Source organism: Gavia stellata, chromosome 3 (genome assembly GCF_030936135.1).
Source record: "Gavia stellata isolate bGavSte3 chromosome 3, bGavSte3.hap2, whole genome shotgun sequence".
Classification (NCBI taxonomy): Eukaryota; Metazoa; Chordata; class Aves; order Gaviiformes; family Gaviidae; genus Gavia; species Gavia stellata.
Genome location: NC_082596.1, coordinates 78,059,614 through 78,131,702, shown reverse-complemented (window position 1 = coordinate 78,131,702; position 72,089 = coordinate 78,059,614). Strand labels below are relative to the sequence as shown.

General features: G+C 39.5%; 1 protein-coding gene across 1 annotated transcript; it reads right to left on the bottom strand.

The window, feature by feature from the left end:
• Window positions 1-11,842: 11,842 nt before the first annotated feature.
• Window positions 11,843-71,187, bottom strand: TENT4A (terminal nucleotidyltransferase 4A). Its single transcript, XM_059836236.1, has 12 exons — window positions 70,361-71,187; window positions 57,048-57,171; window positions 55,487-55,533; window positions 54,431-54,551; window positions 52,764-52,871; window positions 51,929-52,057; window positions 50,610-50,823; window positions 43,876-44,002; window positions 35,962-36,062; window positions 35,532-35,704; window positions 23,476-23,634; window positions 11,843-12,286 (listed from the first exon to the last, which is right to left on the bottom strand). Exons 1-12 carry the CDS (start codon window positions 71,185-71,187, stop codon window positions 12,107-12,109), a joined length of 2,310 nt encoding a protein of 769 aa, XP_059692219.1. The 3' UTR covers window positions 11,843-12,106.
• Between the last annotated feature and the right edge of the window lie 902 nt (window positions 71,188-72,089).

Here is a 72,089-nt window from a genome sequence, read left to right as displayed (position 1 = left end):
CCTTATTTAAATACAAGGTCTACTGATTCAGCCTGTTTCACTTGCAATTCCAATTCCTCTTTAAAAGCACAAAATTAACTCCTAAACTGATGGTAACACTGACTCCCTCCACACAGCCTGGACTGCACAGAAGAATTGAATGAAGTTCTGGCTTGCACACATCTTGGCTCTGTGTTAGAAGTCCTATTCCTATTTATTCTTCCCTATGCACATTTAGTGAACACAAACTCATTTGCCATGGTGATTGCTGTTATTATGATACTGACTAAAGATTTCACTCTATCAACTCTTTAACCTTTAGAAAATAGTATTAATGGTAAATTGACCACTGAACTAAAGCTGGATAACACAAGGAACTTTAGTACTTGTTTGCACAAATCAAAGAATCCCCAATCTGGATGATGCTTGGAGCTATTTCCAAGAGTGTCTTTTACATCCATGCTGAGTATAATCTATTTTCAGGTGACATCTTAAACATGAAGGGAGGGGAAAAAAAGAAAACGGCCATTTCAGCCTAGCTAGAGAAAACCTCTCAGTGTCCCAGTTCCATTCCCAAGAGCACTCCGGAATAAAAAAATCTCTTTTGCATGCTAAAACAATTAGGACCTCATGCACCTGAGCTGGATGTGCGTAGTTAAGGGACTGAGAGATCCCTAAGAAGGAAACAACAATTTAACATCTGGAAGTATGAAATGTTATGTTAGTGGTATAGCAGTACAGTGCAAATCGAATGGAGGGTTTCCCAGGCACAATTTTGATAGAAAAACAACTACCTTGGTCAGTGATCCATTACTTATCACAAATAAAGTGTTCTGAGCGTTATCTGTATGAAACGAAATGAAATTATGTTTAAAGCTACCCTGTGCCTCAGGAAAGGTTTTGCAATCAAGGTAGCACCGCCTCCAAACCAGAAGCGGGTGAGCTCTTTATTTCGTGACGGGATGTAAGAACGGTGCAAGAGCGCACCCTCTCCGCAGGCTGGGCGAACTGAATTTAGCAAATTTCATTTACCTTATTAACGGCAGAAAATCTTGTAATACCCTGTAAGGAGATAAGTAAAAAAAAAAAAAACATCCTATACTTGAGTCAATTTCAAGTCTTATTGCTAGATGAGCAACATTCAGTTCCAGGACTCCATGGGGACTTTCACTTAAAATAAGTAAAGAAAAGCCTCTGCAAAATGCACAGGAAAAAAGCTCTTTTTTCTCCAGATTCAATGTTTACCTAGAAAGAAATAAGGACAAGCTAATTGTGAAGTAACTGCTGACAGCAATCTGCTTAAACAATGCTGAAAAAATTAATTCATGTTCACCACAATCCTTTTCATAAAACATCTTTAGAAAGATCCTGCTGAGCTCTTTCTACCTCATGTGCATCAAAAGGGTCTCTGAAATTTAAATGCATAATGAATAGCACATTTTGCCTCAGTAATTTAAATAGCATTCAGGCCTAGGTGATTACAGTCCTCACAATCTCAGGTGCCTCCCTGCCCTTCCTCCCCCATAGTCCTCTCTCCTCTCAGGAGTTCATGAGAGCCAGAAAGCACAGGTTTTTAGTTCCTATAAAAGATAAAGGGCTATAGGGAAAAAGAGAAAATAGCTGTGAGATGAATGAACAGGTGGATCATTCTGAGAAGTGTTTATTAGCCTTTTTTTTCTTTGAGGTTTGGTTGACATGACTGTTTATACCCTTGGATACTCCAGGCAGCATCCTACATCTTAGGGTCTCCCCGGGCGTTTCTGAGTCTTTCAGGCAAATAATGGTCTTAGCACTGATCTGCAAAATGCTGCTGTACACTTGGATGTCTCAACAGTTCCATAATGTTTGATGAAGGTACACACGGACAGACATCCCATCTAGCTGTTCTGAACATATCGGAGATGGAGACATTTCTGAGCAAAGCTCCATGTGTGTCTTATGCCATAGCGGAACGTGCTCTGATCACTAAGGTGCATCTTGTGATTACTGCATGATCATGTAGCAGATTCTTAACATGATCTAATGTGCCCCATCAGCTTGAATGACAAATGCATAGTCAGAGTTGGTCCCAGCATCCTGTCTGCTGTAGGTACAGTATTGGGACTAAGGCTTAGTGCCATGAGCATCCCCTAGATGTCAAGAAAACTTCAAAAATTCCTCTGGCCTGGAAGCCTCTGACCTGAGAAAATAAACCAATAAATTAATTTCCTAATCCAAAATGTACTTTAGAGAAAGCTGCACCAGACACTTGAAAGGACTGAAAATAGGAAACTAGCAAGGATAAAGATTCAATAAGGTCAGATCTGTCATTACGTCCTGAACCTTGACTCTTTCCAGGAGATGGGAAACAACCACAAAAAATTCTGTTGTATAAAGCTATAATCATGCTATACTATATACTAGACCATGCTATAATCTAAGAGCATGTTCATAACAGATTTTTTTTTTTAAGCATCAAATTTAGAGCTGCAGGGAGAGTACAGAGGAAAAAAACAATTCTGTCCTGCATAAATCTGAGAACATGGATATTAAGAATATTGTAGAGCAAGTAACAAGTAAAATCAGCTTAATGGAGATATTTCTCCCCTTTGGGACAGTCTAGATTGTCCATAACAAGTTAAAGCACATATACTAAAATAGTGGAGAAGAAAATTCTTTCAGGTCACTAAGACCTGACTGTACACGTAGATGGGAGAGGGACTTGGGGAGGGGACAGAGAAATTTATTCCGTCTAGACACAACAATCTTGTGATAGGTATCTCCTTCCCCACAGGAGGAACCTTCTCCTTGATGAAGAACTAGCCTTTTTTCAAGCCATCACCGACAGCCAGGAGCCATGCCATGAGAATGTAAACAGCTTTCATGCCTACAGAATAACATTCCTCACAATCTCAGATGCCTCGCCACTCCTCGTCTCCCACACTTTTGGGTTTGGACCTATCTGTATCAGTAGGTCAATGAACAGGAATGGGATGCAAGAGCCATCAGGGACTGACCTAGGTCTTGGTGCCAGGCTAGGTGAAAGGGTGTAATGAAATTCTCATCACATTTTATCCACTGAAGTGCTAAGAGTTATTGGAGGGGTCTGAGACGTCACATGCCTTTTTCTTCCAGGTACCACAAAAGCATCTGGCAGGAAACCCAGAGAAAAACCACATGCATTTCTCCACCAAAATTGAGAAAGGAGAGCTGGCTACCTCAGTCATACCACATTCCCCAGGCCGAATACATCCAGTCACTTCTACTTGTCATTCATAGATCTGAAATGACAGTCAGCTAGTATGTTCATCATCCCCAGGAGGCAAGTCACTCCTACATCAAAGCCAAAGATCAAAAGTTTGTCAATACAAGAATAGTGCAAACTGATGCAAAAAGCTGGGTGATGGTATCTGTCACCCCTAGCACTTCACATCATTTTGACACGACATCATAAAAGCTAACTTGAGCTTTGATGAACCTCCAGATGAAGTAGATCCTCAGGTGTCAGAAGATTCTTTAAACCTGTGTCTGTAACTCCTGCCATGAAAAAAAGAGGACTACACTTCTTTTCTTTTTGACCCCTTTTTTTTTTCCCCCCTGAAATGAGGACAGCCACAGGTAATTTAACCAGTAACACTCTGGACTTGTAATAAAAGAAAATCACTAACACTACTGGAGATATTTCACCTGATGTGTCTTAGGTTCACGTATCATCTTTATGAGACAGGTTGGTGAATTCAGTCATACTGTCAACAAATATGCCCAGGTCCCTCCTTTTTATCATTTCTAACCTATAAGCTTTCACTGTTTGAAAGAAGCTATAGATTCTGAATTTCCAGCCTTATGCTTTGTATTTCATCCCATCTCTAATACTCAGTACTACAAAACTCTAACACTGTATTGGCCACGCTTCCCACATTTGTCACATCAGCACATTCAGCGTGGCAGTTCTTGTGTCATGATCATTAGCAAACACAGTCAAAATAATCTGTTTCCAAAGTTAATCTTCGACTAACTGCACCACCTTGGCCCAAAAATTTGCACTCAGCGCCATCTATTGATTCCATTCCGGTTAAGTAGAAGGTAACACCCTGGTTCATTCACCATGTGGCACTGAATCATATCATATCCTTTACTGAACAATTTAAAAAAAAATATTTTTTTTAATAGCAGCAACACTGGGTTAGGCATTACAAAACATTTAATAAATGAGTGTTAAAATTTGCCTCAGTTCTTAATTAGCCCTGTTCTGCTTTCCCACAGAAATAAAGATGAAATACTTCTATGGGTTGTCCAGATAATGACTTTTGCCATTTCTTAGTGATACTGGTATCTTAGAGATCCTGGAGCTATTCTCCATGTATCATACTAGCACTACAGGGTTTTTTGCTGGTGGTTTTAAGTCCTTATTAGTAGAGCTGCAGCTTGGCATGTCACAATTCCCATTCTGCTGGGATGATTATTTTATATTTCAAGTTAAGATCATTAAACTCTTAGGGTTTGCTTCCTTTTTCTTTGTGGAAATTTCCTTTTCTATATACCCACTGCTGATGAACATTCTCCCTCTGATTTCTACGATGCAAAGTAAGGGACAACTCTGATCTAGACAGGTATGATCTAGAGTTATTTAGGTATAACTTGGGCTAATAACAGCTTCCAAATCTTACCTCCAAAAAAGCCTTTTCATGATGCTTTCACAGCTCCATCAGTGCTGTTTTACTACCTTTCAGGCAGTATTACTGTAAGTAATCTACCTACTGCTGTACTGCAGAATAAATGCAAACAAGCAGATTTTATTTATCAAAAGTTTCCATGATGAATCTATGCAACTTCCATCAGGAAGGTGAAGGGCTTAGCATTTTTGAGTATTTTGCTGATGTCCTACACAAAACCACTACTCCCGCACATCTTCATTTTATTACCATTGCAAATGCAAGTTGACTGAAACCAGAAAAGACAAAATACATGTTTATAAATAATAATACAGAGAAGATACCATCAAAAATGCATTTTAGTCAGGAAGATTTATTGAATTACTCCTTGATCAGTAATTTACGTTTGGGGACTATGCATTTCCAGGGATTATTACCTTCGAAAGTCAGTATCACAGAATGATAGGGGTTGGAAGGGACTTCTGGAAATCGTCTAGTCCAACCCCCCCACCAGAGCAGGTTCACCTAGAGCACACTGCACAGGAATGCGTCCAGGAGAGTCTTGATTATCTCCAGAGAAGGAGATCCCACAACCTCTCTGGGCAGCTTGTTCCTGTGCTCTGCCACCCTCAAAGTAAAGAAGTTCCTCCTCATGTTTAGATGGAACTTCCTATGACCAAGTTTGTGCCTGTTACCTCTTGTCCTGTCTCTGGGCACCACTGAAAAAAGACTGGCCCCATCCTCCTGGCACCCACCCCTTAAGTATTTACAAGCATTAACAAGATCCCCCCTCAGTCTTCTCTTCTCCAGACTAAAAAGACCCAAGTCCCTCAGCCTTTCTGCATAAGAAAGATGTTCCAGTCCCTTAATCATCTCTGTAGCCCTTTGCTGTACCCTCTCCAGCAGCTCCCTGTCCTTCTTGAACCGGGGAGCCCAGACCTGGACACAGTACTCCAGATGCAGCCTCACCAGGGCAGAGTAGAGGGGGAGGATAACCTCCCTCGACCTGCTAGCCACACTCTTCTTGATGCACCCCAGGATGCCACTGGCCTTCTTGGCCCCAAGGGCACATTGGTGGCTCATGGTCATCCTGTTGTCCACCAGGACCCCCAGGTCCCTTTCCACAGAGCTGCTCTCCAGCAGGTCAGCCCCTAACCTGTACTGATGCATGGGGTTATTCCGCCCCAGGTGCAGTACCCTACACTTGCCTTTGTTGAATTTCATAAGGTTCCTCTCTGCCAAACTCTCCAGTATGTTCTTACCTGTTTCAACCTGTTAATCCTAGAATTTGCAGTTACATTTTATCAAGTGCAGGACAAAGCAAAAAAATTAACAATTCCTGTCTCACTTCTGTCCCCATTAAAACACTTCACAAAACCAACAGAGATGAAGTAAATAAAAACATAAGTTATTCTTTTTTGTGGTGTCATAGAACAATTTAGATTAGGAGGAGCCCTACAGGGGTCATGTGGCCCAACCTGCTGGCCCAGCAGGACTGACTTTGACATTAGTCTGGGTTACCTGGGGCCTTGTCCAGGCAGGTTTTTAAAGTTTCAAGGGATGGAAAGTTCACCACTCTAGAGCATTTGTATTCAGTGCTTAACCACTCATGATTTCTAACACTCATATCTACACGGTGCATGCAACTCGCATAACCTTACATTCCTTGACCACTCCTTTTTAAACAGAGGAGTGGGAGGAAATGGCAAGTCATTTTGTTCAACTGTTTTATCAGGAACTAGTCAGAAAGCTGTTACACAGACCTGCTCTTGAGCAGAAGTGGCAGCATTTCCTCTTAATCTGAGGGGCAAACAGATCTACGGAGCTGACTTTGCTCCCCACCCCGAGGTCCTTGCAAAGACAGCAGAACAAATCTTGCAGTTGCAGCTGAGAACTGCAACTCTATTCTGTTCATCCGCAGAATACTGCACAGACATAGATGAACAACTAATAGATTAACCTTATTATCTGTTCCTCAGCCTCCTAAGAAATTTCCCTGAGAGAACAGAGATGATTTGATGATCTTGCCCATGGTTATACAGCAAGTGGTACTCAAGTTGTCTGTTATCACAGGACAGGCAACTCTTGACAAGGGTGAGATTTCACCTACTCATCTTGGCTCCTCAAATTAGTCAGATGAATCCAACAGTAATTCTGAAGGGGTGGATGTAGCCCTTCAGAAGATTCAACTTTTCCTCTCTGGAAAGGAGGAACAAGAAGCAAGGAATGTTCTTGCAAAGATTTTCTCAACAGAACATCCCCAAGGGGATCAGTGCCAAAGTTTTCACTGACAGAAAGTGGTAATCCTAGTACAAAGGTTATGGACTTCCAGTTTAAACACCACTTTCATCCTCTCACACAGAAAATCCTGTAATAGCAGCTCCTAAATCCTGTTTGGTTTAGGTTTAAAAATTAGTCAGTAAAGCATTTATTTGGAACCCATTTTTAGTAAGACAGTAAATCAACCTACTGTTCAACTCTCCTAAGTTACTGAAGCAGGAAACATCTTGCTGCACAGCTAAGAATTCACAGCAGAAAAACACGTCACATCAGTGGGTAAGGGGGAAGTAGCTGGGGTCGGATGAGCTGCCCTTTGCACCCACAGTCCTAGCAAGAGAGGCAGTAGCACAAAGGGCATTAGCAATAACACAGCAGAAAATTTTCCTGATCTCAACCATAGACATGTATATCAACAGTATGAACATGCATATGGGCTATTCCCTTAAGGAAAAAAATCCCTCCATTCATAATTTCATGTTCACGCAACAATCCCTCAATAGAAAAGGCTTATTAATAAAGCAAATGGTTGGAGAATCCCTAATTGATTTGAAGCTGAAAGACTGCTGTGCCATGGGCAACATTCTGTGCCAAAACTTTTGCAGTAGCGTAACACTGAGAAGAAATGTGACCGGAGCTTTAGGCAGCAATGTTGAATGTTTCAGGTAAAGATGTTCTACAAGACAATCCCAATCTCATCCTTTCACTGAAACACAACTGTAGCCTGTGACTGTTACTTTAACCAATTATACCAGAAATATATGTCTGATCTTCTAGTAAGAATCCTTGGTTAAAAAGTTAAAAACATTTTGCCCAATAGATCTCTTACAGACACAAGCTGTCCATAGGTTTCCTTAAATGCTCTCCTACTGCCATGAACAAATGAAGGACCTCTGTCGTCCAAAATAGGCAAGGCACCTCCAGGACTGAAACTTATGCAGCATCTTGAAAGGAAGTAAATACAACCAAACTTAATACAAGTTAATATCCTGGTTGAAAAGAAAGCCTAAAGCCATCTGAAGATGATTTTGGGAAAGGTCAGCTACAACAGTCTTCTGGCTGTGAACCTGAGGTTCAGTAAATGGCCAGTATTGTCATTGTGATACCGTTTTCTGTAACAGGTGAATTAAAGTAAACAACCACCTGTACTGGGTCTGAATACTGGGGTTTATTTACAAACCAACAAGATTAGAGCTTTTATCCCAACTGATTATTTCACACACTCATCCGCTTACTCCGCCAAAGCATGACATTTGCTAGTGCCTCAACTCCCTTCCCAGCAGGGAGGCTTGCTGCTGGTGTGCGAAGGTCAGGCAGAAAACCATGTCCCTTCATGCTATACAGCTACCCACAGTTACCAGTCTGCGGCAATATCAGCCAAGCTCCTGGGGCATGCCTTGGTGTTTTTCTCCACACATCTGCCTGATCTCCAGGGTCTGTCTTTTCAGGCTTCCTTTCTTTCTAAGACCACTTCCAAAATCCTTCTTTTTGGCACTGCATCTACTTTCAGAACACTCCAAGCCCCAATCAAAATAGTCTACGTGCAGAAGTACTAGACATGATCAGCCACCTTACTGATGGCTCTGTCAGGTCTCTTAATTGGAGAATTCAGGACATAACTTTGGTTTAGTCCATGTGTTATTAAATTTATAACCCGACTATATTGGCAGCAGCCAGCAAGTAGGCAGCTTGTTGTCCTTGAGAGCTCAGAAGTTGACACATTCACCCCCGCACACATATACACCGAGGTACTTGGTGCCGGTTAGCATTCACAATTTAAGCTTTTCTTTTTGTTCACAAATGATAAAGAGGTCATATTGCTTGAAGGTATACTATATTTCAACACTGCTCTTTGACAGGCTGTTGCTATGCTCAATCTCAAGATGCTGTCCCACAGCTTTTCCCATGGAAAGAAATGCTGCTGAACCAGCAGTCACGTTTCCGTCTTCTTACCCTGCCTCAGTGCATGCGGGGACGGAGTTACAGGAAATGTCCAATGCAACACCAGCACTGTCATCTCTTGGAAATGGCAACAGATAGCAACTGAGCATTTTCTGTGATGTACTCTGTGGGTCCTATTCATCCATCCAATTTGCAGTCTCTTCCTTCCACATCTAAAGTCCATAGCTAATTTTGCCTATGAACAGTATACAAAGTAGTCAATAGGGCTGGGAAACAGTTCAGGTGGATGCCTGAGATTATTATCATAGAACAAGGGTTCAAAGGAACAAAGTGAGACTCCTAATGCATTAAAAGGAGACTACTAACAAGGATAAATAGTTGGGAAGAATCTGTAGGAAGAATAAAGCAAAGTCATCACCTGGACAGGAAAAAGGAAAAGGTGAAGCCCAGGAAAACTCAATTTCCAAGACCAATGCTGCTGCACTAAATCTTTGTGTATGCAGAGATTATATATCCCTCTGTCAGCTGTGTCCCACTGGCTAACTGACCTTGACAGAAAAAAAATTGTTATTATCCCAGTTATTACTGAGTGCTTGTTATTTTCCCTTCCCACCACTTCTCTATTTTTCTCCAGTAGATACTCATTAAGACTGACCAAGTACCACAGACCTCTCTGATTCTGAATCCCTAGTCCTGAATTACTGTCTATTAAAAATACTTCAGTTCCCTTCCTTGGAGTTCACAGATTCCCACAAGTTCCTTCCAAAGACTCAATTTCTGAAATTTTGAATTTGAGTCAGTTATTGACATTTCAGAGTCCTCTGAGAGGGTTAACAGAAATCAACAAAAAAGACAAAGATATCCAATCTTTGAGGAGGATGAAAACTGGACAAAAATTTTCAAAGGAATTTAGAAACTACAGGGAGGGACTAAAAAGTTATATAGAAAGTTAACATATCCCAAGTGATCAGTTAATCAAATGCCTCTTAAGAATATTGCTGGGAACCACCTCCAGCTCCCTTGCTCTCTCATTATCAAGGTGTGAAATCCACAACTACGAAACCAACTGCCATGTTCATTACTCCCTTTATAAACACAAATGTTTGCAGAAGGCATCCATCCACCTTCCAAGCTCATTCTGAAGGTGTTCAGCATGAACAATTTAAAGCAGATGTTCAAAGCGTACGTCAAACACTGGGTAAGGTCAAGCATTACTTTATCCATTAGATTTCCCATAAATGTACAGAAAAGTGACTGGTCTCCAAAGTTTATTAAAAATCAAAGAATAGAAAACTTTACATAAAAATATGTCAATTTTAGCTTCCACATAGTTGTCCACACAAAAAATTTAAACATGATTTTTTTTAAACCTGTAGCACATAACCACAGTGATAGCCAGGCCAATTTATTTGGTTCACCATGACTGAAGTGTTACATGATACCACTTTTCGAATGAGTTTTGCTTTAAAATGGACGCTAGTATAAGACACCAACTAAAGCCTTTGAAGGCTCTTTAACGTAGTTATGCTTAATATTGCTAGTGTGTGAAGACTAAGCAGTACAGGCTCATGTAACAGCCCTTAGATATTATTTATGAATCAACTCACAATTTTTAAAACTTTTTTTTTAAATTGTGATGAGTCTGGAGCATTAAGACAAACTTTTTGCAAACAGATATGCACTACTCTACTTTGGAATGTTGCCCTCTCTCCCCTCAAGGACCTGTTTGTGTTTGACAGATTCAGTAATAACATGTACTACTTCTGCTTCAAAGGCATACAGCATATTAAAAAGCTTCATGCTTGACACCTCATTTTAATATTCCGATATCAGTTTTAAAACCTTCTATATCTGTACATAGTATAGATGTCCTGTTAACAGGATTCTTCAGCTTTCTCTGCTAGTGGACTGATGTAACTGATCTGTAGTTTTCTGTATAGCTTAAGAACTCTCATTAAAAAAAATGGGAAGTCAGAGGGCATGAGATGTGACCTACTCCCAGGACAACTGTGGTGCTTTAAAAACTCAGGGTTAGGCAGGATGTACATTTTTCAAAAAGTTAAAGACAGTGTTTGTCATGGCAATACACACTTGCATAGTATACCTGTATGCATCTGTAAATTAAGTGCCAGCCACTCATACTGTGTACAACACTGGGCTGTGCTCTCTTGCAATACATTAAAAGATACTTCTCGTAATGCTTAGAGCAGCTGAAGTACTTTTTATATATTTGCTCTTAACAGAACTAATGCATACTGCTATACAGATTCCTTAATGGAATCAACATATTTCCTTTCTCCACATTCCTTAAGCCGGGTACCTCTGTTTAATAATGTTGTTTGAACCCAAACATTAACAGGTTATGTTACTAAAATGCATCAAAGCGTGTAGTTCACAGCTTTTTAATTTCACATCAGGACTTGAACCAACCTTTTTCCCCTCCCTCTCAAAAGTTTTACTTCTGGTACTACAAATGCTGGATTTGTTGTCTAGTTAAAGGAATAAAATTAAAACTCATTGGTCAGAGCAAGACTACTGATAGAGGCCAGACAATGAGCTAAAAAACACAGGGTCAAAATGCTTTGGAGCTTAATACCTTCTTAAAACTGTAAGCCAAATCGCACTTTCATTGTGAATCAAGAAGCCTCATATATTACCAGATGTCATGTTTGTAACACTGCTCAGACAACCTGCCAAAACTATGAACCCAACTTAGATAATGCAACCTGGGAAAGGATCTGTAAATTAAAAAACCTCTTCCCCTTAAATATAACTTATGTGACAATATGAAATTAAATTAAAAATTCCAAGTTATTGCACAAATTATACTTCCAATATTTACAGAGCAAAAAATTCTGAACTTTGAAACAAAAACAGGAGAGCAGCAAATTTGCTTTTATGAATTCCCAACTTGATTTGCTGCAAAAAAACCAAAAAGAATTCCAAGGGGCTGAAGTTTCCTTCACTTCTAAAATAAAGAAAACAGAACCCACAAAGGAACAGATGTAGCCACAGCAAAAGCGCCACAGCATTTGTAAATGTCCTTGCAGTTCTACTGTCAGAGCTGCTTCGGCACTGTATGAACCATTGTGGGAAGGCAGAAAACAAACTTCCACATTTAATAAGGCTTCACAGATAAGCACAACTACTTCTTGAAGATGGACTGAACCACCACACAAAGAAACATGCAAAGAAGTCAGCTGCAGATATTTGGCAACACCAATAAAACGATGTGCTGGACGCTGGTCTCCATCCCTCAAGTTGAGTGGCACTCACTCAGTTCGTCTGAACAGGGAAGGTCATTTTGGCATCTGCCATTATCTGCTCAGACTAATAGGCAAACTGTCTCTGTGTTTTTTTCTTCTCCATATATTACGATTGTACTGGTGGTGTCCTCGGTTACCAACTGGTTGCCTCATGCCTCCACTGCTGACAGGGCTGTAGCTGTTGCCTTGGTTATGAGTTCCTTTCATGGAAAACTTCATTCCACTGTGCTGCTAAAAAACACAAGATAAGCACTCAGTTTAGGCATACAAACAACTGAAACAAAGCACATACTACCAGCGGTATTTCCTCAACATACAAATCATTCCCACAGAACACTGCTTGAAGCAACTGGTCTTTTCATGCTTGTCTAATCTTAGATGTGCAAGTCCAATGGCACTAACAGCTTAAGAAGTGTTTTCTGAAGTAAATGTACTGCAAATGAAATGGTGTAGATTTCAAAGCATCCTTAAAGCCCTCGGATCTCAGTATGAAATATACTCACTATGCATCACCCTGATAAAAAACAGACCTTCTACATTAAATACTAATTGTGACAGTCACATCTATTCTAGAGGATCTTAGCAAGAGCATGAGCAAGTGAGATACTCAGTAAGACTTTCAGAAACATCATGGATAAATGTAAGGGCATGATCATATGAGCTGATACATACAAAGCAGAAGTCTGCTCGGCCCATAATCTCACTCGGCTACACGTAAACTAGCTATGGCTTGTAAGGAGCTTGAAATCCTCCTGGTCTGATCATAGGGCTACATGGCTCCTAGACCATCCCTCACATCCAGACCAAGGCAAAACAATTAAAGGTTTAGTGGTAGCCTGAGTAAATCTACCACACCATAAGGTACTACAGGCATCCCTATCACTTAATGGCATACAGTAAGTTAGTTTAATGTCTATGTACTTAAAATACATCCAAGAGTTTCAAAAGATGAAATTGAAACAGACTTCCCAAATACTGGTAACTTCAATGCAAGCAACCTTTTCTGATGTCTGACAGCAATAACTTTAAGATAGACAACTGGCTGCCTTCAACAAAAGCTAATACATCATTTTGCCTACCACAAGTGGTTAAAGAGGAACACCACAAGGCTAACATTTGAGGCAACTACTTAGAATATGAAATATCTGCAGCTGCTTTAGTAACCTATACTTCCAAACAAGTTAGGAGTAGAAATAAGTATGAGAACACCAAGCCATCATTACAGTTGTGTGCACAAAACCAAAACAGTTATTGGAGGCATAATTCCATCAGCAACATTTTACTGTCAAATTATAATTAGAAGAGACACTGAGCATACAGAAAAACAAACGGGAGAAAACTAGTATTGAGGAACAACTGAAGTTAACTGCAGGGTGGTAAAAAACCCTTAAACTTTTTTAATTTGTAAAGTGTGCCCTACAGCAACCTAATCAACCTTCAACATACAACTTCTAGACTCCCAAGACAGACATGCTAAGTGACATACTCAGACCACCAATGGTGAAATGTTCAAGGACAAACAGGAAGGGAATGCAAGCTGAGAATCACTCATTCTTAAGAGACCCAACTGCCCAAACCTTATTTATTGATGCATGTTGCTAAATCATCTACCAGAAACTATTTACGAGAGTCAACAACGTGAAACTAAAAAAATTTAGAATATGTTTTATATTTTTGGCAAGCAGTCCTTCAAGCAAACACACCATCTCGTCACTTTCTTGTGCAGCAGTTTTCTAGTTCAGTAAGTGTACACCTGACCCTCAATGATATAGAAGCAATTAAGCATCTACAATAAATGAGGTCAAAATACTAAAAATGATCCTTCAACAGTCAAAACACTAAAAACAGCCAGTCATTGCAGTTACCCTCAACTATACGCTGAAAAAGACAGGAAAACTTGAGTTTTGCTATTGTACAACCAGAGCAAAACTCCGACTAAGGAGCATACAAAGTCAGCAAGCCTATACTCTTCAGCTGGAAATGTGAAAAATATGGCAACTTTATCTTCAATTTGAGGATTCCGCAAAAAAAATTATTGGGGGCAGGAAGGCAGGTCACCACAAGATCAGACAAGCCGCACAGCAAGTATGACAGTTAAGCTTATCTACCTGTATTCTAAAAGAACTAACAGCCCCAGGTTTGTTCGAGAGGTAACCAAACTTTCAAAGAATGATTAATAAGCTAGCTAGAAAGTGTTCTCTAGCTTGTCATGAAGCATTGTGCTTCAATGGTTCTTTAGGCCATCAAGACTGCCAAACTATCACAGCAGAATCTGAATCTATTTGTCTCATGATTCATCAGCTGAGAGCAGGTGCTTAAGGAAGTTTACTCAGGGACCTCTTAAGTCAGAGAGGATACCCTTTGTATTTACTAGTTCTCAACTAGACATTGTTTGCTAGTTTGTTCAGATTTTTGGTACCATAAACTTTTAGCATCCTGCATCCTGTGCTATGGCATTTCACAGCTTAAATGAGCATCATGTCTGATTTGAACCTACTATCTGATGATTTTTCAGTTCTTGGAGTAATTCATTTCTTGTCATTCTTGTCTGACTTTTCCATATACTGCTGATGACTACACAGACCTAGATTGTATACCTCCTCATTTTCTTCTCCAGGTTAAAGAAGCGTTCATTTTTCACACAGAAGCAATTCCTTATGTTTGACCACTCTTACCATCCTTCCCTAGTCGTCTTCCATTTGTATTATAAATTTCTTCTGATGTAGGAGGCAAAATTGTACTCACTGTTCATGATGGGGGATGTACATGGATTTTTACATGATGTTTTCATTTCTGGTCTTTATTCCTAATAATGTCTGAAATTTGTTTTGACACTCATTCTCAGTAGGAAAGCAAGAAAGCATTATCAAAGCAGTTTTCTGCAAAAATGTCAGGATCCCATCTTTGCAAGAAACTGTCAGCCCAGGGCCTACCACTCTCTACAAAGTTTAAAGTATTTCCCTCCTGATGCATCAACTTGAAAGGTCCTTCTGCACTCCTCCTCACTTGGCCCTTAAAGAGTTTAACAACACAAGCAAACTTCGCCACACTTCATCCGTTGCCTTTCAGATGTTAGGCAGCACGAGGCCCAGCAAAAACTCCTGCAGGGCTTTCCTGGTAAACTCCATTTACTACAAAAATTAACTGTTTCTCATCTTCTAGCTAGTTAATTGTTTACAAGAGGACACATATCTTTCACTTAGTTTCATTCAGAATCTTTGGTAAAAGAAATCTACTTCATGTCTTTTGGAAATCCCAAGAGGCTGTATCAAACAGCTTTCTCTTGTCCACACACTGCTGGATATTCACATGCTCAGGACTCCCATAATGACTGAGAAATGGCATGTCTGTAAGCAGATGATGGCTGGAGAGAGATTAGATAATCAAAAAAGAAACCCCTCCATCTGTGATATGACAGACAAATCTTTCATTTAGATGTTTTGACTTCTAAATTAGAACTATTTATCTTGATAGAACAATCTCCCATCATAGGGCTATTGATTCAACAACTGAAAAATAGAACTGTTTTGGTTTTGGGTTTTTTTTTTTGACAAGTCTGTTGAATTTTATGCTTTGCAAATAAAAGCCACTAGATCTGGAGGGAAAACTAAAAAATTGCACATAAAGACAAGACAGGGCACGGGGGGGAGGGGTGGGATGGAATTCTGTATCACATACCAGATTAAAAAAGTTTCCAGATATTTTAACAGAACTTTAAGGAAAAGGATGTTCCTAGCCTTTACCCCAAACAACAGAAATCTGGTGGAAATTGAAACATCAAGTAATTATTTGCTAAGGAAACCAAACTTTTATTCTTAAATACTGTCAAATTTACTATACAAAACTGGTGACATTCAAAGACTGTCATTATTCAAAAAAGAAAATTTATAGCCAAAAATAAATCACCTACACTTTGAAATAACAAAAGTAACATAACAGAGCTGAAGTCTAAACATAAACAGGGTTTCTGAATTGTTTTGGTGTTTGGTTTGTTTTGCCTGTTAGCATCTCTAAAGTAAGGAGGAAAAAAGCAGAGAAGTGTTAGCAAGTAAAATGAAGTATCAGTACTCTGAACTTTAAAAAAGATAATGCATACAGCGTTCAAAAATAATTGGTAAGAACCTACAAAGCTAAAGAAAAAGTTTAGAAAAGGCATCAGATAGCTTAGAAAGAACATATATTTACTTTTTTTTTAAGACTACAGGATTAATGGCCATGGTGGAATCTAGCCTGCAGTTGATTGGAAATGTAATCAAACTCATGCACTTCAAAATCATTCCATGTGAAATATTACAGAGTAGTATTCAGAAGAACTTTAATGCACCATTAACATTCTAAGTATCCCCTTAAATAACTTAATACACATCTTCAAAATATTTCACAAAGTTCTTTTCAATTTCTCACCACATTTCCAAATTCTCTATTTTAGGCTTGCAGCAAAAAAAAAACCCATAAAGAACCCTTTTTTAAAGGATTTATGTTCACTTTCCCACTTTCTGAGCATAACAACATCTGGAAATACACTAAAAAATGCATCTTGCATGTAAGTAAAATCTAACTTCTTGTTCTTTATGAAATAAATTCATCATTTTGCAGAGAAACAATGGACAATGACCTAATCAACATTTTAGTCGTTACTGCATGAACAATATATCAACTATCAGGCAACGGTTCAACCTAGCTTCATTACTTAAAATTAGCCAACAGGATTCTACAAAATATTTGCACCAGCTACCAGGGCATACTCTTAACCTGGTAAGATTTAAGTGGTTTAGATTTCTAAGCTGAAGTATAGCAAAACTAAAGTTGTTACTCAAGATGTTTAGAACTGGCAATCTGGGGAAATAAGGCCCAAAACACTGCAAACATCAAAGACATTTCCGCTCCTTGTGGGCCCCTTGTTTGGACCTACTGGCTACTTTCAGCTACAACTGACAAGATCCTGAGTCCTGAACAGATTTTATAAAATGAGCCAAAACCCATTTCTGCTCCCATTAAAAGGAGAAAACAGCATTTATACAGCCAGCTGTAAGAGCAGTAAAGAAAAAAAAAAATCAACATGGAGACTAGAAAGAGCTCGAAAGAAGAAAAGTTTTAGATGTTTCTTATCTTCTAACACTACAGAACTGAAAGACTCAAAGCCACAAGGGAGCAGGTTACGTCAGTCCTCCGTATCTTATTTTACTTTGTGCGGTAGATCTGCCAGTAGCCTGTAACAAAGGGAAGTTCTTGGTTCTCTTCACCTTTAACAACAGGTTAGGCAACTATTATTATGACCAGTTCAAAAATAAACTAGTATTTGAGAGATCAGAAGGCCTAGTCCCCAGAATGAGTGACTGACAATAGAGACTACCATCATAATCTGAGCATATTTTGAACTACCTTGCAGTAAAGAAAGTAGAATCTGACACATGAAATAAATACCCTTTTTGATCTTGTCACCAGTCAAGTTTCAAAAGTGAGGGGTGAGAGTCAAAACAACATTACCAGAAGACAGAACTCATACTACAACTTTGCTACTGTTGTGACATGGGCCATGAAGTGTTATCCACATACTTGTCATTAAGGAGAACAAGAGATAATAGCTTCTTTAGGATAAAGCTGACAATTTTAGACCTTAAAGAGAAATCTTACCTCAGTGAGATTTCTCATTTTTTTATTTGGAACAAAAAAGTATTATTACAGTGAGCAGACCCAAAACACTTTCCAAATGATGAGCTCATATCAATACAGTACGTGTCAAAGTCAGAGGAAATGCATATGTGAATATTCAAATAAATCTCAGTTTGGGAGCAACAATCTGATTACAGTGACATTGGAAGATAAAGGTGTACTACGCAAACAAAAATCAGGTATTACCTCTACATTTCCATAAGTCTATCTTTTAGTTATTGTAGGTTTATTTATGTACCTAGAAACTACTATTTAGACTTTGTGTCTTTCCTGCAACTCAAAAAGCACTCAGGAAGCAACCACGAAGGTGGCCAGACACTTTCATACAGTCGTATAAACATCTAGACTGGCTGTTTATATGGAGACCTCTGGAGACCTGGATGCCTATATGGAGGCTGGATGTTTATACGGAGACCTCTGGAGATCATTTAATCCAACCTTCTGTTGTAAACAGAGTCAGATTACATTACCCAGGGTCTAGTCAAGCTGAGTCAGTTTCCATACACAGAAGGATATCACCACATAAAGACCATCCATATAAATATATGACAATCTAAGATGAAAAACACCTTGAGTACTGTTGTCAGCTGAACAGCCTCTGAAACTCAAAAGCAGTTTTTTCTGTTTTCCATTTTTTAGGAAATGAAATAAAACATCATCTTTTCCTAATTTTGCATGTATTAAATAAAAACCAAACAATGTTCTGTCATACACGGAAGATGGGAGTCTGACATTTAGAATTGAAACTGTTTCCAAAGGAGACAGTAGTATCCTTCTTCCTTTGCCTAAGAAAATGCATGGACACTGAAAAAGTATTCCACCCTAAATGAGAGAGCTCTAAATAAAAGGTAAGAAAAATGCCATCTGGTTGACTGAAAAAACCTTCAGTACCTAAACAGCTTAATAATGTCATTGAAGAAACAAATCAGGTGACTTCTAAATTTAACATACTAAAAACTCTGAAGCACCACACTATACTAAAGGAATTTAGCATATTTGTACATCTGACTAGTTAATGACACCTGCATTCTCAGAAGTATTTGGTGGACTAGAGTTCAGCCTTGACATGAATTAAAATGTATTTTTACAAATGTACCTTTCAAAGTGAACTATACTTAACTGCTTGCACTCATGTAAAAGAAATACATTTTTGACTCAAGTCCCTGACCAATGTTATTTTTGTTTCCAATGCTGCTAACTTTTGAAGAATCATTCCAGAGATACTAGCAGTATCAGCATTACTAGTGAGACAAAGCAACTCCATTAAAAATTGTTCTGGATAAGAGCAAATGCTGAAGCAAAGTATTTTAGCCAGTGAAGTGCCTGTAAAGTAATACAAACAGGCAGTTTATATTGTGTCTGGCCTTATATGGCTAAACACGAAAGAACCTGAAAAACTAACTACTTCTACAGGTTCTTCTATGAGTTACTTAGACTGTGGTTTTTCAGCACTGACTTGAACATTTCATTTCTTAGTTGTCTCCTGTGCTTCACAACTGAGCCAGTGAATGCTGCTATGAAATTTTCAATGAACATATTCACGATCAGACACCACTCATCTGAAGGGTCTTCAGTGGAGGTTTTCTTAGACACACTGGAAGCCAGGGCAGCAGAAGGACTGGTGCTTACTGGCTTTAGATACTTTTGAATCAAAAGACCACTCTTTGGGAAAAAACACAACTTAAAAAGTAAAAGAAAAGAGTTCTTCTAACCTAAGCAACATGAAGTTTCTTCTGTCTTCACTGGTGACTAAGTGACCAGCAATCCAAGAACAAACTGAACTACTTACATCCCAAAATAACAACAAGGAAAGTAGTCCTTTCTTCTCCATGGGAAGTCACCAAGCAATTTCTGCCTCCTCCATTCATCTGGACATGCACGCCAATATCTGTTTTTCTGCTTATTCCAGTGGGCAGCACCACTTCAGAAACTGTTCTGCTCTTACAAATGAAATTTCAAACTGCTTGTCAGCAAAGTAGAAGAATGATTACCTTGCAAAAATGATAATGACGATCCTGAAAAGCACGCAGACCTGTATCAGGACCTTAATTAGTCTCTGAACTACCTGGAAATTCTCCAATTAATTATGCAGTATGTAAATAGAGTTGGTAATCACACCAAAGCTGTTTCAAAAAAGAAAGTATCAGGAAGCTCTCATGAAAGAGAATTTGCTTACAAGGCTAGAAGTTGTTCAAAATACAGCTAGTGCTCTTGACATTGGCACCTCCTGCTTTTGAGGGCAGTACTGGACACGTAGGTAAGCTTCCAAGCTGAACTGAGGCAGAGAAAGTTGCCAAGGAACAGGATGAAGACACTGCAGACAAATTAATCCCTTTCAAAGACTTTTTGAATATGAAAGAACACTTGCTGTTAAGAAAAAGGCTTGCACATGTTCAAGTCTATCAGGATAGGAGTCCCCTGGGCTAGTAAAATGTGCCCATTAAAAGTTATGAACTACCATGGCCTTAAGTTACTTCAGCTGAAAAAGGAAAGCCATCAACCTAATGTAGCTCAGTCACACACCAGAAAGTTGTAAATGAAAAGGAGACATTTACAGTATTCTAGGTAGAATGATTTCATTTACCACTTGGTCATAATCCTTATCAAAAAAGAGTATTTCTACTTCACAATACAAAAGCTTTCGGTAAACTCAATGCAGAAAAACCGTCATCCCATTTCTGAACTGTAGATAGCAAGAAATTCCTCTGATTTAACATGAATCCCAAAGGCACATCTTTGTCAAGCAAAAGCCACAGAAAAATTCCCAATTTTAAACATGTAAGTATTGTACAAACTACTGAAAGAACAGTTAACAAGTATTGGAAATGACAGCCAAGTAACAGAAAGCCAGAAAAAGTGCTACAAAGCAGTTGTTTTCCAAGATTCAAAATTCCAACAGAGATCCAAAATTCATGCAACACATTGCCTCTTCACAACTGAGGCAAAAACTCTGGATGCCAACTTGTTTTGTACCAACAACTGCATGCCTCAAAACTGGATATTTTTTGTGTAATTTTGATGAAGTTAAGCTCCAGGGTACCTCTTCAGAAAAGCAGAGTTGTTAAGGAAAAGAATAAACTAGACTAAGTTTGTATTTCAGATGAAGTTTGACTTAAAATAGCCCTCCAGTTTTATTTTAAACAAACTTCAAAAGTTTCAGACAGTACACTAGCATGTGAATACTCAACTGCAAACACTAAAATAGCAATATATCATTCTATTAGCTTCCCACAAATAGAAAATACTTCCTGTGCAGATAGGCTGGTTTTGCCTAGGTAAGATTCAGCAGTAGGGAGACAGGTAAAGGGGGGAGGAATCTGTGTAATAACTTAGAAGATTAAAACAAAAGGCATACCTTGCAATACAACTGGGGCTTGGTAGATGACTGAGGATTGCAGAGGTAGCTGGGAAGAGCATGTGATCACAGCTTTCAAAGATAGTGCCCCTTCTATGTTAACCTGCCTGCAAGGAAATAGTGGAACACCTGCAGTATGCAAAGGGAAAGTGGCCTGGTCTAAATGAAAAAGAGGGTGAAAAACATTTCAATGAAGTGCCTAAAACAAGCACTTGTGTAGCAACTATGAAGAATTTGGGCATCAAGCTATAACATGCCATAACTCAATACTGATATTACTGAACATTGAAAATGCTGTCCAGATGAAATTTCTTCATTATTCACCTAAAAGTTTCAATGTTTAAAGCACTATCTGATTTATTTTTTTTATTCTGTACTAAGTGGCAGTTACCATCTCTAGACATATAAATCAAACTCACAAGATGAAAAGTATTCCCTTACATGCCAGGCTCAAAGTATCTTGATCAGCAGCACAACGTCCAGCTGGATGTCAGCAGCTAGTGGTATATCCCAAGAGCTGATACTAAGGCCAATACTAATTAACAGCTTCATTAATAACCTGAATGATGTGAGAGTGACCCTCAGCACAATTGCAGATGGTACAAAATTGGAAGGAGTGGCTGATACATAAGATGGTTGTGCTGCCATAAAGATGGAACTCGTCAGGCTGCAGAAATGGGCTGACAGAAATCTCATGAAGTTTAAAAAAGGGAAATGCTAAACTCTGCCCTTGGGAAGGAATAATCCCACACACCAGTACACACTGGGCACTGACCAGCTGGAAAGCAGCTTGGCATAAAATGACAAGGGATTCCCAGTGGACAAGTTGAACATGAGCGAGCAACATGCCCTTAGCATCAAGGAAGGCAAACAGCATCCTGAGCTATATTAGGAAGAGTATCTCTAGTAGGTCAAGAGAGGTGATCATTTCCCCTCTACTCAGCACTGGTGAGGCCACACATGGAGTGCTGGGTCCAGGTCTGGGCTCCCCAGTAATACAGAGACGTAGACGTACGGGAATGAGTCCAGTGAAGGTCCATAAAGATAAATAAGGGACTGAAACATTTGTTGTACAAGGAAATGATGACAGAGATAGAACTGTTTCATCTTAAGAAGAGATAGCTCGGGAAGGATCTTAAAACACCATTTAAATTTAAGAAAAAACTTTTTTACTGGAACAAGTTGCCCAGAGCGGCTGGGGAGTCTCCATCCTTGGAGACACTCAAAACCCCGACTGGACAAGGCCTTGAGCAACCTGCCGTAGCTAACCCTATTTTGGGCAGGAGGGTTGGACTAGGTGACTTCCAGAGGCCCCTTCCAACCTCAACTATTCTGAGATTCTACAAAATACTTGAACAATCTCAAAGCAGAAACTGAAGCAAGTGCATCTTGTGTCACACCCAAAGTGTCAAGGAAGTGCTGAATAAAATAAAAGACAAGGTCATTAAGTTGAAAATATCCTGGCCCTAGATTCCCAAGAACTATGACAGACTGAGAGAAGGTAAACATTGCAAGAACCTGACCAAAACTAGGTTTCAAAGAAACCAGCTCATTATTTTGTTTTCATAGACAACCTACAACCCACAAGTTGCATTAAAGCTCATGTGAAGCAGCTGTTTTGACTGATAGTTTTGATAGTCAAGATTGAGGGAATATTTTCCTACAGATAGAGGCACAGAGGCTGCAAGAAAAACAGGATTTTTCTTCCCCTTATACTATAATGGATATACTAGCTAAAATACTTCAGGCTAGTTAAGTAACACAAAGTTTCCCTGCATGTTCACCTCCCAGCACATTTAAGCACACTTAATATTTCGGTAAAAATTCTTGTACACATGCCCATAATTAATTTTCTGTTCTCTATCTTCAAAATGTGTTGCAGAAAGTTACAAGTGTAGTCAGATCTGTTCTAGTAATTTAAAATAAAAACAACTAAACAAGCCTAGACAGGTCAGTACTATTTCTTCAGATTCAAAAACTAGCTTACAGATACACCACCTATATGAAGTTTTTATTTTAAGAACAGGAAGTTAAATAGCCTAAAAAGCTGCAAATATCCCACTGGTTAGACACCAAGAGTCTCAAATACAACTTTAGGAGTCAGACATCTGACACTCTCTCTTTAATTTATTCCTAGGTGTCAGTGTGCTGTGGAAGGGCTCTTATATTCAGAGATGCATCTCAAACACCGAATCCTTTCCCACCCATTCTTCTCCCCACATCCCACATCTGACATGGCAGATAAGTACTTTTATGATTCTATGAAGTTTCACACATGCTATATGAAGGTTATCTTCAGAGATTTTTAGACTGACAGCACAGCGCAAACGACCTACACTTCCGATTTGATCGCTTTCTCATGAAAAAGTCGCTCCATTTAGTTGGCTCATACCTGATTACTGGCGGCCATTATCAAGGTTCTCGTAGGCGCAGATTGGGGTTTACCACTTGGCATAGGCAATGCGGGTGGTAAACTGGCCATAAGCTGAGTCGGTGCTTGCAGACTGAACTGGTAAACATTAGGAGCTGTGCAAGGTGGTGTATCAGAATCCTTTTGGCAGAGAAAAAGGGGAAAAGAAAAGCAACTTTACAGAAAGTACAGTATATACAGGCTATGCATGTGAAAATGCACCCAAATATCAACTCATGTGAATACTGTAAAATTTAATGATTTTTTTTCAATGGTAAAAAATAAAATACAAGACAGCACTATGTTTATTTTACACATCTAGCAAAAGTTTAATTGAACCTGCATCACAGAGGCAACATCAACAAGTCTATGGCAATCACAGGTCAGTTCCAGTCAGTGCAATCTAAAGCCAAAGTTGTATTCTCTACCAAATTTGAATTAAAAGATGGGAACTAAGGTTGGGAAAAAAAAACGGAACAAGAACAGCGACAGTTAGTGATACAAGGGCTAGAATTTTAGGTGTCATGACCGAATCAGTCCTCTGAACAGTGTTCTGGATTGTACTTATCTGTATGGCAAAGTTACTCACTGTAATTGTTATAGTCTTCTCCCATTCTACCCAGCAACAGCAAAGTTAGGGCTCCACCTACCAAGAAACAAGGAGATGGTCTGCCAGTCAAGGCTAGTATATGTGCACCAGTCACCCACTTCACTGCTGGTTAGGAGTTCTGTTCCCCTCACTTTCCCTCAGAAATCTGAGTGATAATTCTTCACGGGAAGCAAGATGGATATAGGATTACAGAAAAAGATATTGTAATGGAACTGATATTGCCAATTACTATTCCTCCTCCTTCCAGCCTAACCAACAGCAATTACAGATGCATCATAAGCAGTCATACTGGTGATGTTAAAACACTTTGTGCCTGGAGCACTTCACAGACAAGCAAGGAGGAAAGTACAGATGCAGGTGTTTATAGGAATTACTGAAGTCTGAAAACACCCAACTGACTGCCTCAGTTCTTAAATGACCAATTATTTTCTAAGTTGAGAAATTTGAAAAGCAAGCTACAGCCTTTTGAAACAACTCTGAACACAGATCTTGTAAAAACTTATTTTTCAGCCATAACACATGGCAACAGATAAGTAGCTTTCCCTATATTTTACTGCTGCTTAACTCCAAAGTATTCTGAACTTGAAAATAATGGAAAAACTTATTCTTTATCCCAAACCACTAGTGTTTTTTCCATTCCCAGCCATCTGGCTCAAAGTATAGCAAGAGATGGGGCTTAGCCAATTAGTAGCTTAGGAGTTACCGTATTAAAAGACATTATTGGCTCAGATCATCAAGGATCTTTACTGTTAAAGTAATTACTGAGTATTCTATTGCTCTTTCTCTAAAGATTAATTGCCTGGAAGCAAAGACACTTCACTTAAACCAAGCAAACTTTAAACAGACCTCCAGCACTACTACCTGCCTTCACAGGGCCTTGCTTTCCAAATTAGATTCTTCATTTAGAGAATAGGCTGTCTACAAAAATATTTTCAAGAACAGAAACAAGAAAATATTTTAAAGCTTTTCTTGGGGAAAGGAGAAGGTCATTTAAGAGAGACTGACAGTTATGAATACTGAGCAGCCTTAGCAATGAACTACTAGAAAGCAAAACTTGCATCCCAGCTGAAGTGAATACCCACAGTAGAATAAAACTGTCAGCTATTAGAGCAATCGCTCCTTTACTGGTCCATATAAAGTTGTGCTTACTAAAAAATAAGTTATAGAAAGAAAGGAGCTGCTCTCCTACTAGGTCAACTAGTCGTAAAAGTTACAGTATGCCTTTATGAAGCAGTTTCAGATATTTGCATCATGAGTTCACTAGAGACAGATCATACTGGTAACAAGAATCTGTGCAGAAACTTAAGTCTTATTTATGAGATTAGATATTTACCATTTAAAAATATGTTCACAGTGGGCAACTACATGCTGTAGCACTGATCAAAAAATTAAGCTTAGTTGTATGTACATGCAAAGACAGCTGCCTGGATGAGATGGCTCCTTTGCCCAATCCTACAATATTAGCTACAGGTACAGGCTAAGGTCTCTACAAAGATGAAGCTAACACACTCTCAACTAAGTAGGTGGTAGAGTCAGGTACAGGGACAAGAACTTGGATTTCTAAGCTGAAGTTTCTTTAGACACTATTGGTCATGGAATTATTAAAAAGCTTATAAAAAGACTGGAAAAATAAAGAAAGGGTAGTCATGTTTGAACAACTTCTGAGCAAGCTCATAAGTAACCATGAGCAGGCAGATGGGAGGGAAAAGGGGATCTTACTGTCTGTCCAAACCAATGCGTTATCTTCTGCAATGCAGACCTGACCAAAGAATAGTTTTAAGTCTCTCCACTCAAAGAATCTCCCTCTTCTCTTCTGCTTTGATACAATAAACCCACTTAAGATTCACATACCTAACCCAGATGGGACACTTCCCATTTATAAGATTTCTAAGTGGTCTTGTGCAACAAAAAGTAAACTCCAGTATGGAAGCAGCAGATGGAAGAGAGAACGGAGTCATATGGTTTAACTGAGACTAGATAAATTTCAGCACAAGGAAGCTTGTGTTGCTTTAATTCTGTAATAGGTATGTTCTTCTGCCTCAATGTTATTTACTGATACAAGTCTCAGAAGTAGATAGTATCTCTCTTCTGAGGCAATCCTGGATTGCTAACAGGATTACTGTATGGAGTTGATATGCTGACTTCTCATTAGCATCACAATCCTTTTGCAATGAGCATTACCTTTCTTACTCAAGCTGAAAGGTTAACCTCAGTGATCAGAAAATTGAGTCTAGTGTGAACAGAACTGATTTTCCACAAGCACTGCCTAAACTGAGGGATTAAGTCTTACTTGGTCTTTTGGACAGGATTCTTAAGTGTAACTTGGTCTTCTGGACAGGATTCTTAAGTGTAATGTGCAAACTTGAAGCATTACAGAAGCTCAGAAGACCTGCAAGTAAATGCATAGAGGTAATACTCTGACACTTTAGATCCATGTCTGGAAGACAAAAGCACTGACCCTTACTAGGGTAAGGGCTACAGAGGTCACACTGTATAATGATGAATGTAAAACAAAGGGGTAAGATCCCTCAATTGATTTTAGTAAATAATCCAGGGATAAAGCAAAAATTACTATACTAAGAAGCAAGGTAAGTTCCTGATCTCTTGAATACTACTACTATGAATGCCAATCATACAGAGTCCTTCATCCTACAAGGAAAGTATCTTCTAAAGAGATGCTTCTGGAAACAAAGAGAGACTGCCAGATACAGGATTACCCTACTGGAAAGTTTCCATTTTAAAACACACTCTTTAAACCAGTTTCAACTTCCTGGATAAGAACTTAGTACCCTGAAGGAAGATTTCTACTATTCATAGCCTTGATTACTGAGGACTTCTTAATTTACCTTAATGTTGGAAAGAAAATTAAAGTATGGAAGAGACTTGGAAACTCCAGTGTTACTGATGAACTGTCATCTAACTGCAAATTTTGCTTGAGATCCCCTAACCTTCTGTCTAGAGAGAAACAGTGAAACACTGCAGTCTCATATGAAAGATGAAGAGCTGAAGCAATCTTACAATCCAAACTTCTCTTCCAGACATCGGATAGAGAACAAGAACTCCTTCACTGTTCTGCAAAATGCATCTCCCATTATAATAAGTTCCAGGACCTCATCAGCAAGAGAATATTTACCCACCAGAAGCTCCTAACCAGGTCTGGCTGTAAGAGCTTATTTCAATTCCCTTAATAACTCAAGGCTTAAGATACAAGGTAAACTGTACAGCTATATTCATCCATCAAGACAATAGTTCAGTTTCCATGAATTTCATGTGCACTCAGTTATACTCATAAGCCTCCTTTCCATGATTCTAAATGCATGAAGAAGTACTGCCTTCTGCTTTGTTTCATGATGTAGTCAGTTGAGAAGTTTCAATTGACTGACAATAGCTACCATTTTAGAGCTTTCAATTTCCAAGACAATATTTTTTTTAAAAGCTGGAGTGGCCTAAGAAGATTAAATCACAATCCCAGTCTGTTCAAGTTTTGGCCCACTGGTAAAAGAGTCTAAGTATCCTAGAAATCAGTATTCAGAAATCAAAACTTAAACAACAGAAAGCAAGTTTCTTGCTAATATGACAGATTTGGGTTCTTACACCCCAATCCCCAAGAATGAACTACAGAGGTCTTGGCAAAAAGTTTCTTATTGTTTCCATTCTCCAAACTTCTCCCACTAATTAAAACATTTTTTTTTTTTCTCCTTCCCACAACATTCAGGAGCTGAAAGCTGTGAGAGAACAATGACCACTTCAGTAAAAATTGTGTTCCATCTTTGAAAGCAAAGAACTGAAAACAGTGAGAAAATTGGTGTTTATAGTTAACACTTTACACTATACAGATATTTTTCATGTGCTACTCTCCTTTCTTACAATTAAAGTGATTTAACAGATAATTCTGCCAGTCTTACTCCTTTTGCCTCTTTTCCCATTCTGGACTTCATTATACCTGCATGAGCATTTAACATTATTATGAGCCAATTCAGAGGTGAACCACAGAAACAGTAATCCCCTTTTTACTAGCTTCACCTTCTGAATCAGCTCACCACAGGGATTAGGTAAACACCAGTGCAGAAAAGCGGTAGCAGCTAGTGAACAGAAACACCCCTAGCAAGAACATCTAACTACTGGATTGGCTTAGTAAAAGTGTAAAACCACATTCCTTGGAACGTAAAGCAACACCAGAAAACTTCAGACATTTCATAGCTTGGGGCCACATGCAGGAGCAGAACTTCAATGCATGCTCTCGTTCGAATGGTTTTATCCCTGGCATACTTAACTCTGCTTGATAAATCAACATGCTTCCAAGGTGATTTCATGGATTACACACCCCCCATCTCATTTCTTCCACCTCAGTTTGTGCCATTTCCCTTTCCCTTTTTGGTAGGTGGAGCCATAACTTTAACTATGGTGTAAATAAAGTAGAATTGAGATGAACAAATTTTCTCCTTCTATGGGAGGTCACAGGGTAGAGAATTCGCACCAATACAGTTGCACCATTTCCATTTGCCAGCCTATGAACAATACAAAACAGTCTCGAGTAAGATGCAACTGGTTGATTTTTCTGCCTTCAGGTCAACTGCATTATAGAAGGAAAATATCTTGGTCATTGTGCTTAGAGGAGGGGAGAAGTGAAAGAAGAGATACAGGATACACAAGCAAACTGAGTAATACGCATCCTTCAAAAGCGTTAGTGTTTGTTTTATAGAAAGACAACTAAAAATGTAATCTAATTAGTGTCTACCAAGATGAAACACAAGCACAGTACCCCTTTAACCTCACCTCATTATATCCTGCCAGGCCTGACTGTGGACTTATTCCGTGTTTTATCAATACTCATTGTATTTCAGATAAGCCATCTTAAATAAAAAAAAAGTCCCAGAAGCGTGTCATTTCAAATTTCCTTTGTTACCCCTAATACTTTCATTTCACAGGCTTTCAATTGGTTTGTATTGTTAATAGTACAGGAATATTTCAAGCTAGTGTTTTTCAAGTTAAACACTAAATTATAGGACTCATTATGCAAGATGAACATATACCACACTAGAATATAAATATTGAATTTAGGTTTTCTTCCATCCTAAAATGGCTTAGGTAACTCTGTTCTTTTTCCAGGAGAGGGAATGTTAAGGTATAGCAGGAATAAAACTAGCCTTTGGCATCAGAAAGTAGTCTAAGCTTGACTTTTACAAAATTGTGTGTTTCTCTCCTTACTTCACTGACATCATAGCAGTAAAATCCAATTTTATTTGCTGATTTACACATTCCCTCTGCACCCTTTGCTGCTTCAAATAACTTGTTATTAGATTAAACTACCTTATAATTTTGTGTTCAGAATTGTGTCTCCTGCAGCTTTGCAGAAATTTACTCTTACTTCAAGTAGATACAGATAAGACTGCTCAAGCAACTGAGACAGAACTGAAGGAGAGCATGAGACAGTATAAAACAGCACATGGTTAGAGATATGGGCTAAAAAAACAAAAGTGGGACTATATGGTGAAAGAGAAAACAGGCAAAAGCAGCACTGGAAAAATTTGTTCCCCTCTGGTCCACAAAAACTGTCAGTAGTCTGCACAGCAAGCATAGGAGAAAAGGGTAGAGTTTTAAAGGATTTGAGGCTTAAACTCTTAAATGTCCCAAATCAAGTGTTAACCAAATGCTTTTCCCTGGTAACATCAGGTTGTCTGTGTCTGCGCGCTTGGGCTTGCCCACTGCTTTATTTGGAGACAAGCTGGCTGCAACTCAGCATTGACATCTTTCTTTAAAGATTAAGAGGCCTACTTTTTAGAGCACTTGCCTCTATTTGTTCAGGAAGGGGAAAAGAGTAATATAGAATCTGCATTCTTCTACAAAAAGACTATCAACTATTCATACACATATTTGAATTGTTACTTTGGTTAGGACATAAGAATATTCGGGCATGTAGAAAGAAGGGAGAAAATCTGTGTAGCTCTCGCCCTCAGACTGAGAATTTTGTTAGGCTACCCCCTTCTGCGCCCTCTCCCTACACACACAACTTCAACTGGAACTCTACAAACTAATTGTAGTCTTGTTAGATCTGTCTTAATGACTATAAGAGCTGTTATAGTAACTATTCTGAAGCATCTGTCCCTCTACTGCAGACAAGCACATACCTTAAACCTCCAAATTTAATTGCTTTAAAAGCAGCAACATTTATCAGGACAAGATACGTCATATACTCTATCACCTCTGTCTGTGAACAGGGAAGTACAACAGTCCCTGCTAATAAGCTCACAGTCTTTGACTAATAGGAAAGAAGGGGAGATGGTGATAACTTCATTCAGCATGTTGAGTACAAGTACTAAGCCACAATTACTGCAGAGCAAGTAACAGTTCCAAAGTCAGTGTGGATCTTGTATGCATTCAGCAGAATGACAGGAATAACGCGTATTAGTCTTATCAGTCATTTATATACTACTCTCACAATGTAAGCATCCAATCAAAGCACTGAATATGTAATACTTGAAGACAGTGAAAAGACACATTCCACGAAACACTTCAGATACTGCTCAGCATATTCCCTAGCTGATGGGGGCAGAACAGTGGGCAGATCAAGCACTGACATTCTGATGAAACATTGTTATAAAGACTGAACAGCAATGGCTACAGCTACAATTTCAAGAACAATCTGAAAGAACATATGGTAAATACCAAAAAGTTAAATAGAAGCAAGGATTGTGTTCTCCCCCAAACTAGACTACACAGGTACGTTATTCACCAAAACTTCAACTACTTTGACATGACTGCATGGTCTTGAGAAGTCAGAACTCTTCACAAAACAATCTTGTCATAGAAGCCCAAAGAACATTATCACCAGAAACACTGAGGTAAGGTGTATGAAATTTCTTAGATCCAAACTTCTAACAAACAACTTTTGAGATTCTGTGTTGGACTAGATATGAGATTATATATCCATTAGGTAACAGAAAAGAGCTTTAAAACTTTCCTTTGAGCCATTACATCTGTTACTGATATGCAGGTATCACTGTTGCATAAAATGCTATGCTTTATTTGGCATAACAGCATCAAAACTGTGGAGCATACTTAGCACCAGGAATTATACCAGACTAAAATGAGACTGCAAAAACATACCTAGGATTACTTGGCAGAGAATGTTGATCAGGCAGCAAATATTCTCCAACACTGCTCTACAACTTCCTGAGCTAATAAAAAGCAGCTTTCCACAATGCTTAAGCAACAAGAAATCCAGGTCACCAGTTACAGAGAGCAGGTCCAGAACAAAAAAGCACCCAGGAAAAAAAGGCATTTTCAAGAGGAATTTGGTCACTGCTTAGGTTCTCAGACTGACATCTGCAACTAGTCAGAACAAGCAGAGAGCTGGGGGCGAACATAGCTCATTTCATCTGGTTTCAGTTTCTCCTAACAATTATTTAACTCTGTATGAAGGTTAAGTCAGATCTCCTAATGCCAGAGGCTTATTTTCTACTGTGGAACAGTTTGACTCTTGCTCCCATAGAGTAAAAAAACTCACACACTTTTCACGGTCCTTGATGGCAAAGATATTTACAAAGCATCTTCCATTATGCACTTCAACATTTGTTGGATCATGTAGGAATGCATAGTATTTTGCAACTTACCTGTTTGCATGAGTAAGTGAAGAATACATACTGCCTTTTTGTCAAAGCAGCATATGATATTTTAAATACCTGCACAGCAGAATACTTCACTGAGAAAAGGACTTACTACATAGATCAGTTTGATAATTAACAGAATCCAGAAAAATGTATGTGCAGTCAAATACGTTCTGATGATCAGACTCCTCGTATCCATAGGCTTATTCCCATGTGTTCCTCAGCAGTTTGCTCCTGATCACCAATATTTATATTCTTCACAGAGCTGAGGTAACAGGGCAGGAACTTTAGTACTCAGTATTTTGCAAGGAACTATGCTAGAAGTGCCACTGAGAGAGTCAAAGCTCTGTATTGACATGTACAGTAAGACAAACCCATAAACTGAACAGCTATCTCACTAATAGTAATAGTGATACCAGAAGACAGATTTCTCTTCACAGCCTTTGATTCAAAATTTATTGGTCCTTACAAAAGCTTTCTTTTGTGACTAAGATTTTGCAGTTTGCTAGGACACTTATGAGAGACAGCACAACTAGAATTTCATCAGCCAGACAGTACTAGCATAAGGCATTTTGTAAATAGCTTTGCTGCCTTGGAAAATCCATAAAAGGATACTTTTTGTACAAATTATGATTTAGTCTCATTAGGTCCAGTTCTTTATTTTGGGCTGTGTAGACAGTGGCCCAGAAGTGTGTTCACCTGTAAGTTAGTCCTGGACATGCAGAGATGAAAGCAATCATCCTCCTGAATTTGAGGCAGTGTACTGAGGAAAAGCATATACATCTAAAATACATGGGGAAAGAGAAGACTGTCCTTGAAGGAGGCAGTTCTCTTGTTCCTCAGAGGTACACGAGTTCTCATCTTCAAAGGGTACCATCAGTATGGTCCCCGCTAGAAAGCGGTAGCAAGAACGGAAAGAACTCAGCATAGTAACTTTAAGCTCTTATATCCCTACACTTCCATTTTTCTGAGTATGTACAAAAGTTGAGAGGCTGACTTTTAAATGTTAGCTCTGGTTTATACCAATCTGGTCTCCAGAAAAACCTGCTCCTTTTTGTTGTTCTATTCTGGCACCTGTTCTCCTGCTGCTGGAACAAATCTATAACCATTGCTATCTCTGAAGTGCCCATAAGTCCAAGACACCAAGACACTTGTCTCTTCAGCTGCTGAGCCATATTTACAGAATATAAGGCAAAATCTGTAATGCTGCCAGAACTTCAGGGAAGCAAATCTTTAAAAACCATACAGCATGCTGTATTACAACCAACTAAAGTAACTACTATTACAATGAACTATTAAACTATAGGGTTTAATAAAAATTCTAGGATCCCTGTGCAACACTGCACTGCTTTGATAATGCTTGCATACTTAATATATACTGCCAATATTGTTTCCAGGGCATATTGACAAATATAGGCAAGGCCTCCAGACTTATGGCCTTACAGTGATGTGATGACTTCAGAATATAGCTACCTCTGTGCTAGAGTGGACGTCTGGAATACTTGAACTTCAGTAGAAGCTGAAGTTCAGAGAGGGGCAATATGACCAAGTAAAGTCACAAGTTGCCAAGCCTATTTCCTCTTCCTCAACATACGTAAGTTGACTTCTATTATGTTGGTAGGCAGATCTCAGAATGGTCAAGGTGCAGCTGATCACCATTACCAGTGAAACTTTAGCAGTAAATTGAAAAGCAAATACACTATCAAGTCCCTCTAATTCAACAGCTAGGATCTTGTCGTTGATAGACAGCAAAAGATAGGCTGCAGTCGTGCAAAATACTTCTCCAGAAACAGTGTCTTGATGCAGACCTTGTGCTTTCAGGTTAACAGTGACATCATAGGGATGAATATTTTGCTATTAAAATAAAGCCTTAATTATTGGAAAGATATCAGCAAACTGTCAATCTCAGATCTCCCTGTCTCCTGCATTTTCTTGATAATCTATACCTTGCTTTCAGTCTTCAGTATTAGAGAAGTTCAGAAGATTTAACTTTAAATGAATACAGAATCATTCCTGAAGAACAGTCATTCCACAAGATCAGAGCTAACACTACGAACTCAACAGCAATGACATGCATATTCTTATTCCCTTGTTCTGAAGCTGGTACCAAAGTTCACTGCATCATACCTATTTGCAGTGCAACATAAGTTTTGGCACAAATACCAGTTGTCACTCATGCTAGATGTTCCTTTGCTGCAACCGGGGCACAGTATTATGCCAGATAATGCCACGGATAGCCTCTTCAACTCCTGCAGAATAGGCTTCTCTTCCCAAATCAGGTGCAGCTCAGGATTGCCCAAACAGAACTTGCTCATCCTCACATATCCAAGTGTGAGTAGGATGAACTCAGTTAGTCAGAAACCTGCCGTTCCATTCCAAATTAAGGTAACATGCTGGCAGTCTAAGGACATAATACCAATAAATGACCAGGGCTTAAACTAGGGTCTATCTCAAGCACATGGGCATAAGGTTTTTTATTTTGTTAAAAAAGGTAGCATTTCCATTTACTTTGTGGATGCCCAAACTGATTGCAGGTCTTTCTTGTTGAAGGCTCCTTTTCACTTTTCATTAATTTCTCCGGCATCAGGCAATGAAGTTTCATCTTCAACGTCAGGCAAAAAGGGACTAAGGGGAGGTCATAACCACTCACCACCCATTACGGTGGGAGTGCACAATATTAAGCAAATATTTGTATTTTCTCATAAAAATTATTACAGCAAAATCTTTCTCACTGACATACTCAAACCAGGAACATAGCTAGTAGTATCACTGGCAAGCATCATGCTGTTCTTTTTCCATTGGCCAGATGGTGCAACTAAAGCATTTACCACATTTACTAGAGATGGAGTGAAAAGACAATTCAACACAGAAAATTCAGTAGTGTAAAGAAATTACAGAAAGTAACCAGAACATATAAAGAAGGCATCTGTCCCTCAAAAGTTATTAAATTTTTATTGAATACTATTCTCAACTTTTAACTCCATATTTGACTAGTTTTTGAAAGCAGTCAAGAAACAGGTACTTGGACCTCTCTTGGCATCATCCAGTTATTCACTATTGTAGTTAACCGGATATTACATCTTGTTCCAGTCAATACCTCTACCTAGCACAGAACGCTTCAGTAGATTTATAATAAGCACCTCATGCCATGCAACGCAATTTTGTGCTTTATAATCTGCACTGCCCAATTCCACGTTGATTTAACTCCATACCAAAACAAGAACACCTTATAGAATCTTAAGAGTCTGGGAACTTGCATAAAGAGACTAGAGCCTCCTCTTCCAGGAAGTTACAATGAAGCCCAGCAATTACTTTCAAATTGCACTTTCAAACAAGGAAGTTGACAGCAAGATTTTACATATGAGGGTCCCATTACCATTAAAACATGAACTGACTGCTTGGCTGAAAATAGTAAGGAATATTATTCACCTTCACAGCACAGTATGATGTTCATGTTCAATTTCGGGTGTGAGGAAAAAGGACCAGAATTTGACAATGGGAGATTTTGCTTGATGGGAAGATTTATGAAGATATATTTCTACTCTTTATTTAATTAGCTACTGTTAACTTGGAGTTTTATATTTTATTACATCTAACTACTACCACAAAGAGTAGCGAAGGTTTAGGATGGAATTAAGACCCATTTAATTTAATGAAAAAATATTTGATTTCAGTAATTTTTCTGAGCAGGGGAAGCTATTAATTTGCTGTAGCAGCTTAGGGATAGTATCACATTAACTGCTGTTGTATCAGTTGAGGCTTTGAAGAGTATGACAAACTCTGCTTCTTATTAGTTTAACCCATTAAAAGAAAAAGCTTACAATGTCACTGCCGGAGAGTGATGATACAGAAGAGGCAGATGAACCAGAGGATAACTGTTGTGTACTAGCCAATGACAAGGTCAAGCGTTGGTTGTAAGATGGTTCAGAGTCTCTGTTCTGTTGCTGTTCTCCATTGCACAAAGATATCTGGTCTCTTATTTTCAACCTATTATCTGTTAACAGAAAACATAAGTATCATTTAAGAGCACAGAATACAAACACATGGGCCTTGAAGTCTAAGAGCTGCAGTTTAGCAAGCTAATTGAAAAACAGGCTCAGAGAAAATTAGTCTTGGGTTAGAAAGTTATAAATTCCTTTTATTTTTTCCTACGTATCTGAAGGTGATTAATTCCAAGGCATGAGTACTTAGAAATACATCAAATTCAATAAAAAAATTTAAGTTGGTTTCAAAGAGTCCTGCTATACCTACCAAGTTCAGGTGATAAATTAATTTTGCTCCCCCACTTCTTTTTAATCCAGGCCCTGTAGTCAATCACTTCTTGGGTCACTTTGATGATTCTACCTAATGTGCTAAAAAAATTTTTTAATTAAGTATTAAACAAAGACTGTTGGTTAAACATTCACAAGCATTTCAACAAGCAATCAAATTTTGCTAAAAGTCAGTTTAAGATATCCCTAACCAAAGAATCCTTTTGAATTTTCATTTCCTTAGCGCACCATTTAATCCACTGAAGCGTCACAATTTTTAAATTGGTGTATTACTTATCTTCTACCATGTTAACATGCAAGCAGTGACACATAGGTAAGATTTTTACTCTGTATTTCTAAATGGCGTGCATCTTAATTATCAAGAATGTACATGCGGATACCAGTGTACTTGATAAAAGCAATTTACAGGTTCTTGCATTTCTCCATACAGAAAATATTTTTTCCACAGAGTCTGGATTACAGCAGTTATGGGAGGCACTGAAGACATTAACATCCAACCCCCCAGCTGACCTTCACGTTTAAGACAGAGACCTTCACTAGTCCTTGCCAACAGATTTACAAGACAACTTAAAAGGTGTAAAATCCCCACAATTATAAAGGAAGTACCATGGATCGTGAGGTAGTGGAAACAAGAAACAGACTGGCTCCAAAACCAGAATAAGTTAGAATTTAAGAAAATTCATAACAGTAAGTGGTTCAGAGAAAAAGCCTACCTGGTCCTGCTGAACAGCAACCAGTTATCAACAAGTACAAAGTAGTATTTTTCCAACATACCTTCCCAACATTCAGCTATTTGAGTTGTACTCCTTGAGCAGGAGTTGTATCCTTGATTGAGAGCTAAACTTTCAAGCCTTCCTTTCATCAGGGACTAGTGGCTGAAACACTAACTATAAACTCCATAATCAAGATACATGAAGCACTGACTATTGTACAAAAATGGGCTATGAAAAGTTACCATCTTGCAGAAGGTAATGTTACTTTAGTTTTAAAAATCTTCAATGGTTACAATAAAGCTTATTTTATATTTCACATCATAAAGGTACATTTTACCTGTACTGGCATTTTCTTTTGGTTTAGTTGCATAAGTGGAAGGGAGGACACACATAGTCTAAACGTATTTAGACTACCTTTTATTAGGTCACTTCATAGTAACACGTTAAAAAGGAGCAATAGTTCTCCTGCTGGCTTAGGGATTACTATTTCATGCAAGACCAAATACCACGTGTTCCATGTTTAGTCTTCCAACTTCAAAGACATGTCAGTGTGTTAGTACTAAAAAAGGCAGTCCAACATTTTAAGCAAACACTGAACCAAGTAATAACATCTAAGTTACAAGTCCAATAGCTGCAGAAGGGCCTCACAAACAGAATTAATTTCATCCACCATTCTATTTATGTAATGTAGATGAAATGATGCATGTTGGAAAATGAAATCTTGAATTTTACATGCAGAATTGAAGTCGTGACTGTCACCACCCAGCAACTAAAGATCTGGGTCATAATAGGTAATTCTTTGGAAACCACAGTTCAATAGCTAAGTACAGCATGTTAAGAAAGAAACAAATAAAACAGAGGATAGTACTTTGTCAATGTACACTCCCACGACATAACGGCATTTTAAATACTCGATGCAGTTCTAGTTTCTCAATCTCAAAAAGCAAGTTAAACCAGAGGAGACAGAATGAAAATAGGAATGACCAATACTGCAGAGAATCAGCTGTTGCCCTGAAGTTGCCAGTTCCCAAAACAGCAAGGCCAGTATGGGACTCAAACATACACATGCTGGGTCTATTCAGCCCTGGGACAGAGAAGGCAATCTTGCAGCTAAAAAGTTTCATCTGAGAATGCCTTCAGAAAGATTTGAGCTTTTACTCCAGGATAACCTATAAATTTCACAACTACTATCAGCTGTGGTCTTTGAACCAGAAAATTAACGTGGACTGAATAACACAAGCTCTTACATAGAAGGAGTTTGTCATGTCTGAAGCTTCTTGGAGTACCTTCCCAGAAGCAAATCAATAGTCATGCCTTCATATACCAGAAGGAAAATGAATGATACAGGATGGTATTTTCAACATCCCGGGTGACTGATATACCAAAAATGTCTGCTATCAAATAGGTGTCAAGGGTGAAACTCCTGCTACACCAACAATTGCGGCAGAGTTGCACATAAAGAACCTGGGAATCTCTTCTCTCACTAGCTCCTTTCAGAGAATAGAGATCAAAGACCCAAACTCTCACTTTCAGTAGAAAGGTAGAAAAAAAGACATTCACTAAGTTATCAGGTCAAGAGTTCAAAGGCAGATCCATGCTACATTGCTCCTACACCAAAATTAAAAACATTCATTATGAGACATCAAAAACTGAAAGGTAATTAAGGCTGTACTGTCATATACTTAACATAGCAGCAAAGAAAGAGGAAGCAAGCGTGATCAAATTAGATACTGCTCCCAAAGAACACCACTTCATATATATGGGACTCAAGCACATCCATGGGGTCAGAGAACAATTTTTAAAATAAACATGTAAAAATTGTGCTTATATCCATTTTCAACACTGAAAATGCTTAGGAACAAAAAACCTATCATTCTGCCCTGCCTTTAGTATGAGGAAATCTGGGGGTTTTTTTTGGCTGAGGCCAGAATTTCTACAGATATATGAGACACTCCCACAATTCTTCAAAGATGCTTCTTTGGAAGACATGGAAAAAACACAGTTAACTGGTTAATAAAATTAGACAGCTCTCCTATGAAAGATGCCCCTTTAAGGTTTTTCCCTTAATATTATCATATAGTAAAACCAGGAATAAGCTATTTACATACCTAGTTTATTTTATGATAAGAGCTTAGAAGCTCCTCTTTTTACACACTGCAAGCCCTCAGTTCACAGGGACACTTTCTAGCTGTCATTACAGCGCAACTATGGTGCAAATAAACCTTAAGATCACTCAAAAGGCTCAGATTGCCGACATAAGATTCAGTAAAATCAAATATCTAAAGCTCTAGCCAAGCTCCACATGAATAAGTGAGTACCAGAGCAGGAAAAAAACATCAAGTTTGTGAAAGAACAGTCAAAATAACTGTTCAGTAGGCCTTAACTGAACTTACGAAATATCCCCCGGTATTAAAAGGGCAATATAATCTAAAAGCTGACTAAGGAGCACCTGAGAAGGATCTGCTTGAGCATGAAGATAAAAAAACAATCTAAAACCTTTACTCAGACAAATAGTCTGTGTAGGAAAAGCTGATATTGCTGACACCTCTTAAGACACAGCATGCATTCTAGTGACAGCCACCCACCATTCAAGATGTGAAGCAAAGGAAGGACTGTTTCAGACAGCACATTTCTGCTTTCTGTGTCAGCAGATCTAGCAGGCAAATTTAACATTCCCTTTGACAGCTCTCAAAGCTCCCAGGACTATTTTGGCCAACCAGGGGCAACCCAAACCTAACATACAGACCTGTCAGCAGTTAGATCAGTTGAACTGTACACTATGAAGAGATCAAACAGCTTTCAAGCACAGAGATTGAAAGATCACTTTATATATGGCCCAGACTATTGTTGTTTTGAAGATTATCACCTGTAAATGACAAGTCCAGACATGCAGTAGCAAAACCCTGCCAAGGCTTCCTCAAATTCTGAATTCTGACCTGTTGGCATGACAGTCCCTTTCCCTCATCCACCTGCACCACCAGTTTGGCACCAATAAGGAGGAACCTGTTACCAATCCGCAACTCTAGGAACTGAAGAAAGGTTTCAGAAGTCTTAGTTATACTGGAAGGCCATATCACAGCAGAACCAGTCTTCCATTCCTCATTTCTTATGATCTTGTCTGCCTCCCAAATGTGGCTACACTGCTATTTACAGATGCAGTCTGAGCACACATTCATATCTGAACCATGCAACAGGCCAACATGTAAGCCAACATCCTGATCTGCAGACATACATATTAACCTAAGGATGCATCTTTGTCACATCCAGATCCAGATAACTTATGGCTGTCAAATGGTACAATTCCACTCTCTCCATCTTTCCCCAAACATGAACTCCTGCTGCTTCTCTTGCTTCTGATCTGCCCATCACGCAGCCACAAGCTGGATGAACTTCTTGACATGACGAGTGTTGACGTATTTGTTTTCGGACCAGACACTTTGTCTGACTCACCTTCTGACTGCAGGACCACTACATCTGATCTAAGGCAAGAGTCAGGAATATACAGACTGAGAAGGAAGAAAAAGGGCAGCTGACAGGAGACAGCCCACAGTTAGGCTAGACAAGGTATAATGTGAAATTGCACCTTAATACAGAGACCATAGACAGGGTAGTAACAGAGAGTCCACTGTTTCAAAGAACATGAATCAATGAGCAAGAGCTTGTTGCCAAACACCTGCTAAGGTTTCCTGTGGTCTATCAAGAAACAGAATAAAACTGGGAAAATGCTCATTAACTTGAAACTTCATGTCCAAAGAAGAGCAACGAAGCTGGTGAAAGGTCTGGTGAACAAGCCTTATGAGGAGCAGCTGAGGAAACTGGAATTGTTTAGCCTGGAGAAAAGGAGGCTCAGGGGAGACTTTATTGCTCTCTACAACTACCTGAAAGGAGGTTGCAGAGAGGTGGGTGTTGGCCTCTTTTCCCAAGTAACAAGTAATAGGACAAGAGGAAACAGCCTCAAGTTGCACCAGGGGAGGTTTAGACTGGACATTAGGAAAAATTTCTTCTCCAAAAGGGTTATCAAGCATTGGAACAGGCTGCCCAGGGAGTAATTGAGTCACCATCCCTGGAGGTATTTAAAAGACATGTAGACGTGGCACTTAGGGACATGGTTTAGTGGTGGACTTGGCAAGTGTTAGGTGTACAGTTGGACTCAATGATCTTAAAGCTCTTTTCCAACCTAAATGATTCTGTAATTCTATGAAAATATCAGTCCTTACAGACTTCTTTAGTTAACTCACTTAAGATGACACACTCTAGAGACAGGTTATGGCCCAAGGCCATACTAAAACTGTTCAAAGCACTTACTGACCCTGACCCTTAAGCAGGAGCTATCCTGTCCATAACCATATTTTACAGCTAGACTCATGTCCCTGGGGCCCCAAATATTAAGAAATCAATTGTGATTTTCAGTCATGTTGGCTCAAGTCAGAACAACAAGCTTGACCTTGCATACAAGATTCAAAATGGATCGGTCTCCTCATTTTCCTACTAGGAAAACTCCTCCTTTCAATATGATAGGAATCTGCTCTAACAAAATCTACTGAACTACCTATCAAACTCTCCTGAGCCATTCTTGAAAGAGGATGGGTGAGACAGACTGGGGACAAAACAGTGTTAAGGTAATTTCTGTAGATTGTAAGAATTACTTTCAGGAGTCAGCTGATTACTGTTTCCACTCAGACAGAAGACAGCTTTCAACTCCAACTACACTCCAGATGTTATATTTGGAAGCTTGAATGAAGATGCTGGTAAGAGTGATTTGAATCTACCCCTTATTGTTCTGTGGGACTTATTACTACAGAACATGGACAAGAAAAAGGCCTATGCTGAAGGACCAAAATATGTCTCTTTTCACACTGGGAATATCAGAAGCAGCAGCTGGCTAGAAAGCCTTAAATTAACTTAGGCTTGTGCTCCTTTGAGTTGAACTGACCCTGAAAAAGAGCAGTAACGATGATCACATAGAAAGATTTGAAATCTACTGAGACTGTTATCTACAAAATAGGACTCTGTATACAGAAATTTTCCCTGGAAAGAGCTGATACGAATTTAAACCCACGAGGTAGTTCAAGAACAAACCGTTCCACTTAGAGGGAAGCTAGGGCCAGTTATGACAAAACTGAATAACCTCAAGTCAGCCTGCGGAGTTCAACCTCCTGTAAGTTCCTACCCTTTCAAGTGCTCTTAATTTAGTCTCTGTTCATCCTTCTAGTACAATGTCATATAGCTAGTCACTGCTTTTAAAGGGAGACCATTGTTTACAGTTTAACCTACCACTAACAAGCCTAGAAAAGGCAAAAAAATGCATCAGGACAAAAGGCTCCTGGATGGCTAAGGCTTTAGGTCAGGCCACCAGAGAAGTCTTTATACAGAGCCTGGACCACTCTGCCTAACAGGTGGAAGAAGGATCTGAAATACACCTCGAATGCCCAAGCACACCAGGTTTAACTAAAAACTGAGACTGAACATGGACTGCTGTTGAGGTTCTGCAACAAACTTGTTACCAAACAGCTCATCATCTACCTACAGGTCCTTTGGCATTGACAAGACTGGTGCTGGGGGAACTACCTGCACACAGGTCTTCGTTGAATGCTGTTCCTCTTGCAACACCACTCTCTTTGACAGAATGGCAAGCCACTGGCATGATGAGTTCTGAGACTCGGACATCACTGGCACAGACAGCCCAGAACTAGCAGAAAATCAGGTCAAATGTACGACACCTGAACACTGCTTCTGGGACTTCTCCCAAGGTTTGAAGTTGTGACAAAATTCAAACATTTTCCCAAACACAGTAAGAGATGTACATGTGAAGTGCACATATTGATGACATCTGAAGCTTCCATGAAATGCATTTACAAATATACTTTAATGTCTGTAATAAATACAGGTACCTTGAAAGAGAACGACTATATCCTTTGGAGAGCCACAGAGATGTTAATGAAGGTCAGGACCCAAGACACAAGTAAAACTTCAGGAATCCCTAAGTTGTTCTATCTATACTTATATAAGAATGAAGTTTCATTCAGCAGCAAGAATTGTCAGCCAGTATACATTTAACAGATACACCATTCATCTATCTTAAAACAGCAGCCTTAAATGTCAGTGTGTAACACTGTGTAACGCTCATCCTGTATCTCCATCACAGGCACAAATGCAGTCTCAACCTTTGTGAATTTAATACCACAGAAAACCTAGATATTCATGGGCACTATTAAAATACTGTCAGTTTTAAATCCACAAGCGAAAGACTGCATCCACTTTGTGGTGAACTTACTATAAGAGAACTATTTCACCTTCCAGTGACATAAATGCTGGAAGTTAACAGCTTGACTAGAGTTTGGAATTGTATCTAGATGGGTTATCGCCACCCCTCCCTGCGATTAGCTGGGGAGCTAAAAGCCGTTGGGATTCTAGGGAAGTCTCAGGAAAGAGACATCCTCTGATCTAGCCCAGATTTGTACTGAGGGTTAGAATAAGATGCTAGAGCAGATACATGAATGAAAATACAACATGGCTGACATGCCTTCATTTTCTTTCTCCTCCCCCTTTCAAAAAACAGAAAACTTGCAAAGGTGAGAGCTGAGAAAGTACTAGCTGTACAGTGTTTCTACGAAAGACATTAAGAACTGCATTAAAAAAGGCATGTCTAGAAGTATGCTACTTTTAATGGCAGTTCTGACATTACAGCCAAACTGAACTGATCCTTTTAATAGCTTAATTACAAATCAAACCTTTTAAAACAGCTTATGGAAGCATGTGTTAAAGAACTAGGGAAATTTCTAGCCTTGCTGTCTAGTTTTGTGTCTAAACAAGCAATTTGATCACACGCATTTCTTTCTGCCATAGTACATACATACATCATACCAAACATTAAACCAGCGACCTTCCTTTGAAATACTTTAAGCAGAATGTTTGATGAAAGACCAATTATCTTCTGGTTCCCTTCCACACTAAGAGAACCTCACATTGGACTCATCCTGGGTTTTGTCATGCTGTCTTCATTTCAATGCTGCACACTGAGGTATTACGCTCTCATACCACTGGGCAGCCTAAATTTCTGGGCACATTTCAATACAGCCACAGTTAAACAATACATAACAATATTCTGTTTATTGATGTAGACCCAAACATTCCTAGTTGATTACATAGACAAATGGATATTCAAAAAGTGGACTAATTACCTCTCAGAATCTCTATTTGGATATGATCTTGCAAGTGGTGATACTGCATGGCTAAGAACAATGTAGGCATAATCAAAAACTTGTTTCACTTGCATGGCACCGTAAGAACTTCTGCCAACGTCGTTTCCTGAAATAATGTGACAGTCATCAGATCATCTTTTTTTAACATCAGTAACCAGAAAATTATTCATACTTAAAGCTCAGAAGCCTTAACAATACAGCTTAACTCTGTTTAAACTGGTTAGCCCATCCTACTCATATCAGCAACAACTACGTGTGCCTATCTCGATAAAAGAAGCTAACCTTCAGAATGACACTTAACATTATGCATTCAATTTACCACTTTTAAAATACCGATGGACCAGCGCCTGAAAGAAACAGAATAGAGATCAGCTTAAAGCTCTTACAGCTGTCTTAAGAAGGAACCTACCAAGCTGAAAGCATCATGTCTCACTTACCAGTAGTTTCTGCAGGCCAAATACAGCTTAAAATTCCACTTGTGCAACCACGTGACCTTCATAGGGCCAGGTATACTTACATCAACCCTTACTCAACCTTATCAAAACTACAGATTAATAAACCAACTCATACAGATTATTTCTCTCCACATGATAAGCCAGGTTGTCAAAATCTATCATAGAGGATTCCAGAAGTTTGTACAGCATTGTTTTTTGATCAAGTTAGTGGCACTTCTTGACTACCACTCTTTAAGCATGAGTGACAATTATAGCAGAACTCCTTCCAAATCCAGTGCCACTTGCAAGAAACTGCAGAAGTTAAGAACACGCTAAAGCTGCTATATCAGTGACAATGTACAAGCGTTGGTCTCCCATTTGACACCTTGAAAGATCTTGCTATTATTAGCAAGAAGAAACATTTCGGATTTTTTTGTAGATATATTTGGCACCAGACACCAAAGGTTCACTGTCATCACTCAATTTAAGAAACACAAAGAAAACTTCCTTCAAATTGCATGTCTAAAACACAGACTAGACCTTGAATGGGTAGAAAGCTGCTTACAGTAAAAGGTTCCCTCCTTCAGAATGATGCTTGAAATGCTGTGAGAACACTGTAGAGGGATGAAACACCAAACATGTTTATTTTAAGCTTGAAAATCAGATCAGGGCCCATGAACAGGTTTTAATGAAAAATCTGCTTTGAAAATTGATGAGTAAAGGACAGAATCTATCCTTTGGAGGACTGAATCTAATGAGGCTGAATCTGACTTTAGAGAAACTCTTCACCTGCTGAAGTATTCTGTCCAGCAAGCGATTATAGACAAACATGCTGAGGTCTGCCATCCAGGGGGAAAAAAAAACAGCCTTGGCTTTACTACTTGACAACACATTTTAGTCCTTCAAGATTCTCCAACCATAATGCCACTTTAACAGAAAAGCACAAATCAATGAAAACAGACTGATAACACAAGAGCACATCGGGAAAACAGAATTTCTTCAGTAATTTAAATGGTCAAATAAAAACTGATCAAGAAATACTTCCTGTTTACTGAAGTAACTGAGTATCTTGTTCTGAATGCACTGCTGCAGTGTCCAGCAGCTACTAGGCTCAAATTACGGAAGCCTCTCTAAATGGCATATTTGCAATTGGACTCTAACCTGAAGCAGAGACCAATGCGGACCTAGGACAGTGAATCTAGGCAGAAACACATTGTAGTTAAGTTCAGAGCTGCACTACAAAGTAGCAGAGGACTTCACAACGGACTTAGTCCAAAAGCAGCTGAATAGAGACCAAGGTATTTCAGTGGTCAAGAAATCAGAACAAGAAAAATGTTACTTTTACTAGAAAAACAATTATTAATTCAGTACAGCTTTTCCAGGGACAGGACACATCATTGTGTCCTACAACAATACCACCTTCCACATAATGGCATGCTAAACATATATACAAAAGAGAATTAAATTGAGAGGCAATACAGAAATGGAATATATACAAGTGACTGAAGACACACAATTGCACCTACCACTAAATTTGAGTCCACCTACGGTTGGACTCAATCTTAAGGGTCTTTTCCAACCTAAATGATTCTATAAATTCACATAACAGGAATTAAGAATACACTAACAAATTGCATTAGTTTAGTCTAATCTGGTGCTAAGGCAGCTACATTTGATATGCATCCAGCATGGAGTTACACCAAAATGAAGACACTGCTGCTACAAACTATTGGTTACTCCTTTCGTCAGTTGTTGCTACCTCCACTGCTGTGCCAGCAGAAGAAATCATAAGCCTTCCCTAATCCACTTACGGCAAACTCAGGCATTTTAGTTTAAACCACCAACGAGGTTGTGTATGAGTCTTGATTGAAGCAGATTTGAGAACAGAGGCAGGATAGCTCATGCCATAGCATGCCTAGGTTCCTGGACTGCCTCATTCTGCACCTGTAATTAGTTCATTAAAATGTCTGAATAAACACGTCTTATTCAGTCATACAGTCTGCAGAGCTTCTGACTTGCACTACAGCTGAAAACCAGGTATGGAAGCCAAAGCTACTATGCTAACTACTGTGAACTGTACCAGTCAAGTCTGTATAGAGGTGGCCCTACCCAATCCAGAAAGCAACACATTACTGAAGCCAGAAGATCACATATTTACATTTGCTGTCCTGAATAGATTTTCTTCTGAGAGATCATTCTTATTAGCAGATCACATCTTACATACCTGAGCATGCTTCTTTTGTCACAATCTACAGACTGATCAGTTAAAGCATGTAACCCAAACGCTCTCACTCTTTAAAAGAAAATCATACAGACTTCAATCCTCAGATGTACATTAGTAGATAACGGTGTGTGATTTCATGTATAATTCAATCCTCATTCTTTCTTACAAAGCCTTTATCCCTAAAGGAGCATGTCTAAGATTTTCATCACTCGCTATCAGTATTAGCACTCCATCAGGTAGCCTGCCATTACATGAAGCAGTTTTAAGAACATGGCCTGGAAAGGTAAAGGTAAGACCATGAGCTAGGACTGAAGCAGATCCATTCATGTTAAGCTATTATCTAGTAAGTACCTTTTGCAACATTCAGAATTAAAGGAGTTCTTTCAGATGCTAACTTCAATGTATTTGTGTGTTTTTATAAATGCATATATTTTATATACACACCCATATATTTGCAGGTTCTAATGACAAAAGGCAGATATTGAAAAGCTGCAGTGAGTAACTTTGGGCAGCTACTAAGACTAGAACAGATAATCCCAATAGTTGTTGCCAACCTCATACCTAATTACTCCCTGTATTTGTGATCTATCAAGATGCCGAAGCAAGCAACATGAAGCATAGTTAGTCCTGTGAATTAAAGAGTCTCTTTTCAAAGAAAACACATAAATTTAAGGTTTAGAACTTTTGTTAGTGCCCACAGCAATTCAGAATGAAGAACACCACTTCTCAGGGAGTAGCACAGGTGGAACTCCAATTCTTAAACTGCAATTTAGCTACTCTTGCCACTGCCAGTCTGAACCAAGATCAAAATCATTCCTGTTCTGAGCATCAGAAATTACTGAAGGACCTTGATAATCACCTGATTCACAAAGACATAAAATAATAAGCTTCCCTAACAATCTGCTGAATAAATGCCAAGTTTGTTTTACAACCACAGATTAAAGATTTGTCACCCGCAATGAAAGTTGCATCTTCCAAGACAGGATACTACTAGACCAACTCTGCACAAACCTCTTCTAGGATGGTATCATCTACCCTGCTCCAACACGTACCTGTGAACAGACTTCTGCATGCCTGGCTTTGCAGTTCTCCTACATGAATGCCTTCACTTTTTACACAAAGAAAAGGACAACCGCTTTGAGAAACTGAAATAGTGGCAGCTACAAGATGTTTACAGAAACTCCCTTCTTTGGATGATGCTAACAGAAAGATTTTCATCTCATTACCCTGTCCTAGGACACTAACTCAGGATGAAGAAATCTTAGGCTACGTATGAAGATCAAGTATAAACTACCACTTTAAAATGCATCACCGGCTAGATTGGTCTGACATCTCAAATCCAGATTTCAACACACTTCCCACTTCACATGCAGACTCCTGACATCTTTGTTGGAATCTTGGTTCTCAAATCAAGGAAATTATAATCCTCTAGCATTCAAGTAATGAGTCTTTGAGAATCTCAGAGCAAACCCTACAGCACCCAGGAGAATCTGAGCAAAACCCACTACGTTCAAAACAGCAACACAACTGGTTGACGCCTGTTCCTTCCAAATCTAGGAACTACCAGAAGGTATGAGCAGGTAAAATTGAAGTATCACATCCTTCTGACGACATCGTTTATCTGTTAGCCAGACATCACCATTTCACACTGAAGAAAAACCAGTTCCTCCAATTTAAAAGAACTAATCTCACTGAACTTAATCCTGTCCCCTACAAGACTGTCTAAAGCTATTCCTAAGAGTTATACCTTTCAGCATCCTATTGCTGAACTAGTGCATACACTTACAGGAGGGATTTCTACACTACTTCGATAATCTTGAGAAATTGAAAGGCTTTTTTTATCCCTGTATTTTTTGTCTGGTTTCTGAATTAAGAAGTCACCTTTCAAAGTCTTCTTCCAAGGCTTAACCAGAACTTTAGAGAAAGCTGTGATCGGGCTAAAAAAAGGATCATAAAAAAAGATTAAAACTTGTGCATACAGTACAAAAACAGGTTTGAGCAGCTTATGCTAACTTAAGAAACATCTGTATTTTGGTGAAGAGTGGATACTTGTTCCCATCTCCTCCACAGTACTGGCACTGACCCTCATGGAGTTAGACACTGAGTGGATCTGACCACAAACTAATCAAGCAGAGACAATGACTTGTCAACTGGGCAAGGACCTGAACACTTGGAGAAGTTTTTTGTACTGGGACACAAGCAGTAACAGAACTGCTTATTATTAACGGAATTCTAGACATTATCTACATACACTTGACAGGTACTTTTAGATACTGTAGGAATATGGGATTAAGTCTAGATCTAAGGAGGCTGTATTCATGAGATCTGATTCAAGGAGCCATCTTGTATGTTCTATGTCATTTTCCTCCTTGTTCCATCAAGCAAGTTCTGAAGCTCTATGGCAGCCACCAGAAAATATCCTTATGGGACATAGTGGTCACATAATTTCAAATTGTTGTCAGCTTTCCTTTCCCTTGCCAAAACACTTTTTCTCCTGTAAGAATTACAATATATCAGCCCATATAACCTCATCTAAAATTTAATTCTTATCAACTCTTTGATAGCATATACCTAGGTATCTTTGTTCTAAACTACAGTTCTTTGCTTCTGCAAGATTTATGCTAGGAGGAACAGTTCAGAGCCCCTACTGGACTTGCAATTTATTTTTTTTTCTTCTGTGAAGAGTCAAAGAGAAGAACAAGTTCCAAAGCACTATTAGCAGCAATTAAAACATTGTGCAGCATACATAATTTCTTCTCTTTCAGTCCTCAGCAGATAGGAACAGAACTGGAAGACAGTAAAGGTTTTTGACTCTAAGGAAATGTAGCTCATGCTGCTACTCAAATGGGTCTTCAGGCAAGTACATACACAGCTACTGAAGGAAGTCTCAATAACACAGTGAAAGTTCTGCAAAATCACACCTATGCCTGGCCAAGTGCAAGAGTCATGATGGACACAAACTCAGAGCTATAAACATATCAGAGATGTGGTTAGACAAACAAGTATCTTAGCTTTCAACGTGTTCTAGAGAACTACGAACATTCAGCATATTGAGTATTTAGCAAGGGGCCAGACTTCAGCTCCTGATCCATGGTATTTGCTTTAAAAGTGCTGTACATAAGCAGTCTACCCACAAGATGTGACAGTATGGAGTTTGAGTGCCAATTACATTCTAGAAATACTAATGCTGAAGTCCAAATTAACTGAAAATTGACTTTGTTAAAAAGCTGTTTTGGAATTTCAGCTACTTGTGACAGTCTAAATAGAATCCAAACTGAGTAGTATAAAGCTGAAAATTTTTTTCAGGAGCTCAGCCAAAGTTAATCTTGATTACCGAAGGTTACTGATTATTTGAAGGGTACTGAATCAAAACAAAATTTTAAAGAAAAAATATTTTAAGTTAGTTACTTTCAAAAGTACATACAACTATAACTGGCATTCTCTAAAGGTCCATGTGCAGCACAGAAGCCAGTTATGCAAACCACTCTTCACACCAACACCGTAATACAGCTGCTCCCTTGCTACACATTCATGGATATACGCACATGCTTCCATGCAGTCTCTACTGCACCACCCTGCAGGACAGGTACCTCATCCGGGGCATTTCCTCCCCATATGGTATAATTTATGTGAAGTATGGCACCACAGACTGTGGCGGGAAAAGCTACAGCTTCCATTCTCATTCTCTCATAATGAACAACGGAGAGCTGTTCCTACTAACAAACCCCCTTCCAGGATTTCCTGGACCTCTTTCTTTCACTACCTCTCAGCACTGTTAGAGAACCTTATTATACAATCACCACAGTTCTGAATCTCCAATGCATTATGTATCTACACTGTTTGTGTGTAATCCAATAAACTCAGGCTATGAATCTTGGGAGACTTCAGGTCCTTATCCCTTAAGCTCATCTCTGTAACTGTACCTCGACACCAGCAAGACTCTTCTCAGTGCAGCTTCTTAACTCATTTGACATACTTTAGGGACTCTAACATAAGCTGTAAGAGCACAAGTTGGGCCAAAGCTCCAGAATATTGCAAGAAGTGTACAATCTTACCAGGCAGGAGAGGATCTTCAATACATAGCATCGATGGTCTGTATCCATTAGTCATGACTTTCATGATTTCTTCTTTGGCAATATAGGCACCTCCATTTTTTATTCTAATACCAGTCTTCAAGTAGTTAAAATTCCTCCCATAGAGTTCAAAAAATTCTATCAGAAGCATTCCAAGGTTTTCATCAGCTCTTCTGGCATCAATTCTTGGATGCAGCTGTGACACAGAACAGTTGTTAATTATTAAAAACTAATGCTTTTCAGACTATAACACAGTGCAACAAAAAGCTCTCATGTAAGGAGCGGAGTATAATCTCTTTAAACAAGTCTTAATTGAGTCACTGATTCTTCATGTACTTAAACTACTTTCACATAACCAAGAGGGGGCAGCACTTCAGCAGTATCTGGAAGCCAAAGAATTCTTTCTTCCCTCCTCTTCCAGCTTTTTGAGGATTAATAAATTATTTTCCTTAAGCCAAAAGCAATGAAGTACTACTGCATGCTATATTATGGCTTAGTTAGTAACAGAGTTAATACCTGATTTTTCACAGAAAATCCATCGGTCTTAATGTTTTCAGAAGTGGGGGGTGGAATCTACTTACCTGAACTTTAATACAGTTCTTTCCTCAATCTCCCCATATTATATACCCTATGTAAAATCTATAGTAATATTTCAATCAATCATTAACAGCAGCAGAATATGTAGGTTTTTCCATTATCACAGCTGTTGAGAGATGCTAACATTGTACCTCGTCATACTCATACAAAGCTTACTGTCACAAAAATGTATCAGAAGAAGTTATAACTCATTAGCTATTTCAGTCACCTACAATAACTACCAGTTTTAAGTATGTCAAAAACTAACCAACATATAATTAAAAAAACCTGACTGTTTGATTTCATAATTTTAATAAACACTGAAATCAACAGCTCTGCACATTCAGTATCCGTAGTCTAGGAAGCAACGGACTTAAACTACATCCTGGCAGATTTACAAAACACCAGTAAGATGATTCAGGTACTGGAATAGGCTGCCCAGGTAGGCAGCCACGGTCCACATCACAGCCCCGGTACAGAAAGCAATGCACAGCCTCTATGCCATTCACAAGGCTCCTGCTGCTGTTTCAGTTCACACAGTGAACATAAGTTCTCAGAGGCTTGAGGGGTAGTCCATAGGAGTTGCCAATGATCAAACACCTAGAGCCATAACATTAAAGCTGTACATTGCTAGGGGAGTCTAAAGAAACAGCACCATAACAAAGCACAAGTACAGAAACCAAAATATTTTGAAGAACACAGAAACAAATAAGGAACAGGCTTACCTGCAGGAAACTAATTGCCATTAAAATTAGGCTGTAAGAGCTAATTCCACCGGTAAAAACTTCATTCAAGTCCCTCTGAAGGAGGAACTGTTTTAATACTAAAATCAAGTAAGGCAGCAAAGAATATTTCTGCAAAGCAAAGTAAGTCTTATCAATGACAATGTCAACATTCCAAAACAAAGAAAGAACTACACAATCTCAACACAAGTAGATTCATCTTCTAATACAAAAATGTTATTCAGTAGTGTACTATAAAGTGTTTTCCCAGGAAGAACTGAAACTAGAAACAGATGAATAGACTTCAATTCTTATTTGCTCAAACAGGTTACATATCAAATTTATCCCCCCCCAAACAGGAAGATTTTTATATCCTTCTTTGAATGCCAGTGTCACTCATAGGCAAAGCTTTCCATCTGAACAGTACTTTTACTGCAGAGCATAAAAGTAAACTTGATTTTATGTATGTAGCTACAGAATAATTGTTTTTAGACATTGCTTAGCAAGACAGTATTCATAATCAAGCATCACTTAAATTCAAGGTAAGCAAAACTTGAACAGACTTGCTTTAGAAGCAAAGCTTAGTACCTATCTGCAGATCTAGATATGATGGTAGAAGTCCTTTCAGCATACAGATTTATCCACACAAACACCTAGCACTCAAAGACAACACTGAATAGATACTAGTAGAAAATAAAAATATCCATGTTTAGTTAGTATTAATGAAAATAGTTTTCAGCAATAAATTTTCAAGTGTCTTAAGCCATACCAAAAAAGGTTAGCTAAGCATTTAGCACATCCTTGGTAAGTAGCCTAACATTCATTATATGGCTGATACCTTCATGTATTCCTTGATAAATCGAGCTGCCTTCACACCAGTTTCTACATTAAAACTGATGTCAACTTTCACTTCTGTCTCCTGGTCAGTAAGTTTTATTATTGGTACCTGAAAAGATTAAAACAAGGTTTTATGAATCCCCAGAAATGCAACACTGGTGCTATTCTCTAGCTTACTCACTTAAGACACATGATACTATCAGTCCAAATGAATGCAACTATCAAGACAAGGAAATGTGTTTGAGAAAAGACAATCTTAACTTGACTGACAAACAAATGCTTTTTAGTGAGGTGATTAAAAACACAGGCATGTATGATCACATTAACTTATGTATTCTCCCATAGCTCTTAGATACCTGCCTTCATAGCTGCAATAATCAGTGCTTTGTAAGACAACTAAATTTACTTAATTTAATGACTCACTGGTGTTCACAGGAGACATTCTGCTCTCATAACCTGTGGGAACTGCATTCATCTGACCCAGCACTGCACTATTTACTTGCTAAACTGACAGAAGACTAGCCTAGCAGAAAAAATAAAGCACTGTCTGTTGGTTTATCAAGCTGAACTGGTTCACTGCAGAGTCAAACGAAAGCCAGAATGGATAAAAGCAAAGCAGGAGTAACAATACTTCCTCTTCTGACAGCAATAAATTATTACAAAACTACTGAATATGTAGTTCAGTCTCCCCCATCACCACCTTGAAGGCAGTATCCTACAAAATCGTCTTACAAGCATAACCTAAACTTCAGCTGATAACATTTATTTTAAATTGAACAACTTACTTTTAATCTGAAATTGAAAACAAAAAAAAGCAGAAGTATAGCATCATTTTATTTTATTCCCTCTGCTGTTGGTGTAAGAAAGGCTAGTAAAATTGATAAGCCTAGCCTAGTGCCATTTTTCCATCACTAACTGGTATCACTGATTCTGAAAAATCACACTCATTCTCAGGTAAACCAAAGATTACCAGAGCTACTGTTATGTACTGCTACTCCAACAGAAGCCATAGGAATCTTCCGGACCTAAAAGAATCACCCTATTTCAGAGATCACAAAACACAACAGCTTGCTAATACAAGTTTGAATACTCTGCTTAGTCTCCTGGAGAAAACAGCACTTGCTCAGTAACATAAAATTCTCATACTTGAAGTTTTTAGCATATTCAATGTGATCCATTAAGCTTACAAGACAGATGCAAGAAATGCCACACATCAGTTTCACAAATTAAATAAAGCTCTTACGTAGCATATTTTGGAAGGGAAATACAAATGTTAGGTTTGGAACACTTCACTATGCCATCAGAAATAAGACAACGTGAAAAATTGCGTTTTCAAGCTAGACAGCTCTAGTTACTGGCCCCTGGCTAAACAAAGCCCTCTCAAAGGTCAGTGGAAAAACATTATACAAACAGTTAACTTGCAAATACCAACTTTCAGATCTTTATTGACAACATAAGCATGAAGTACGGCCTTCCAGCAAATACAGTACACAGAATTACCGTTGTCCATATAAAAACTGTGTGCTATTGCTAACTAAAATCTTGCACATAGCAAAACACTGTGCTTGACAATATCATTTGCTTCATGAATTAAGAACACCTTTTATCACCAACACCTTAAGGAGTCTGAAAGCTTTTCAGTTCAGTATTCCAAAGACTATTACTTACCGTAGCTTTATCAAGTACTTTAATGGAATATGGCTCAGCCACATTGTGTTTTCTTAGTGCTTGCTCCAGCAGCTGTAAAGGGGGTCGTTCCCATTTCCCAAAAACAACTAAATCAATATCACTAGACAAAAAGAACACAGCATGAGATACACTAAGTCTAAAGCATAATACTCCACCAAAAAAATGGCAAAATTGCCATTCAGCATATTACAAGTCCTCCAGGGTGACCATTTTGCAACTTTTAATCTAGGTTCCCAATAAGCTTCCTTTAGCAATGTTAAGAGATGGTCTAGTGTGCTTTAGGACCCAAAGTAGTATTCTAGTTTCTTGCTTCCAGTTCTCTGATGAGTTTTGAGCTCTTCTCCCTTCTACCTTTCTTGCTCCCTCCCCTCTGACTTCCACAGTCCAATTCCATCCCTCATCTACCCATGTTGACAGGCATGTTAATAGTCCAAACAATTTTTATCAGTAATTGTTATTCATAGAAATTAACTTTCCAATACTTTCCTACTGAAAATTTAATTGATGTAAAGACAACATAGTCTTTAAGACACGGCTACACAGGTTTTCCACATTCATCTATTGAACCATTAAGCAATATAAAACACTGAATTAAATGAGACATTTTGCTCCCAAAAAAAAGGGAACACACAGCTGTGATGACTCCTCTGACTTTGCACAGTAAGTCTGTGATAAGTGACACACTCTCAGTAATTTACCTTATTTAACAAAACACAATCTTTACACAGGAAATACCAAGCATTCAATTTCACTGTATCTTGAAAACAAAGAGCTAAAGACTAACTAACCCCAGACACAAGGAAGAAAAGGTAATTCACCAAAGGGTCAGGAAGTACCTAGAGCAGTACAATGATATATCAAATACTTATCTCAAATCTGTAAGTTCAAAAACCCTTCCCTTTATCACATGGGATATCAGGCAAAAATTTTACTGGAAGTTTGATAGGTTTACACATTCCAGGCTAAATTCCCCTTTGAAATTTACCATTACTCTAAAAGAAAACAAGCCTTATATAAAAGTAAATTATTACTTACCTAGTTGGAAGATAAAGCCCTGTACTAAAGCTGCCAAATATCTGGACCTGAAAAAAACCCACACCAGTGAAATATCTTGTAATTATGAACACTCACTTCATTTTACTTTCACAAGACTTAAGATTTTTCTGGACCTGTTAAGGACATAGCCCAGTAAAAAAGTTATTGAATTTACTTTACTACATACTCTGTTAAGCCTGTCCAAATACCCTGTCTCTTATACATGCAACTTTAGAGGAAATTGGAGGTTTTTTAACACGAAATGACTACCAATCCTGCTAGCAGCAGAGCACAAACTTTTGAAACAAGTCCTTTTCACTATTTATTTCCAGTTCAACAGAAGTATAAGCTGTTACAGATTTCCTTCCTTCCTGCTCCCTTCCTTCCTCATAGGACAGCTTCACTGAAATTGGAAGAGTTTAAGGGAAATATTTTCCCAAACTTTTAGGTTTAAAAACCAGCAAGTGCATCTAAACATATAATTCAGATAAACATGAATACTCCAGATTTTACTGTAAGGATGACTACGAAATTGTGATAGGTGTTTGTGTGTGGAAAAGAAGGCATGCTGAAGAGACATTCACAGTCCACAAACACTTTTAGTATACTTCCTATCTAGAGAATTGAGACGTTCTTCCCCCTCTGCTACAGCAGAGCACAATTTACAAGTTCACTTCTTTGAAGTGACCTATGAAAAGGCTGCGCAACACTGGGCCGTTTCAGTGTTTGTAACTGCTCCCACAAGCTAGAAAAATGTTATTACTATGGAAAATCACAGGTGAGGATGAAGTAAATGAGCTGTACAGTATCTTTAGCTCAGTACTATGGCCACAGCCCTCACTCTTTGTCATGGAAGGCTATGAAATCACAGTGGTCTGAAATATTTTTCTGCTTGTTAATGACACTACTATCTGGTAATCAGAAAGGTGATGCTAGAGATACAGTTTACATTGCATTCCTTTTGCATGTTTTTTGTTTGGAGGCAACTTACTCTTTCAGTAATAAAGGGTTTGAAAATAGAACAACTTCAGTTGCAAGATAACTCAGGAACCCAAGTCCAATTTTCCTACTAAAGCAAGGATAAAGTAATTCCCTGAATGTCAAATTTTGAAGAGTACAAAAAAATTCTGGGCTTTTTAACTGTTCTTTTGTAAAATATTCGTATTTACAAATATCCACAGAGTCAGGAGTCCTTGCAGAAACTGATACATAAGTAGTCAGTTTCACTTTAATATTCAAAATTAAGTTATGCAGAGAATCAATTTAATAAGCTTTCATCTTAAGAAATGCACTTCTTAAAGTGGACAGTTCTTCATATCCCCAGTTCTCAAAATGAAAAAAATATCAGTAGCCTTCATTAACCTGAAATCTAGGTCTTAAATTTCCTCCACTTTTTAAAATAAACTGCCAAGTACTGCAAGAGCTGTGATATTAAGTCAGTTGTCCTAAGTCTGAAGTCTTATTTGTTCATTTCTAAAAGACTTAAAGATAACAGCAAGGTTAAGTGAACCAAGCTCTATAATTTACTGGAGAAGCAAATCAACACTTAAATTACACTCACATCAGCTGTAGGCCAAAGATCTTTGATGACTGTTTCTATTCTTTTCACCACTTCTCTTCTCATAGCTGCTTCTTCAGGACGAGGGGACATGAAGTCATAGAAGTCAATTATTTCTTCATGTAGTCTAAAGGAGAAAGTAGTATCAGTTATAATGATTTCACTATTACAGTAAATTTCAACAGAAACAGGCCATAGGCTTTATTTATTGTCATCATATAACCAAAAACAGCAGCACTTCCAAAAAAGGTGAATGCCACAACAATTAGGCTTTCATATAGGAAACTGGAGGGTTTGGGATCTGGGATTTGGAACAGATATATTCATACTTGATTTTCATGGCAGCACCTCACAGTCATCTCAACAATACCTACACATCAGCCCTCATGCTGAATTGTTTACCTAAATGCTAAAGATGTCAAAAGACAGAGGACGCAAACCCTAGTAGACATTTACCAACCTCCTTACTGGCTCAACAGTGAAAGTCAAATTCAATTCCTGATTCCCAAAGATTATTTTCTTCAAAAAACAAAGCTTAGTCTTTAAAAACTGTGCAATGATCCAAATGCGAAGCAGCACAAGAACAATGAAAATCTTCAAGTAGGTTTATTCTTCCAGGGGTTCTTACTTCTGCATATGTGGAAGTTTACACAGAGTTGGAAACAGGCCACTGGCATTAATGAGTTTTTGTAGAGGGTGATAAAAGGGACATTTGAGCATTCATTGATATGAAAAGTCCACTTTGACAAACAGGGATTCCTTTGACCACCCTTTATTAGCCATTCATTCATATAGGTGAACTACTCAAAGTGAGCAGTGTTAAATATATTCTCAAGTGTAAAGTACATTAATACCAGTGTTACATGAGGAGTTCTGGCACTGGATCTTTATACACGTGTTAAGTCCTTTTCTTTCCCATCTCCCAATATTACAGAACACTCGCTGCCAAATTTGAAAGAAGATGAATTTGATTTTTCAGGTGAATGTCATGTTTGCTTGCAAAGGAAAAGCATCAAGCTATGCCAGACAAAAAGCTATTACTGACAGTTCATCTCCAAACATAACACCTCTCAGGCTCCCAATTCATATCCACTTGCCTCTGTCCACCAGCTCTTTTTCAAGGCAGCAATCCTCATCTATTTTTCTCTCCTTACACAGGAGCAGATCCAAAGTTTGATCACTGCTAACCTTCTTCAGCTTGTTTTCAGTTGCACCATGTTTTCTGACAGGTGGCCAGAAATGCACAGAGTCAATACATAATTACAACATTCAGTCCATGACACACACCTGTTTTCATTTTATTGTCCATATCATTGCAAAGACTGCTGCTAACTGAGGATATCTGAGCATAGAGCTGCTCTTTAAAAGAAACCATTACGAAGGAGCTTCAAGGTGTTTTCTGAACAATAACCACCAACATAAAGCCCACCCACTGGGTATATTCAGCCTGAATTATTTTTCTTCAGATTCCGATTTCATATTTACTAGAATTTAATTTTATCAGCAATTTTATAACCAAATGAACAATGAACTCCCACTGTGACTGTCTGCAGCCAGCTCTAGCTTTCTATTAGCCTTTCTATCCTTTTCTCATTCATTTCTTCCCTCCAGGTATTTATGAATATATCGAGAAAGAGTCTTGAGTAATTCCATTGGTAACCTTCCCTTATTATAAAGTAAATAATTTATTCTTTGGTTACTTCTAAACAGTTAACCCATAAGCCCAGAAAACCTGTGAATTTTCAGTTTTTAGAAAGTCTTCAAAAAAGGATTTCAGAAACATTCTTCTGAAAAAATCCAACAGTTCTATGTTATCAGACTGACCACGTGAATAAGGATTAACGATGAATCCTTCAAGGAATTGAGACATGCAAGACAGCTACCTTTATCAAAGCATGCACTAGCCCCTTTCTTTATGTTTACTCACGCAAGTAAGTTCCATTTTGTCATGGTATCAACCCCATCCAACCACTTCAGGAGATCCAGAGATTCCTAAAAAAATGCATTTACAGTAGCCATGCCACATTAGGGAAGGAGGAGAATAAAAGGGGTCTCAGTTCCCCTATGCACTGCCGCCTCTACCATATACAGCGTAGTCTTTCAAAAGCAGCCCCTAGTGTGTCAGCAAGGTCAGAAAAACAGCAAGCACACAAGAACTCTCTCACTTCAATGCCCCACTGAGCTTCTGTTCAGATGATTAACGCTGTCACAAATCTTAATCATATCACAGAAGACTCAAAAGAATACCACCCATCACTAGTCTACATTTCCTTCCCTAATCTACTTTTTAAGAAGTCAGCTTCATATTTTCTACCTTGCACTGGCAAGGCAGCACTTCATTTAATGCTTCAGTTTGCATGGGACAACAGCATAAGAGCTAGATAATCAAAACTCATTTAAAGTTCAAACCATACACCATGCTTTCACGGTTAAATTCCTCTGGAATTCTTCAGCAAATACCACCAGACACGGCTGTACAACAGTTATCATTCTGCCGATGGATTTAAACACTCCTTACTGAAATTTAAAACGACAGTTGCCTGGAGTCAAAGAAAGTTCTAGTGTAAAGTCTCTTAAGCCCTTCTCTGACAAAAACCAATGCAATTAGTTTACTTAGTTTTTACTACATGGTCTGACTTCTCCTGGGTGCCCTTTCATGTCTCTATGAGCCCTAGTGACTCTGGCAAGTTTCATGCTTTCAATGTGCAAGGTTTTCAGGTTTTAACGCACTTAGCAAACCAGTTCTCAAACCCTCTGTCTTAACAGACTTCTATTTTGTTTGCTCTTTCCAGTTTTCCTTAATCCAACAGCTTCTACTTCTCAGAGAACTTCATCTTTCTGGTCTACATCCTTCTGGATAAGAATCAATGCTATCTTCACAGTCAGTGTATGACAACATGACTGTCTTAATACAGCATTTTCAAGCATTTTACCGTTTTGGCTTCCTCCTGAAGAAGCTTCTCAAAACTGAGATGCTTTCTTAAAATGTAATGTTGCTATAGTTTACATTTTTCAAAACATCTCTGCTCAGACAAGGTTATTGGAACACAGTCACAAAAAAGCAGCTCTCATATACATAAAACAAGATACTCTATGCTGTTCAGGACTAATCTCAGAGTAACTTCTCTACTAGCTGAAGAAATAATTTGGTGTCTGAAAAAACAGATCACAACAGGATATTCACCCAGCCAATACAGGGATAGTTTTCAGTTAAGTATTTTGCCCAAGTAGCCTCTATAATCTTCGTAAGCTCTTCTTACTTCTTAAGTCAGGACTATGACAGTATCTTAATCATTAGGAACAGAATTTCAATTTGCAGGACACGATGTACATGCAGATATAAGTAACATCTTAACTCTTTTTTAAAAAAATAGAACTTCCTTCAACATACAGCACAAGTCAATTTTCTCAATCTTAGGCTCCAAGAGCATCCCAGCACCTAGCTATCTTCTATCACATTTTAAGATGCCTATTATTCTACTTTCCTAGCAAAGATAGGCATTTTAATTGACTTTTTCACAAGGCAGTTTCACTACATTTATAGAAGTACTGGGAATGAAACTTGTTGGTGAGATACAACTGTACTCTTAATGCAAGGTGGAAAAGATTAGAACGCAGGGATGCAGAAGAGAGGCTACTTGTACTTCCTACACTATTCAGCTTGCTAATTTTAACAGCCTGGAGGAACCCACCATTCATGCTATACCTACCATGCTATTACTGTTAAGCACAGTAAGCATCTGCTGCTTACAGGCTGAACTATGCAACAGAATTGTCACCTTTTGTTTACCAAAAATTCATCCCTTTTACTGTTTTAGGAAAGGCAGACACTCTTCTAGTCTTCAGGTTAAAATAATACTCAGGAGACATTCTCACACTTTTGTAATGTTTTTCCTTAAAGGCAGGTTTCTAAGAAAGGAGTTCATTTACAGTTACTGTATCTACGACTATTATTATATATAACATTGACTTGTTACCTCAAGGGCTAACTTCAATGCAGTGAAATGAAATTCTAAAACAGCATCAACAAATTAGAAGGTGAATGAAAAGCTACAGAGACTTTGTTCCCTCAAGTAAGCATCCTGTTTCTTTTCAACATCATGTCTACACTAGTAAGCACATTAATTTATTCTAAAGGAACAGAGAGAGAAACATGACTGCATTATTTACGTGGAACAACTGATTCTTTTAAAAAACATACTCATTCTAATAACTAACACATATTTTTCTAACTGAAAAGTCTAACACATCAGCCAAGAATCCTTATAAAAGGGAAGAACAGATGTCAAAGCATGTGGGTGTAACACTAGGGGTGAGCAGCAAAGGGAGGTAAAGAAATGGGGAGGCATAGGCAGCATTTCAACAGAAGCTATGTTGAAATAAAGGTTACAAATAATTGGATACGTTCTTTCAAAGAAGCGTGAAGTCTGAAACATGCCTGAAGACTTTGCTGTCTCGAGGTTAAATAGTAAAAGGCCCAACAGCCACTGTACATATTTCAGAAATCTGTTGAACTACACCTACAACTACTGCAAAGCACACTTGCATTACCATGGAAATGCAGGTGAAATCTTACACTACAACAATCAAATGCATTCAATAGTTGAAACCAGTGTTACAGTCTAAAACTCAGGAACACAGTTTAGTGAAATAAAGGAGAATATATATATGATTAAAAGCAGTAGTATATTCCAAGATACAGACTTTTTCCAATATGATGTAAGATTAAGACATCTGCAAAAGTAGCAAAAATAGAACTATGACCGAGAAGAGGAGGTGAAATTACAATTCTTCTCTTCCCACCCCACGCACAACACCTATCCGGTGCTTTTACTTTTTTTTTTTTAATACCAGTCCTCCTCACTACCAGTAACACTCAGGTAAGAGTACTCTATGCCCTACACAATGTTCTAGGCTTACAGATGAGTGAAACTATGAAAACACAGTGCTACATTCACAGACTGTACTGCCGCACCAGATCAGTCTCATATTACTATGTAATTCAGGCAGAGCTGTGAAATGTTTTACAGGTAGGTACCCTAAATGCGAAACTCAAATAAGAATCAAGCTACTTTGCAAGTTACCTACTAAGAGAGAATGGAGGAAAAAAGTACTTTTCTTCTCATCCACAGAACAAAGAGTAGTTTATAAAACATACTGTACCTTTTTCCACAAGAGACCGTATTGTTCTTATTTCCTCTCTAAGCTTTCTCTTTGCCCCACACTCTTGCAAGTCAGAGCCAGTCCTAATTTCAGACTGAGTTTCTTGCCAATTAAGTTTTACCTCTTAGGAGCACTTTGACAGTTCACGCACTCAAGAAACTAAGCTTGTTGGACTGATTTACACTGCAAATTTCAAGACTTAAGAGAATTTCTTTGCATTTTAGAAGAGAAAAAGAATCAAAAAGAATCAAAAACTAATCTATTTCTGCAAAGTATGTCAAGCCAATAAAACTCAGCCAATTATCTTATTAGTGGCTGTAAGTACTTTGAAAAAGCTGTATTATAAAAATCTAGAAAAGAAACTGAAATATATCTCCAAGTTAACACATGGCAAAATAGATCTGCTACATAAGCTTCTGAACAGCTGTACCTTACTCCTGACTTAGGCTGCTGGACTTCAATACAACACCAAGAAAACATCACATAATTATTTTGTTGCATCAGTGAAGAAGCATACCATATGTTAAACCTTGGAACTGAATCAGCAAGCTCACTATGCCAATAAATAGAATCACTAAACACTGAAATTCCTGTCTTAATACTATTCTTCTCCAAATACCCAAAGATAGCAAGCAATTAACATCCCGGACAAGTCAGAAAGGTTGCAATAGCAGAAACACATTAGTGATGAGAGACTAATTATGTCCATGTAGATCAGGTATGCATTACACCAGGTTAGCCACTGAAACATTTAAGAGGAGAAGCAAATCTTGACATAATCTCAAGCAGCAGAATCTAACTCAAAATGCATCCATCAAAGCACCAATAGCAGCAAACCCTGCACATCCAAAGTCAGTATCTCTGCAAGGCAACAAAAGCTAGAAAAGTCTTTTCCGGATTTAAATACTGCTGCAGTTCACCATACAAAAGAGGAAGCTTCTTTAAGAATCTCAACCAAAAGAATAAGGTGTTTCAGAGACTATTAAAGATACCAAACTAATGCTTAGCAAAAGCGTGCATCACTAATCAGATTTTAGGGAAAAAAGAGCTTCTACGACCTTGTTACAGCATTCCAGCAGAAGATGTCTTCAGAAACCCTGAAGTCATGTACAAAGCAGGAAGAGAGGATTGGAAGATTAAGGATATCAAAAAGGATTATGAGGAACAACTTAACAAGATGCAAACCTGTGCTTGAGAAAGGATAAACTAGCTCAGGAGCCCAAAAACCTGCTTCTGTTAAGTGAATTAAGTGATCAGAACAGAAGAAGTTAAGTGATCATAATGCATGACAAGTAGAGAAGCTAGCATTTTTTTTTCATCCCTCAGATGTTTCTCTGATCCCTAACTATACAGGGAGAATTTATCCCAAACCAACTTTTTAGTAGAAAATACTCCACAGCAAAATCTATTCCTGATTATTTGGTATTCACCAAAAGCTGCACTCAACTTGATACTGCATTTGTATCAAAAGAACATTAAGCAGCAATCTTTCTTTTTTGAATTTAAAAGCATTAGTTTTGACATTCATAATAGTCAAACTAGTCAAAAGTAGACTCGATGCAACACATGAATGGTTATGACTATACCAAGATGTCAACATAGCTTTCATAAATGGAAGTAGTGTATTAAAGAAAACCATTAGGAATTAATGGCAAGAATCAGTGAACCACAAAGGAAATCCTGTTATCTACTTGGATTTCCAAACGGCATTTGATAATGGTCCCACATGTCCTTATGAAGACTTAAGAAGAAACTAAGCTGACATGGGATGAGAAGGAAGACCTTCATGTAGATAAAGGACTGTTTTAAACAGAAAACAAGCAGCTGGAACTCTTAGTTTCCATATTAAAGGAAGGTCACTAGTGAAGCCCCAAAGTGCCCTATGCTAGTCAACATCCTCATAAGTGACCTGGCAAGGGGACAAACAGTAAAGCGGAAAAGTCTGAGGCTGCAAGGTTATCTAGAATAAATCAGCTCAAGAACTGCAGATGGACATTAAAATACAGACTGCACAATGAAGTAGCAGGCAAAATTTGAGACAGGATAAATATAAGCACAACAGAAGCATATAAGAAAATTCTACCTTTACAAAGATATGATGAGGGGCTCTGCACCAGCTCTAAACACTGACAATCAAGATCTTGAAATAAGAATTCTGTTAAAAGGTCTGTCAATACTCAGTAGCTAAAAAAGAACAGGCAAGTCCCATATTAGTCATCAAGAAACAAAGTACCAGATAGAACAAGATAGCCCACAATGCAGGAATACTGTGACACTATCACACACAGGTCTGGTTTGTCCGAGTCACAAAGATACAACAGAACTGTAAAGCATACAGAGGTGATAAACATTGAGAAGCAGGAAACAGCCTCAATAGAAGGAATGGTTAAATAGACTAGAAAACAGACAACTGTCAGGTGATTCAACTTTTCCCTTCCCTCTTTCAAGTCAGCTGCAAAGAGCACTCATGGACTGCCTCATTAATGCATAGACCTGTGGCTGGCAGCAAGTACAACCCTAGTGACAGCCTCAGGACAAAAAACCTGGATCTTTACCAAATGCATAGTTTAACTGAGGAACACCTTACCACAGGACACCGCTGAACCCAGAAGCTCATACCAGCTCAAGATGAGACAAGACAAATTCATACATAAAATCCACAATAAGCTTAACAATGCACTGCCTGTAGCCCAGGTAGTCCAAGAACCACAGATCATTTAAATCTGAGAGATTATTCTAGGAAATATCACCACAGGCTCATGTTGATATATTGTTCTCCCAACATTTGGCATTGGCCTCTAATGGTCTCACACGGTACAGCTGCTTATGTTCTTAGTGCCAATTATCTCCACCACCGAAGCCTAACAACTGTGAAAAGCATCATGAAGCTGATGCCAGGATTAAACTGCTCCAAACATGTCCCATTCTCCTTTACACACAGATGTGAGCACCTGTCACACAAAGCCTTCTCATGTTTTACTACTGTAGCTCAGACTTTCTGACCTCTAGTACTATGTTCTCTCTCAAGTCTACTGCTGCCAAAATATTCCTTTCATTCCATTACTGAAAGCCTCAGTCTCTAACTCTATGCTAGGCATCCACTTTGCAAGGAAACTTTGAGCTTTACCTACTCTAGTCAACTTAGTTGACTGCAAAAAAAGAGATGTTCTGTTCTTTTGACAATTCATCCAGCAGCTACCCTTGAATTCTGCTGCGTACCAACCTTTAGGCATGAAAACAATCCATTCAACCACGTCCCAGTGCTCTCTCAAATCTCTCTGGAAATTTACCATGACTAGCAGTCAACTACTCCCACCCTCCTCCTTACATACTACAGGATATACTGCCTAGTTGTGCCCTGATCCTAAAGCCAGATGAAACAGGAATTGAGTGTACACTGCCAGCCTCTTACATTAAGACCTTCACTACAGGTATCCACCTAACATGGCAGGTAACAGACACTAATGATTTAACAGTAGTGTGGATAAAGCATAGCCCACTGTGTTGATTCATTAGAAAGTATTAGAGCAAGACAGCACTGTTAAGTACGGGGAGGAGATAGAATACCACCCTTGGGAATCCCTTAAAGCCCTTACAAGTGCTGGACACACCAGTGCAGACAGTAAAGGCTTCACAGAGTTTCCAAAGTCTGCAATTTTTCAGCTCAGCCAAAGTACAAAATAAAATTTGCAAAAGGGGCTGACAGTGGGGCATCCCTACACATAAATTTGCATTGTCCAGCTCTGACAGCAGCGTAGTAAGAAGGAAGAGTTGACAAACACGGAACTAGAGCTATGAAAGGTCCTGAATGCAATGCATTTTTAATAGTGCACTGCACAAAACCCAGTAATTATATTTACCTTGCTCACCAGATTTCAGCAATAAATCATAAAAGCAAAAAACCCAGTAAGACTGGAATTAGAAACACTTCAGCACACAGGTGAAGAAATAAACAAAACATAATACAGACTTAGTATATAGTAACACCACCACATCCAAGCAGCTACAGAAATTAATCTCCTGACATTACTTTTGGTACACAGTATCCTTCAGCTGCAAACTGGTGAACACTGAAGCAAGTCTTCTGGGGAAGCATCATCATAAGCTTACCTTGTTTATGAGAACTCTCCTCAGGTATCTGCTATGGTCACCAGACAATGCTGGCCTGAATCCTCCTTCAGTCTAGCCAAATGTGGAGGTGTTTGTGCTCTTGTGCTTTACAACAGAACTTTTGTGTCACTATCAAGAGATGGTTAAAGTCAACAGGTATGGAGGTGGAAAAATGGAAGTGGGAAAATGAATGCAGTAAGTCATCAGATGCTATACAGTGCTAATTACTCCAGTCAGAGGACCATTCCAATGTATCATAACACTTCTGGTATCCACACTAATCCTCAAAAAGCCAGTTCTGTTGTTTCTGTACAGCACTGTAATGTACCAAGCAGATTTCATCACTAATCTCATTCAAGATCTACAATTAATCTGAATACTTAGTTGAAAGTACTAAGGTATTTTTAACAATAGAAGCCTGTTCTGCTTAATTCTTTACTTTGTTAAATTCATATTAAGAAGCAGAATAATTAAATCAGATATGATTTTATACTATTCATAAGCTATTAGCTACATCTTAAGAGAAAGAGCCCTATTAGTTGTGTACCCAAGCAATGCAAATGTAGCAGTAGAGTCCTTAGTACAAAGTTTATAATAGCTTGACTCCATATTTTGAAATAAAATTCCAGCACTTTTAAACTCTCTGGATGCTTAGTCAGACATATTTAAAATACTGCCTTTACAGAAACAGAAAGTATTAGTTTGATATACAAAGAAGGCAGACCCTAAGATGCTAGATGTAGTTTAAAACTACTTGAGAGGATACTTTACAGTAGCAAGAAACCACATGCAGTTCTGAACAGTCACAACAGTTTGAGCTAACCTCATAATGTTAAAGGACACTTATCTGCATCACATCTGAAACCAATCATTTTGTCATCTGTACTCCTAACCTAAACCCAGGCATTTAAGAATTTACACTGTTGCTATATTAATCACTCTGTTGAAGCATTGGAATAAACGTGGCTTCATTCTCCTCACTCCTTACCTTCCAAAAATCTGGAAAAAGGTGACACAAGTCAATCTAGAGCTATGCTTTAGGATGAAATCTAATGAAACATGGCTATTCACACTCATGTTTTATGAGAGGGAGAACTTCCTTTACAACACGAATATTGACATGCTACTGTCAGGTGGTAAAAGCAATAGGTACAAGTCCACTGGAAAAAAGGAATGCTGTACATAAACCAGAGCAAAACACAGCTTTTACAACATAAAGCATTCCTAAACATCACCACACCTACCATCACAAAGCCACTGAATATGATCCATTTGAAAAAAAAAACAGTGACAACTTGCACTGCTACAGACAATCTCCAGCTCTGAATGAGAAAGCAGAGAGAGCATAGTACTACTTCAAAGCGTGCAGGCATTTCATCAAAAGTACTACTGCAGCCTGGGAGAGTGCAAACAGAGATTACCCTTCTTAGTCTGTTACCAAAAGACAATACAAAAACACTGTAAGCTACTACATATCACTTGGAAATTTCAGTATGTTGTAGAAAAATGTTCTGCAGAGAACAATATTCACAGTAGAGTAAGCTCTAACATTCATGCATAATATGAGCATAAGAGCATCTATGATCAAGTCCTTCTTCCTACCATCTATGTCCAAAGCAGACCGCAACTGAAGACTGTAAAGATCACATTTTTTGACAGTTGCATACACCAGTTTGACACCACTGACGATGCTCTTGTCAACAGACCACCACAGTTATGGAAGTGATGCTTCAGGACTGGGCTGACAGTTCCAAGTAACACCAGGCAACAAATCAGGAACATAAAGGATCCAGAAGAAACTTCTGCAGGGATCTGTTCACACCCCAGCCATTTCAGTACATTTTTATTTGAACAGCCAAATAATACAACACCCTGGCTTCCAGCAAATTAAGTTAAATTCACCAGTAGTCAGGAATTACTGCAGAATATAGACACCTAAAGCCACTCCATCAGTGACAATATTTTTGTTATTTCAATCATGTAAGTACTGAAAAAAATTTCTAACACCAAACAGAAAATTGGTTTAGAATACATGCTTGTCCAAGGTTCACCTTGGGTAACAGAACTCAAAATTTAAGGCAGGAACTGCTTCTTATATTTAAGTCTATGGTTTCAACTTCATGCTCTCCTTCAGCACTAGTTCCCTGCTACTCTAAGGAATGCTGGAACTATGGGGTCACATATGCTGTAGTTACTGGTGTCCCACACCTACCATCAGGTCTCACTGTAGTAATACAGATCCTTGACAGAAGATCAGGAAACACAGCTTCCACTTTCAAAGACATTTAGCCAAGAACTTGTCATTAACACATCAGCAAAAAAACAACCTGTATTATGGAACTGAATAGTGAAACTGAAGCTTGGCTAAACAATTTTCACGTGTATGGATTCTCTATAAACTTATACTTGAAAAGTGGCATAACCTTTATTAAAGGAAAGCCAACAGAAAACAAAAGGGCAGAAGATGAAAGATAAGGGTACGTGATTGGCATAGGTGGTGGTGCCAAACAGCTAGAGGACAGAACCTGCAGTGCCTGGATTCAATTCCCAAGTTTGCCATAGACCTGCTGGGTGACCTCCGGCAACTCCTTCATCCGCCTGCCTGGAGACCTACCTCAGTGACACTGACTTGTCTTACACAGGTAACTTAAAATGTTAATTCAGTGTTCTACTGCATCTCTGTTGAAATAAAACAAAGAAATTCAGGCTATTTAAGATACTATTGGAATTTTAGACATACATCTTACTAGTAAAGGTCCCAAAGCTCCTAGCATACGATACCTCCTCAACATCCAAATCTTAGCTTCCTGGAAGCAATTTTCATTTTCAGTGTCAGTTTGGAATTAAAAAGCAGTAGTCCCAAGTCTTGTCCTCCCCAGGAGAGGCTATGGTTTGCAAAAGTAGAACTTTAAAAACATCTTTTAATATTTCTGTATGACTTTAATGTACTCAATGCCTGACAGTACCAACCAAAAGAGAAAAGGAAGACACTGTCCTTAAGTTAAATCTCTCACTTAAATTTCTCCAGCTCTGACAGTGTACCCCATTATCTATTTCCCTTTACAAATATGCAGTGTCTTTACTCCATGGGCATCCAAGGGTCTTGGATTTTAGGAGTTCCAAGAAACTATTTTCAAAATAACATCAGAAATCTGCTATGGTCAATCAATGCAGCTAGCACTTTTCCCACAAATAAAATAACCATTTCCTCTTGACTGAGTGAAATTTGACAGCTGAAATACAGAAATCTCACAAGCACCCCAGAGGTGCTTTGTTCAAGTTTAGTCCCTTCTACATGCCAACTGGACCAAACTGAATACTCAGCCTTACTAACTACCCATTTATACAAGAAAGTTATGGCCACAGAATAGGATACGCTACATAAAAGTGTTCCCTTTAGAAAGCTAAGATTTCAGTTCAGTTATTGGCTGGCTCAATCTATTCCAGAGCTAGAAAATTTCCCTCAAAAATGTTTTAAGGCCACATTGGCTTTCATGATTATTTCGGCCAGAATTGGGCACCTCCCTTTCAACTGATGTTCCTAACACTCCCCAAAGTAACCAGCCTGCTACAACCTAAGCAGAGGCATTTAAAAATTAGTGCAAGGGTTTTCTTTGAGCTCCTCTGAAGCCTTCCACTTCCCCCTTACAATCTGAATTGACCCCCAGGAGCTTTGACAAGCATCACCCACTCATCTTTGCTTAATTATTTTAGGTGTTGTTTGATAGTGACCCGACAACTTCACCTCTCAACTTACTACAAGGCGAGGCCTAAGCCCCTGTATCTATGGGTTCCCAGGCCCTGCCTGCATCGCTGCTTTGGCCAGGAGCCACCCAGCCAACACAGACAAAGGTGATTTATGAACAAACACGGTTTTGAGCCCTGCCATCCCCTACCATCAACCGCGCTGCTGCAGCCGACTCCAGAGGAGTTTGTGTGACCCCAAACCACCCGCTCCCGTGCCCAGAGGGGCCGCAGGAGAGGCTGGCAAGGTTCCCCTTTCCTCTCGGGCTGCAGCAGCCCCAGGGGCCCCGGCTGCTCACCCCTGCACGCCCGGGCTGTATTTCCTGGTCTTCCAGGGTGTGCCGGGGCTCTGCAGTGCTGGCTGAGGCGGCTGACGCTGCTGGTGGGGGGAGTTGTTGACGGCGACGCCACGGCTGCCGGAGAGCAGGTAATTCATCCCATAGGTGCTGGCTTTATTCTCTCGTTTCCTACGGCCCGGGTGGTACTGGTGCTGCTGGGGAGACGCCGGCGGCGGCGGGTGGGGGCTGCGCGCCAGGTGCGGGGGCTGGTGGTGCCCGTTCACACCGTTCACTTTGTTCTCGTGGAAGTTAAAAAACTCCCCGGGTCCGGCCCCGCTGCCCAGCAGCCCGGGAGGAGCCACCGCCGCCGCCCGGGGGCCGCAGGAGGAAGAGGAGGAGCCGCCGCCTCCGCCGCCGCTGCACGATCCCGAGGAGGAGAAGCCGGGGCTCTCGGTGCCGGACTCCACCGACGAGCAGGAGGACGAGGAAGACACGGAAGGCGACTTCTGCAGCCGCCGCCCTCCCTCGCCGCCGTTCACCGCCGCGGGGCCGGCGGTGGCAGCGGGAACCAGTCCGGTCAGCAGGGCCGGAGGGGAAGGCGAAGGCGAAGGCGGCGAGGAAGAGGAGCAGCAGGCGCCGCCGCCGGGCGCCCCGAGCCGCACGCAGCTGTGGCCGCGGGGCGGGGAGGCGGCGGCGGAGTCCAGCGCCGGGGAGTTAAGGCAGAGGTAGTGCGGGAAGCTGGCGCCGCCCCGGCCCCCCACGCCCTGCGAGGTCTCCCAGATCTGCATCCACAGCGCATTCGCGGGGCCTTTCTGCTCGGGCTGGATCCAGGCCACGCGGGGATCCATCCACGCCCGCCCGCCTCCGACCCTCACGGCCCGGCCAGAGCGCCGCGCCGCCGCCCGCTCACCGCCCGCCGCGCACTCCCTCGCCTCGGCGCGCCGGGCCCGGCAGCGGCGCTAGACACGGGCCGGGAGCAGCGGCATGTGTCGCGGGGAGGAGGGAGGGCGGCCGGAGGCGGGGGGCAGAGCCGGGCGAGGCGAGACGAGCGCGGCTCGGGAGGAGCAGAGGCGGCGCAAACTGTACCCGGCCCGGCGCTGCCCGGAGCGCTCCCCTCTCCGTTCCAATGTGGCGTCCCCCTCGCCAGGGCCAGAACCAGCACTGCGCATGCCCCGCAGATTTTAAACCTTCACCGGAGACGGCCGCCCTGGCAACCGCACATGCGCGCTGGCCGCTCCGGGGGGAGGGGCTAGGACCGCCGAGACCGGTGGGAAGGGGGTGGGAGAAGGACGATGGGAAGGGTTCCCTCGCTCCGGCGCGGTGGCCCTTGCGCGCATGCGCGTCCGGGAGACGTCGGAAGGGTTCGGAAGCGCTCGGCGGGGGTGGGGGGGTATTGGCGTCCACCGCGCCTGCGCGGAGCTGCCTTCCCTCACCCACCGGCTGCCCGTGGCGGGGCCGGGCTGGGGTCGGGCGCTGCCCGGCAGGGAGAGGGGGGGTAGCGCTGCCGCCAGGCGCTGCGAGCTTGGCTCCTGCTGGCGGGAGCCTGTGTCAGGCCGCGGCCGTTAGCAGCTGGAGCAGCCGCGGTGCGGGGCAGCAGCCAGCCGCGGCCCAGCGGCCGTTTTCCACGAGCACCGCGTTGTCTACCTCCATGCTGGGGCTCACCCCTGTGGAGAGTTGTAGCCCTGTGCCCACAGAAATAAAAGGGTGAATTCTGAGGAGTAATTGAGATGAGAAGAGAGTACAAGCAGAC

What these genes read in the sequence shown, in the direction of transcription:
- TENT4A (XM_059836236.1), bottom strand. Translation starts at nt 71,187, where the DNA reads ATGGATCCCCGCGTGGCCTGGATCCAGCCCGAGCAGAAAGGCCCCGCG. An exon ending in AAGTACTTGATAAAGCTACG is followed by an intron (nt 52,872 to 54,430) that starts GTAAGTAATAGT and finishes TAATCTTTTCAG; the next exon opens with GTACCAATAATAAAACTTAC. An exon ending in TTATCAAGGAATACATGAAG is followed by an intron (nt 52,058 to 52,763) that starts GTATCAGCCATA and finishes TTTGCTTTGCAG; the next exon opens with AAATATTCTTTGCTGCCTTA.